Source organism: Notamacropus eugenii, chromosome 1 (genome assembly GCF_028372415.1).
Source record: "Notamacropus eugenii isolate mMacEug1 chromosome 1, mMacEug1.pri_v2, whole genome shotgun sequence".
Lineage (NCBI taxonomy): Eukaryota > Metazoa > Chordata > Mammalia > Diprotodontia > Macropodidae > Notamacropus > Notamacropus eugenii.
The window spans coordinates 568122879-568194967 of record NC_092872.1 but is presented as its reverse complement, the minus strand read 5'-3'; the positions used below and the strand labels follow the sequence as shown (position 1 = coordinate 568194967).

General features: G+C 34.8%; 1 pseudogene; it reads left to right on the top strand.

Annotated features, from left to right (window-relative positions):
* The first annotated feature begins 47672 nt into the window (after nucleotides 1-47672).
* Nucleotides 47673-48273, top strand: LOC140527675 (proteasome maturation protein pseudogene; annotated as a pseudogene).
* Nucleotides 48274-72089: the final 23816 nt, after the last annotated feature.

Below are 72089 nucleotides of genomic sequence, written 5' to 3'. Positions count from 1 at the left end.
ACGGTATTCAGATGCAAACTATGCTGCTGGAGAGTTTAAGTAGGATCAGGAAAGCCTGAAAGTTCTCTTGGGCGGAGGGGCGTGGAGCGGTGAGGACAACAAGGCTCTGCTTTTCCTCTCTCCTCTCTCCCCTCCCCCTCTCTCCCCACTTACACTTCTACTTCCAATCTCTTATTGTAAGATCTTTGCCTCCTTGGGAGATTCTTCGCTCCCTCCTAAGGAAGAATTCCCCTACACTTGTAACTAGACCCTGAAATAAAGCTCAACCCTTGTTCGACTCTGGAACGTCCTTTCTCTCATACGAGCATCCGGTTTGGCCAACCAAAGACCTCCGATAGAGGTAAGGGAAGACTCGGGTAGCCCTCAGGCCTCTAGGCCTGGCAAGATTCTACATATATATTCATATTAAACATATTTTTCACATTAGCCATGTTGTAAATATGAATTGGAACCAATGGGAGAAACCATGAGAAAGAAGAAACACAAAAAGAGAAAGAACAAATAGTATGTTTCAATCTGCATTTAGGCTCCATAGTCCTTTTTCAGGAGGTGGATAGCATTTTCCATCACAGTCATTTGGAGTTGTCTTAGATCTTTGCATTCCTAAACAGAGATAAGTTTATCAAAGTTAGTCATGGTGCAATATTACTGTTACTGTGTAAAATGTTCTCCTGGTTCTGCTCTTGACTCAGTATCAGTTCATGTAAGTCTTTCAGGTTTTTCTGAAGCCCACCTGCTCATCAATTCTTATGGAACAACAGTATTCCATTACATTCACATACCATAACTTGCCCAGCCATATCTAGCATTTTTCAAAGCTCAAAAGTCAACTCCAAAAGAAAGATTCTCTTATTTACTAGTGCCTTTTCTTTGACATTACTTTGTAGTTCTGTATTTATTTATTTTTAACGTACATGCTGTTTCCCCCCAATAGAGTGTAAGCTCTTTCAAACTTTGACTGTTTCATTTTTATGTTTGTATCCTAAGTAACTAATGCAATTCTTGGCAAATTAAGTTTGTTGAATTGAATTAAATTATATTATACTAGAAGGGTATATTGATATTTCTTTGCTAATTCTAGAGATTCATTCAGCCAGAATATTTAAACAAAAACGTAACACTTTTGGTGTGTTGTTAGTTTGGCCTTTGTAGTTCTTGTGGACACAGAGTAATCAAATATTGCATAAAGAAGGACAGGAACCAGGTTGAACCTATGATTCTATGAGAAAATCTAACTACAGTAGTCTAGAATTTCTTAGTGTTCTTTTTCTGTGACTGACAGATAGTAAATAATGGATTATTTCGAAAGTATTCTGAATCATTTGTGAAATTGGAGAGTGGATTTGTATAAATTACATTCTTCAAATTCCAAATCACCCTACTTGTACCACATTTATTTATTCATAATTAAAGCACCCCAGTGGAAGGACCTCAAATACCATCTGGTCCAACCTTCTCCTGAAATACTAAAATCTTTAAAATATCAAATTCTCATCCAATCTCCACCTAGGATACTCACTGTTCAATAGATGTTGATACTGTGGGAATGGGAGGCTCAAAGGTATGCTTGGGGTTACTATGTTAAGCAGGAATGAAACTTGCACTTTGTAGCCCTTACCATTGGCAAATAATTCAGGGAGCAATTGATCATAGCAGGACCTCTTTGGGAGCAGTTTGGAATGCACAGGACTGGAATAACATAGCAGTCATTTGATGGAGGCAAAGGCTAGCCTTTTTTAAGGTGTAGCATGCTCATAAGATTACTGGATGGCAAGAAACATTTTATTGTTGTTCAATCAGTTGTGTCTGACTCTTTGTGACCCCATGGACCATACATAGTCCATACTGTCCATGGGATTTTCTTCACAAAGATAATGGAGTAGTTTGTCATTTTTTGTCTCTAGCAGATTAAGGCAAACAGAGGCTGAATGACTTCTCCAGGGTCACACAGCTAGTAAGTGTCTAAGTTCAGGTCTTCCTTATTTCAGCCCCAGTGGTCTATTCACAAAGTCATTTAGCTATCTCTATGACCAAATGTCCATGTAATACAATCCTCTCATTTAAAGATATTAGAACTTAGAATTTGAGTGACTAAGTGATTTGAAAAATAAACAAATTTAAATGTCCTAAAAATGCTACGTGATGAATCCATAATTAATAGGAATGCACAAAAAAATCTATAAACTCAATTTAATAAATTTTGTGGTTTTTATTGTTTTAATACCAAGTACATTCAACAGGTTCATGTCATCTACTACATTTTTATTTTGAAGAATTTGCCCAACTGTGTTGTTTTTTCTCTAAAGAAATGTTTTAAAAGTTTTCCTTACGTTAAAAGTTCAGGGTTTCCTTGAAATTTTTAATGAGAATGGTGGTGGCAGTGATGTACTTAAATAATAATGCTTGGTCTTACAGTGCAAGTTATCCTTCCATGAAAGGTCTGAGTTTTTTCTTGTTGCTATTATTGTTGTTCATCATACTTTTATTTTTCTTTAATTGCTCTTGGCAGTGAAAATTATTGAGTGATTCTGTTTTGCATTACCCGGCATATATTTCCTTTCTTGAGGCTTGCAATATTTTCACTTTGACATACTGGAAAAAAAAGAGACTTCCCTACTTTCATTTGCAAATCTTACTTAAGAGTCAGGCATTAAAGAAATGAAGAGAAAATGTCTGGACTTAATTGCTCAACAGAGAAACCCCTAAAAGTAGAAAGTAGGGAGGAGGAAAGCATCGTATTAAACAAATTAATATCAATAAGACAACATGTTGAGTTTTGTGGGATTTAGCTCAAAAATCTTTAGAAGGAAATATATTTTGAACCATTAATAAAAAAATCCAAAGTTTAACTGAGTATGAAAATCTCCAAAAGAGAAAATCCATTAACAAATACTGTCGAAATCAGCCCCCCAAAAAAGAATAAAATTGACAGAACAGAGTTTTAAACTAGAAATTTTAAGAACATAGTTTTTGAAAGGGAGCACTAAAATAGAGATCATTAGGATTTTATAAAAGAGAGATTGAAGTAAAATTACCCTAAAAATGAGAAATTGGAATTCAAAATTAATGAGAAGGGGGAAATCTTCATGAACCATTATATCCAATTATATGCCAATAAAACTGAAGGTGTAATTGAAATGAATGAATATTGACAAAGATGAAGAATATCTGAATTAAGCAAACAGAAAATAGCTAATCTCAATCAAATTTCAGAAAAGGATATCAAATAATGAATTAAGAATTCCCAATGGTTTTTTTTTAAAGAAGTCCTCATTGATTTAAAATTAATTTCATCATTTAAATAACATTAATCTTACTATATGTTGCTTAAATTATTTCTTGGAAGCATAGAAAAAGAAGGCATTTTTATAAATTCATTCCATGTGAGAAGTATGAGACTAATACCTGAGCAACAGCGACATAACACAGAAAAAGGAAATTAGAGACCAAAGACACTAATGCGTATTTATAAAAAAATAATTATTGAATAACATGTTACCCAAGAAACCATAGAAATCTCTTCAGAATATTTTCCACTTGATCAAATGAAAGATTTACAAGTAAACAATAATTCAAAATCAAAGTCAAGAAAAAAGAAGATACTTATACTACTATATAGGTTATATAAAATTCCTTGCTTTCTCAGTGGAGGAGAGTGCAACATTAATTAGAGAGTTAAAGATCTTCCCCACCCATTGATGGGCCTGCCCGTTAAGGGAAGCTTGATTAGGGGAGGCCCATACCTTTTGTCAATTTCTAATGAGGCATTGATTCTCAAGGGTTGTGATGCCTTCTGTCTCTGAAAAGTGTATAAATACTCTCAGATGAGGTGTTACTTTGGAGCTTAGTTTTTGTAAGGTTTGTGTGCCAGATGGGACTCTGGGAAGCCACTAAGCAGCCTCCATGCTTTGAAAACCCAAATATTGATACTTCTCTCTCAGGTAATTATGCCTATGTTCCTTCCAACAAATAGTTGGAAGCCCTGTTTGTTGATCTTTATTTCTCTATTTATATTTTCTCTGAAATTCAGAGTGCTGACTTTTCCCCCTGAACTAAGTGAATGATATATGTGCTTGATTAAAGTAGATTGTTGACCCCTTAAAAGTTGCTTTCCTTTTAGAAAACCAGATCTAAGAACCTGTACAACAGACTCTCCTTTGTATGTTGTGGTCCTTATTGTTACAAAGGGGAAAGGAGAGAAGGAAGGAGAGAATTTGGAACTCAAATTTTTTTAAAAGAATGTTAAAATTGTTTTTATATTTAAGTGAGAAAATAAGATATTAAATAAAACATATTTTAACATAAATTAAAGCATTATACTGAAGTTTTTTTCTACTCCATTGACATAATCATTTGGTTTTTATTAGTAGCATAAGCATCTTTTTTTTTTCTTGAAAGTGAAAGGATAACCATAAAATAGCTGCTTTTCCCAACTTTTGAATAATTTTATAGGTACTAAATGTTCTGAGAAATTCCTATTTTTAGTAATTTAGAGAGCATGATTTATATTAACCCACCAATAAAGGAGTCTTATGTAGTCACCCCAGCTCCGCTCTTAACTTGTTAATAAAATGGTTACTAATATCATATATAGCAGCTATGTGGTGTGATGAGTAGAACACTGGGTCTATAATCAGAAAGACTCCTATTCTTGAGTTCAAATCTGGCTTCAGACACTTACTAGCTGTGTTTCCCTGGGCAATTCACTTAACCTTGTTTGCCTCAGTTCTGCATCTGTAAAATGAGCTGGAAAATGAAATTGCAAACCATTCCAGTTTCTTTGACAAGATAATGCCAAATAGGGTCACAAAGAGTCAGACATGAGTGAAAACAACTGAAAAACAATACCTTATATGTTTCTTTTATCTTAGTAAAGAGGTTGGCATGATAATTCACATTTTTCCTCAAGTCTGCATTAGGTTTATGAGGTAGGAATTCTATTCCCTAAATCCAAACCCTCCAGCAGTCCTTATTAGCGGAAATGACATGTGATTGTGTTGCCCCTTGCCAATGTGTTGAACTTGGGAAAATGAACAGCAGGCACAACCCTACTTTTTCCTGAAATTTTTTATGTGTTAGAGAAGCTCTGATACTAGCCTCTCCTGCCCTCTCTTATATTTCTGGATGTAGAATATAGGGGATCCCTTCCCACAAATCCTCCTGAACAAACACACTTAAGTATGAAACCTATAGGGTGATGCATTTTTTGTTTCTTCTTTTTACAAGGCGAGACTTACCTTATCTTGATCCTTTGATTCTCTGCTATATTTGTTTTGAAGTTATCCTAGAAATTAGTATCATTGAAAACAAGCTTGCCTTCAACCTTTCATTTCATCATCTTTGCTAGAAGCACCTCCAAATTTTCTATACTTAGCCCCCAATTTTAAATATAATTAAAATGAGGATTAGGGTGTTTAAGCAACTTGTCTAAGGTCACAGAAACAGCCTGGTATTAAAATTCAAATCTCCTGACTCAAATACTAGTTTTCTTTCCATTTGTAACATGAGCTGATTACATATATCCATATTACTGATCTGGCAAACAACCATTATATGGTGACATATACACAGTAAACAAATTACCTAAAAACTTGTTTACCTTCTTGCTTATCTAGCTATCTATCTCTCTGTCTATCTATCTATCTATCTATCTATCTATCTGTCTGTCTGTCTGTCTGTCTGTCTATCATCTATCTATCTATCTAGCTCTACCAGAAAATATTTTAAATGACCCAGCAAAGCTATTTGGAAGTAACAAAAAACATTTTTAGCCACCTTCACAATAATACTATATACACATACATATATACTTGTGTATGTGTGTATATATGTATACATACATATATACATGCATGCCTACATACATGTATCTCTCGCTGATGTATTACCCAACTGTCAATTGTTGTCTTAATTTTCCTTAACAGAATGTAGACACAACTGGATTTAGTTTGCATTCTCTTTATGTAGTGCTTAGGGATTATTGACAATCAAATCATTAAGAAATTTTTCAAGTAGCTTTATTGAAAATCTTAAATTAGAAAAGTAAGAAGAGTTAGCTAGCCTGAGGTAAAAGTCACTGCTATAGATTAGAGAAATTAGAAAACCTGCATCACCACTGTGAAATCAACTAGGAATTATGTGGATTATGCTCTAAGAAAAGGTTTCTGTTTTCAAATGGGCTTGATAAACATAGTTGTTCTGTGAATTTTTAGAACCTGAAGAATTCCTATTCTTGGGGTCTCATGATTTAAAGTGAATCACTGCAGATTTGAGTATTTCTGAAATGGCATTTTTAATATCCTGCTGCAATGCCATGTGATGCTAGCTATTGCTTTATAGAATATTAACACTACCTAAACCTCCTCATATTATGTCCAGAGAGCTTGTCTCACAGCTAATTAGCAGCAGAGCTAATATGAGAACTCAGGTTTTCTGACTTTTGAGTACAGATTGTTTTCCACTAACACCAGATTGTCTTCTTTTTAAAAACTGTGCAAAGTAGTTTGTGGATTGCTCCTGTTTAATTTCTGCTTAAGCAATTTTGCACTTTATTTACAAATAGACTATTTTATAAGTTATGTCAGTATTCCCATAATAACATAAAAATCTGCTGGAAGCTTCTGTTCTATTTCCATCACTTAGCACAAGTTACCTGTTCTCTATGTTGGCACTTTCCATACCATGATCTGTGAATTCTAAACTGAGTTGTTTTCAGTGAGGCAGACTGGTACAATGCAAAGAAGAATGCACTTTGAATAAGAAGACATGAATACTAACCTGGGGTCTGTCTCTAACAAGCTGTATAACCTTGAAAATTATTTAAGATGATAATCCTCTTGGGAAACCAGCCAAATGAGAGGTATCTTAGGGATAGCTCCCTCCCTATTCCCACCCCACCCTATGCCAAACACCTCATGGAGAGTACAGACCTTCATAAAAGTCAGTGATGACAAAGAAGTAAAGTGAAAGAATTTGCCACAAGGTAAAACTTGCAGGAAAAAAAAAATCTCACTGAAGACTCATTGTTACTTGCACTAACAGCTGCCTCCCACTCATGGTCTCCCACTGCCAGTCCATACTGATCAGAGGAGACCATGAGAAAAACTTTTGCTCACCTTTAGTGAGCAAACAACAGCTATTTTCTACGTAGTCTTTCCTGGATAACAATTAATCAAATAATGAGAATTTATGCATTGCTGACTTTGTGCCAGGTAGTGTGCCTTGTGATGGAGATACAAAGATAAAATGAGCAAATCCATGTCCTCAGGATGCTTCCATTCTATTGTGATAGTGGAAGGAAATATACCACCTCTAACACAGCAGAACTCTCAGGGATCATTAGGTCAGAATATTTTATATTTAAGGTTACTTATACTGATGGGCCCTGTGATGTCATTGGGATAAGCAACACCTATTGGTATGAATAAAGTCTCTACCAGTGTAGGCAGGCATATTCTCCAGAATTTATAGTCTTAAAAACTTATAGTCTTAAAAATTTGATTATACCATTGGGATATAGATAAAGATATGTGTATACATATAGATGCACACATACATATATACATGTATATATGTATACATACAACATTTTGTATAAATGTAGATATCACAAAACTCCATCTAGATATAATTATGTAGATATAGTTTTGTAGGACAGACGACCTGCCAAAAGGACAGTTCTATCTTCTCCATAAGATTTTTTTATAATTATTTTTCTTTGTCACAAAGGATGGTATCTAATCTATAGAGAATGATGGTTGGAAATTAATGATAGAAAAATAAAATTCATCAGGGCAACATTTTTTTCAAAGAGAAAGTAATTTACCCTCTCTGACCTGTCCACAAAATAAAATGTTTGGACCAGGTCTCTATAATTCTTTTACCCAAAATATTATATGGTACTAATTAAGGTTAGAAATTTATCACTGAGAGGATTTTAGAAGTCATCTTGTATATACCCTTCCACTGATAAGTAAACTGAGCTCTTTAGAAGTTAAGTGATTTACTTACAGTAACACTGGTGCCACACAGTTTTAGAGTCGGGAGTTAATGCATCTGTCTCAGATCTCAGTACAGTTCTGGGCATATTGCAAGCATTTAATAAATGTGTTGTCGTGTTGCCTTGAAATAAAATCTGATCTCAAATTTGCCTGATATTGACTCTTACATGAAAGCATGTTACTTGCTAAAGTTAAAGCATTTATTTATTAAAGATATTCTCATTTGAAATATAGAAAATATGGAGTTGTGGTCAGTTATCAGAAAAAGAAAATATCAGTGGGAAAGGGGAAAATAAAGGCAGAAGCAAGAATAATGAGAAGAGAAGTCGACCATTCAGTTTGACAATGATCATTCTGTATAATATGTACATAGAATGTATGTATATTACATATACACATATATACATTATCCATGTTGACATATATTGTGATATGCACATATATGTTTATACATATGCATGCATACTGCACTCACGTATACATATGTATGCGTATATATATTCAGATACAATGGAATATATGGGTATGAATATATATACATACGTTAATATATTAGGAATGTATATGTCTGTGTGTACCACACATAGACATGGAAATATACATGTGTGTATGAATATTTACATATGTATATGCATGTGCTTCTATGCACTCTGACACCATGGAAATACATTCTTTGGAAATTTATGTGGAAATGTCTACATAGACATTTCCATATATATGAACATATTTATACATTCATCTTTTACCAACTTGTTGAAAAAAATCTTAACTAAATTTTCCCTTAAATGCGTTTTCCTTCAAAACTCTACTTTTAAACAAAATTACATTAACTAGTATTCTCTCTAATTAATATATATCTTGCACAAGTCAAAAGAGAGGACAAAAGGACAACAAATGCCAGATTTTTTATAGACACATTTATTGCAACAAAAAGTACTGTAAGGAAAAAAATATTATCCAACGTAGACATCCATCAGTTAGGGAATTCCAGACATAATTATGGTATATGACTATAATGAAAAAATATTTTGTAATAAGGAATATTGAGTAAAAGGTATTTAGACAAACAAGAAAGATTTGTATGAACTGATGCAGAGTGAAGTATGCAATAATAGGAAAATTATCTCTGTGTGTGCATGTCATAATATAAATTAGAAGAATATGAAAAAATGTCATAATTTGAGGAATTATGATGACTTCCCTTGGTCTTGGATGGCAGAAGATGAAATTCATCTCTCTCCTTTGAACAGAGAGGGGGAGATCATGGATACAAAATGTTATATGCATCGACAAATGAAGTCACTACATTGGTGGACTTTTGAATTGTATTTTTTCTTTATTTTAAAGAAAGAATTAATGTGGATTTGGGGGAGAAAGTAAGAGGGTGGAAGTTTGTCCACAAGGACAAAGAATTTGAAAACATTGGAGTTTTCATTACTGATGCTGCATGAAAGTGTTGTCAGCAAAATATATCAATAATTTATTGCCTGTTTTTTTTACGTAGAAGGATCTCCAGAAGATGTTCAAATAGTCAATAGAATTCAAATATGATGGGACCATAGAGTTCATCTATTCCAATTCTCTTTTAGAAATGCAAAAAAGAAACCCAAAGAGGGAAGAACAATATGATTTATTGGAATGATCAGGTTTCTTAAAAGCAACAAGGAAAGCTACCATCTTGAACCTGATCTTGACCAATAAGGAGGAACTAATTAATGACTTAAATCTTGTAGAAACTGAGAAATAGATATCATTACATCTCCAAGTTTGTCATAGATAAAGGGAGGAGAAAGCAGTACATAGGCTGCCATTTAATCTAATGTTTATTAGAGCAGATTTTGAAGAATTTAGAGGTATACTAAGTAGGAGCCCATGACACAACTTTCTAAAAATAAATTGATTAAAAAGACTTTCAGAAAAAATATACCAATAGTATAATAAAAATTAATTAACAAACTAATAAATTAATTTCAAATTAATAAAAAAGAATTTAAAAGAATTTATTAAGTATTTACTATATGCTAGTCATTGTGCTAAGTACTGGACCATGGATATAAGCAAAGAAAAGCAATCCCTGCACTCAAGAAATTTCCCAGTTCTAATTTGAAAAGATTTTCAAACTGGACAAGATATGGTAAAGACTCACTAATCAGAATCCAAAGTCATAGGGACGTAAGACACTGAGAAGGAAGAAAATGGAGTATTGACTATAGTGCCTATTACAAGAAAAACAGTAGCTCCTTCATAAGTTCAAATCACCAGACCTATATATGCCAGGGTATTGGAAAACCTTGGAGATTTCAAGGTTAGAATAATTCATAGATATTTAAGGAATTATATCAAACATGATATATGCTATAAATTTAGAGATGTGAGAAAGTTTTCTTAATATGCAAAAGAAGGAAAATGGTAGATGATGCTTTATACCATAGACTAATTAATTTTTTGGCAATTTTTGTTAAAAGATTGGAAAATATATTTCATTTGGTGGTTTGTGGCAAACAGTGAACACTGTGATCCAGCATAAACTTATCAAAGATAAATCATGACAAGCCAACCAAAATTCCTTTTTGATACATTACTAAACTATTAGATCAAGGAAATATCAAGGACATAATTTAAGTCATTTAGTCATGTCTGACTCTTCATGATCCCATTTTTATGGGCTTTTCTTGGCAAAGGTACTGCAATGGTTAGCCATTTTGTTCTCTAGGGTTCCCATTTTACAGTTGAGGAAACTGACACAAACAGAGCTTAAATGGTTTGCCGAGGGTCACACAGCTAGTAAGTGTTTAAAGCTGGTTTTGAACTCCAGTTTTCCTGGCTCCAAACCTAGCATTCTATCTACAGTACCACATAGTTGCCCCTGTGGATATAATGTAGTTAGATTTTTGTAAGATATTTGACTAAGCCTCTTACAATATCTAACACAATGTTGGGGATTCTTCACTGTTTCACATTAATGTATCAGAGAAATTCTGTAACCTTTTTTACACATACACACATACCGCCCTGCTCTGCAACCTATCATAATCAGTGATTGTTGATAATCAAACCAGAAAGTCATTCTTCCAGCACAATCTATTGACATATTCCTCTCCTACTTTTCCTTCTCCCTACTGTATAAACTGAGGTTAAGGTTAGATAGAAGGCATTTTTATGTAAGAATTATCTAAGCAATTCAATTATCACAAAATCAGTATAATCGGTCCATCTACAAATGACTGGTTAATTTGAGTGGCTCTAACATTTACTTCAATTCCTTTGTGGACTATGATAAAGTAGAGTAGAAGAAAGCACTCTCTCTGTAATCAGGAGACATATTCATGTCCTCTTTCTGACACTAAATATGTCATCTTTTGCAAATCATTTACACTCTTTGAGTTTCAATTTTTTTCATCTATAAACTGATTGTGTTGGATCACATGGTATCTGATATGCCTTCTAATTCTAACTCTATATATGATCCATGAATCTCCCAAACCTATGATGCTTAGCTTTTGAACTATGTAGTTTGCTGAAACTGAACAATAATCCAATTCCTACATATTAATATCTTAGAGTGCCATTTTTCCCTGACTCAGCTACTTGGAAGCAACTAGGAAAGTCCTATTATAAATCTTGCTCAGACTCTAATATAGTCAGTAAGGTGAAGAAATATAGAAATATTCCCATTTAGAATATAATTGTCCATGCTTACAATGTAGTAATTGATTGAACCCAAAGACTTATGGTTTATGATCAGTTTGGATTTCAATTGTTATCAATAATGGAGAGTCACAGAGTTCATTTTGGTTTGGTTATATACGCGTTTTTATGTTGTTTTTGTTGTTTCCTTTTTTTGGCTCCCAATTATAGTATTGAGCTTAGACAGCATCTCCAAAATGATAAAATAAAATAAAAGGAACATTGGGTAGATGTTACCAAGGTGAAATTTTGTATGGATAAATGTAAAATCCTACATTTAGATTCAAATGAATAAATTGTTAAAGGAAGACAGTAAGCATGGCTAAAGTACTAATATGTTCTAGGCATTGTGCTAAGCACTTTACAAATATCTCATTTGATTCATCCTCACAACAGCCCTGTGAGGTAAGTGTTATTATATCCACTTTATAGTTGAGGAAATTGAGGCATGCTGAGGCCAAAGATAGTAGAGAAGCAAAGGAAGAAGAGGTAAATATTTATACCTGAAACAAAGGGAATAATTTGAAAAAATCTCAAGGATTTTAGTGCACTGTAAACTTTAGATGAGTAATCAGTATAGTGTATACATATATATATATATATATATATATATATACATATATATATATATATATATATATATATACATATATAGTGGCAATTATGAAAGAGCCATTTATAGAACTAGAAAAAAATAAAAACACAATTCTTCTGGAATAACAAAAGGCAGAGAACATAATGGAAATCACTGAGATTTTATACCTCAGCAGTACAAGCATAATGAGAACTTACGTTGCATCAGTAGAGAATATAATTCCCATTGAAAGAAAAATAATGTTTGCTGTTCATTGTACCCAGCCTGGAGCATATCTGGAGCAATAATACCATTTCTAGGTACCATATTTTGTAAAGTACTTTGATAAACTAGTGTACATTCAGAGAGAAAGCAGGATTATGATTGTTCTCCAAGTGATGCCATATATGATTTGGTTGAAGAAATTGAATTTTTTGACTTACAGAATAAAAGATATAGGAGGAATCTGATAACCATCTTCAAATATGTGAAGTATCATAATACTGAATAAGAATTGTATTTATTCTGTTTGTTCCAGTAGTGCAGAATTATGAGGGAGGGTAGAATGTGTAACTAAACAGATTTCTTTTCATCATGTAGAAAAAAAATTCCTAATTAGGTCTATTCAAAATAATGATTTCAGTTACTTGCAAGGATATTAACTATATTCACTATTTTGACCTAAACATGGTATATAATGTGAGATGTTGGTCTATGCTAAGTTTCTGCCAAATTGTTTTCTAGTTTCTCAGCAATTTTTTGTCAAATGGTGACTTACTGTTCCAAAAGCCTGGGTCTTTGGGTTAACCAAACACCAGATTATATAGGCCTTTACTAGTATGTATCGTATACCTAATCTATTCCATTGATCTAGTATTCCTACTAGATTGTTTTTGCAACTACCACTTTATAATGTAGTTTAAAATCTAGTACTAGTAGACCACCTTCCTTCACATTTTTTCCCTGAGTGATTTCCATTATATTCTTGACTTTTTATTATTCCAGATGAATTGTGTTTTTATTTTTTTCTAGTTCTATAAATGGTTCTTTCACAATTGCCATTATACACACACACACAGAGACACACACACACATACACATATGTATAAGTTAATTAACTTAGCTGTAATTGTCATTTTGATTATATTTGCTTGATTTATTCATGATCAATTAATATTTCTCTTATTTTTTAGATAAGTCTACATTTATGTAGAAAGCATTATGTACTTGTATTCATATTGTCCTTGATTTTGTCTTGGCAGGTACATTCTCAATATTTTGTATCTGTACTTATTTTAAATGAAATTTCTCTTCCTGCTTTGTTTTTCCAGTAATATACAGAAATCATGAAAATTTCTGTAGGTTTATTTTGCATTCCGCAAGTTTGCTAAAGTTGTTAATTATTTCAACTAATTCCTTAAATCTCTAGGGTTCTCTAAGTGTATTATCATATCATCTGCAAAGAGGAATAGTTTTATATCTTTATTGTCTATTTTTATTCATTCACTTCCTTTTTCTTGTTTTATTGCTTTAGATATTGCTTCTAGTACAATAGTGGAAGTAGGGGTGATAAGAGATATCCTTGCTACACCCTTGATCTTACTGGGAAGGCTTCTAGTTTGCTCCCATTACAAATAATGCTTGTTCTTATCATTTTAAGAAAGGTTTCATTGATTCCTATGCTTCCTACATTTTTAACCATAATGGATTTTTAAACCCAAATTAGAGATGTACAAGAAAATGATGTCAAAAATGCAATTAATAAAATGAAAAAAGAATTCACTAAAGAGAGCAGCTCCTTAGAAAATAAAATTTTCCAAATGGATAAGGAGGCGCAAAACCTACGTGGAGAAAATACTCCTTAAAAGGAACAACTGGACAAACGGAAAAGGAGGTACAAAAGCTAACTGAATAAAACAATTCATTAAAAATTAGAATTAGGCAAGTAAAAGCTAATGACTATGAGGCATCAAGAATAAGTCAAAATCTAAAGAGTGGAAAAGTAGAAGAAAAAGTAAAATATCTCATTGGAAAAACAACTGAACTGGAAAATAGATGCAGGAGAGAAAAATCTAAGAATTATTGGTTTACCAGAAAGCCATGATGAAAAAAAAAGGCAGGACAACATCTTCCAAGAAATCATCAAGGAAAACTGCCCTAATGTCCTAGATCCAGCAGGCAAAATAGTCATCAAAAGCATCTATTGATCACCTCCTGGAAGAGATCCTAATTGAAAATATTAAGGATGATTATTACTAAATTCTAGAATTGCCAGGTCAAGGAGAAAATAATGCAAGCAGCCAGAAAGAAACAATTTAAATTTCAAGGAAATACAGTCAGGATCACACAGGACCTTGTAGATTCTACATTAAAAGATCAGAGGGATTGTAATATGATAATACATAAGCCAAAGGAGCTTGGACTACAAAGATCGATAACCCAGCACAATTGAGCATAATCTTTCAGGCAAGGAGATGGACATTCAATGAAATAATGGATTTCCAGATCTTCCTTATGAAATGGCCAGAGTTAAATAGAAAAGTTGATCTTCAAATAAAAGATTCAAGGGAGGTATAAAAAGGTAGATAGGGGAGGGGAAAAGGGGAAAAAAATAACCTTGTTATTTAACATGGGCAAACCGTTTAGATCCTTACATAAAATGATGGCACTTGCTAATCTTGAGAATTGTATATTTATTACAACATTTAAAAGGGATATACATAGAGGGTGTGAGTGTAAATTAACTGATATAATGATTAAAAAAACCTAATTAAGGGGTGTGAAGGGCTGTACAAGGCAATATTTACAGCACTGACTGTGACTATGTGACTATGACTATGAACATGCCAGCATAGTTCTGAATCGCAAAGGATAACAGACTATCCATATAGAAGGCAGAAAAAAAAATATTTATTCATATATCAGAAAGCCAAATCCCAACAGCAGAAAGCTAAATCCATCATAGTAACCAAGAAGTCAAAACATATTTGCTCTGTATGGGACAAAGCCTTTCCCAAGCCTCTCTGTCTACTTGGGCCTTCCCACAAACAAACACTCAATAACCTAGTTGTACATGCTTACGTGTATCCTCTCCTGCCTCTGCCCTAACTGCTCTCACCAACTTCCTTCCAGTTCTGCTCCACCCTTCCTGTTCTACCCATTCAGCAAGCTCCTCCCACAAGGTGTAACTTAGGCTTTTATGTGATTTAAGCAGGTCATTTGGGCCTATTAATGAATTGGAAAGGTCTTCCCCTTTAAATTACCATTCCAAGGGAGAAGAGGAAAGGATGAGGCAGAAAAGAGTAAATTATATCACATAGGCACAAAAACATATTATAGTAGAGGAAAAGAAGGGAGGGAGATGAGCATTGTTTCAGCTTTACTCTCATTTAATTTTGTTCAAGGAGAGAATAACATAGTCAATTAAGTGTAGCAGGAGGGAAAAGGGGAAAGAAAAGGAAGGTGATGGTTAGAAGGGAGGGAAGAAGGAGTAAGGGAAAATTGATTAAAAAAGGGAGGGGGGCTGATGGAAGGTAGTGAGATTGAGGGAGGTGATAGCCAAAAGTAAAACTCTTTTGAGGAAGGGAAGGGAGAATGGAGAAATAAAAACACAAAAAGGTGGCCTAGCCATACCAGATCTAAAATTGTATTATAAAGCAGCAATCATCAAAGCCACTTAATAGTGGCTAAGAAATAGAGGGGCAGATCAGGGAAATAGTTTAGGTACATATGACACAATAGTCAAGGACTATAGCTGTTTACTGTTTGATAAACTCAAGGACTTCAGCTTCTGGGATAAGAACTCACTGTCTGACAAAAATTCCTGTGAGAACTGGAAGATAGTGTGGCAGAAACTGAGCATAGACCAATGCCTGACACTATACACAAGAATTAAGTTCAAATGGGTATACAATCTAGGTATAAAGGCTCATATAATAAACAAACTAGAGTAGCAAGGGATACTTTATTTGTCAGATTTATGGAGAATGGAGAAATTTATGACCAAATAAGAGATAGAGAACATTATGAAATGCATAATGAATAAATTTGATTACATCAAATTGATTTTTTTCACAAACAATGCCAATGTAACCAAGATTAGGAAGGAAGTAGAAATCTGGGAAATAATTTTTACAAATAGTATCTGTGATAAAGGCCTCATTTCTAAAATATATAGAGAAGTGAGTCAAATTAATAAGAATATAAATCATTCCCCATTAGTAAATGGTCGAAGGGAATGAACAGACAGTTTTCAGAGGAAGAAATTAAACTATCTACAGTCATATGATAAAATGCTGTAAATCACCATTGGTTAGAGGGATGTATATCAAAACAACTCAGGTACCACATCACGCCTATCAGATTGGCTTAAATGACAAATGTTGGAGAAGATGTGGGAGAGTTAGAACACTAATTCACTGCTGGTGGAGCTGTCAGCTGATCCAACTATTCTGGAAAACAATTTAGAACTATAGCCAAAGGGCTACAAAAATGTACATACTGTTTCTAGGGCTGTATCTCAAAGAGATAATAAAAATGAATAAAGGATCCACATGTACAAAACTATTTACAGTAGCTCTTTTTATGGTGGCCAAAAACTGGAAATCGATGGAATGCCCATCAATTGAGGAATGGCTGAACAAGTTCTGATATATGAATGTAATGGAATATTATTGTGCTATAAGAAATGACAAACAGGCAGACTTCAGAAAAACCTGAAAAGACTTATATGAACTGATGCTGAGTGAAGTAAGCAGAGCCAGGAAAACATTATACACAGTGATAGAGTGTATGAGGACTGTTTTTGTTAGAGTTAGCCCTTCACAGCAATGCAAGGACCTAAAACGTTTCCAAATGACACATGATGCAAAATGCCATCCACATACAGTGAAAGAACTATGGAGTTGGAATGAAGGAGACTATTCTTTCTTTTGTTATGTTTTGGTTTTTTTCATGGGTTCTTCCATTCAATTTAATTCTTCTATGCAACATGACTAATGTGAAAATATATTTAATAGGAAAGCATGGGTAAAATGAATATAAGATTGCATGCAATCTGGGGTGGGAAGGAGGAGGAGAGAATTTGGAATTTATGGAAATGATTTTTGAAAAAAAGAAAAAATTAATAAATTTGAAAAAATGAGACAATTTTGATTGAAATTAAAAGGTTTTGTACAAATAAACAATGTAGCCAAAATTGGAAAGAAAGTTAGAAACTGGGGAAAAATTTTTTACCATAAGTTTCACAAAAAAAAAATGCTGTTTCTCAAATATATATAAGGAACTGAGCCAAATGTATAAAAAAAAAATCACTTCCCAATTGGTAAATGTCAAAGGATATGAACATTAAGTTTTCAGAGGAAGAAATTAAAACTATCTATAGTCATATCAAAAAATGTTCCAAATCACTATTGATTAGAGAAAATCAAATTAAAACAATTCTGAGGTACCACCTCACAACCATCAGATTGGTTAACCTGACAAAAAAGGAAAATTATAAAGGTTGGAGATGTGGAAAAATTGGAAGACTAATACGTTGCTGGTAGAGTTGTGAACTGATCCAACCATTTTGTAGAGCAATTTGGAACTATGCCCAAAGGGCTATAAAACTGTGCATACCCTTTGATCCAGAAATACCACTTCTAGGTCTGTATTCCAAAAGGATCATAAAAAAGGGAAAAGGATCTATGTGTACAAAAATATTTATAGCAGCTCCTTTTTTGGAGTCAAAAAATTGGAAATTGAGGAAATGCCTCATAATCTATAAGTTTCCCTAACATGACAGAAAATTAAAATGATAAATAATAGAGGGGAGTTGGAAAAATAAGAACATGAGTGCATGATTGGTAGAGGTGGGAATTGGTTCAACCACTCTGGAGAATAGTTTGGAGCTATGTTCAAAGGGATATAAAACTGTACATACCATTTGGCACAGCAATGCCAGTATTAGGTTTTTATGTGTATGTTGGTCCTTCGTTGCCAAAGAAAATCATGCCATCAGACGAATGATGACATGACTTGCACTTGACTTTGTTTTGAGTGAGGGAGATCTGTGCAGGTCACCAGTCTCACTTCTCCTCTAGAGCTATCTGAATCCAGTGACCAGATATTCATCAGGATAACTGGAGATGACTCAGGATGAGGCAACTGGGATTAAGTGACTTGCCCAAGGCCACACAGCTAGTGAGTGTCAAGTGTCTGAGGTGAGATTTGAACTCAGGTCCTCCTGACTCCTGCACTGGTGCTCTATCCACTGCACCACTATGCTTTTATACCAAAGAGATCAAAAAAGAAATAAAGGAACTAATTTAAGCAAAAATATTTATTGCAGCTATTTTTTGTGGTGGCAAAGAATTAGAAATTAAGAGGAGGTCCATCAAAGGGGCAATGACTGAATGAATTGTGGTATGATTGTGGTAGAATACCATTATGAAATATGAAATGATGAGCAAGATGGCTTCAGAAAAACCTGGAAGACTTATATTAACTTATGTAAAGTGAAGTGAGTAGAACCAGAAGAACATTATAGACAATAACAGCAAGACTGTGAGGATGATCAACTGTGAAGGACTTAACTAGTTTGACTAAGATAATAATCAGTTAAGAAGGAACCATAATGAAAAACGCTATCCAGCCCCAGAAAGAGAATTAATGAACTCTAAATTTAGATTGAAATATACTCCTTCACTTTCTTTATGTTTCTTGCTTTTTCTTGATTTTTTGGCAAAGTAGCTAATATATGGAAATATGTTTGGCATGAATTTTAAAAATCAGATACTTCTAAAAATAAGTAATGCCTAATTCTTTCTTCAAAAAATTCCATTTCATGACACTTTCTCAAGTTATATGTCCACTTTCAATACTAGTGACTGATGAGAAGTGAGAATGGGATGTTTTAAGATTTGGCAATGGGACATAAGGGGCAGAACTATAGAGTAGATCAGTATTAATGTTCCTACTTTTCAAACATAGTCCAGACAAAACTGGAAGTGCATATTGGTGTACCAAGACCAAATAATGTAATTTGGTGGGAGTAGAGGAAGAAAAAGAAGAAAAAAATAGCAAACAAAGAAACCAAAAAGGGAAAGCTGGTGGTGTACTGTTAAAAATTTTTCAGTGTCACACACACAGATACACACAAATAAAAACACTGAGAAGATGATTACATGATAGTGATAGATATTGATCTTTACAGTTATGGAAATAAAAGAGAATAACATAATTATTTCCTTTCCACAAAATTCTTTTGTTAAGTGGTATATTTTTATTTTCCTTTCAGGACTGATAATCTGAAATGTCCTAATATTATTCTGATATTAAGTCTGTTTCTATATATTATCTTATCAAAAATAGATTCCTATACCTAGTTACTTTTAATAAAAAACAATTAAGTAAACAGTAAGGACAGAAATTAGGATTTTAATTTCATTAAACAAGAAAAACAAAACTATGCAATTTTTGGAAACTCCTCAATCTTCCTCTTCCTCCCAAAAAAATAACAAATAATAATATTTTAAAAATCTCATTCAGTGGCAAGTTGCATGTCATATTTTCCTCTTGAAACTAATGAGAAGTCCAAAAAGGAGTCTGTCCAACATTTACCTGACTCACAAAATTATTGTCCATATGCAAGAGAAATATTGCAAATCACTTAGAACTCCTCAGAGATGTGGTGAAATATGAAGGAGAAGGGGATAAAAACAATAAATAATTTTGCACAATAATTTTAATGAGATGCTAATTTGAAATAAAATAGGACAAAGAAAAAAAGTAAGCATGAAATTCTGCTTGATGATTTTAAGAGAAAGTTGAAAATGTGGAGTAATTTTAAGAGAAAAAGATACAGAGGAAATAGGAAATATTTGCGAACAAATTGCTGTCTACTCGAAGGTTATCCTTGTCACTTGGTAATAAATACTAAAGTTGTAGAAAGTTCAGCGTGCACAGAAGATAGTTTGAAGGTAATTGCAGGTAGGGGCCGGGTATATAAAAAAGCTTATGTTACCTCATGCTTTTAGAATTATAGTTCATATGGATGGGTTTTAATAAGATACTAGTCAAAATGAAAAAAATGTTAAATGAAAGTTCATAAATGATGCCTGCTAGATGAATTTAGAAAAGGCAGTTTGGTGGAGTTGAGGGCTTTTGATCGTGAATTAGGCTGAATGATTCAAATTCAAGTTGCCACCTATTACATACACATTTTGAAGCATCATTTAGTTGTTGTTGGTTTGGTTTCTTTTCTTTCTGGACCTAAGTTGACTCATCCTTAAAATGAGAGATTTAGACTTGATGACTTATGTGTCCCATGCCAGTTTCGTATCTATGACGCAAAGAACAGAATAACCTTATTTGTGTCAGCATATATGAAAACACCTTGGGGTTTTTATACATTTTCTTATCTAATACCTTAAGGGAGGTATGCAGGCTCAACTGCACAACTATTTCAGGTTTGCCCTAAATCTTTTTGCCCCTTTCCCTTCATTAGGATCCACCTCTCTATCCTTGTTCTCTAAATTATTTCAGAAAAGATGGCCCAATCTTCTTGCAGCATCGGCCCTTGCTTTCAAAGTGTTGTTGGTCCTTTTCTCCTTCCTTTTCTTCCCTTCAGATATCCCCAACCTGGGCAGGATTCCAAAAGCCTTTGCCTTGAGGTCTGGGAGGACTGCAGATCTCTTCCTCAACTCCTGCTTCCAGAGAAAGAGGAAAAAAACAGCCAAGATATCAACAAAAGGACACTGTCCCTCTTTGCAGCTTAGGGACAGCTCTCAAGCAATCTATTTTCCAAAGTACCTTTAAAGAGTCTTGCTGCCTATCTTGCATTTCTAATTCAACATCCTGTAATTTTCTGGCAAACAGGTTACCTAATCAGGTATTAGTCCATTCCGAGGTAAAGCTTATCATTCAAAAACAAATTACAGTTCTCCTTTTCAGCTCCGTTCTTTCCTATAAGCCAGCCCCAGATGTGATAGTTTTTCTTGTCAGTCAACACTCAGAGAATGACTAAATCATCTGAAATATGGATTTCTACTATGACTTCAGGAAAAATAGACCCTACTCATCTTTAAAATTATCATTCCACAAACCCACCAAAATGTTTAACCCTCAAAATTACTCCATTTTTATACAAACATCAGTAAATTAGTTTCTCTAAACCTCTTCAATAAGCTAAAGACCAGCTGAAAATGAGGATCAAAGTGAAAATGCTTTTAGAGTTATGGTAGTAGATTCTGACACCATACCTTTTAAAAACAATGCTTGCTTATTATTATGAGATCAAGCAATGGGGAGGGGATGTTGGTTAGCCCAGAACAAAAAAAGTATAATTAAGGCTTAATTTTTGAAGATTCCTTCAAGTTTAATTAAACCTTCCATAACCTGATGAGCAAGATTCCAATTAAGAACTTCTAACAAAAGCATAACTATGGTACAGTTGATTTCATAGGCAAGCATTGCATTTATAATCTAGAGGTGCCACCAAATATTTTTTTCAATTTTAATTAATATTTTTTCCAATTACATGTACAAACAATTTTAACTCCCCCTTTTTTTTCAAATCTTGAGTTCCAAATTCTCTCCCTTCTTCCCCTTCCACCCTAATTGAGAAGGCAACCAACTTGACATAGTTTGTATATGCTGTCATGCAAAACATTTCCATGTAAGACATTCTATGAAAGAAAACACAGAAAAAAAACAAGAAAAATAAAGAAAATGTATCTTTGATCTGCGTTCAGGCTCTATCACTTCTTTCTCTGGAGATGGACAGTAGCTCTCATCATAAGTCCTACAGAATTGTCTTGGATTATTGTATTGCTGAGAAAAGTTAAGGTATTTATAGTAGATCATCATACAATATTGCTGTTACTGTATATAATGTTCTGATTTTGTTCATTTCATTTTGCATCAGTTCATGTAAGTCTTTCCATGTATTTCTGAGAGCATTCTGCTCATTATTCTGCAAAATACCTTCTCCACTTTGTTGGTAAAGAGCCTCCTCTTTGTAGAGTGCTGCAATATTGAGCTTCATGGTTGTCAGACTTATAGAAAACTAATGGAGTTTGGACTTGGTGTTGGTTACCTTGAAATTATAATCAAGTAGCTGATTCAATTCTGATTCCCTCTTTTTCCTGGTCTACTGCATGCATCCATGTTTGCTTTTAATGTCCTTGCCTTTTAGTAATTATTTTGCTTGATTACTCCCAGTTCTTTTTGCATTTTTGTACAGTTATATGTTCACTCTCAGAGTGATTTATCTATTTATTTTCTTTTCTATTAAAGGGGTCATCCCCCTGACTACCTTTTAAAGAGGCCTATTCACTGAATGGACATTACCTCACTTTAAGTGAGTACCTGAAAAGGCCTTAGTCTAAAAGCCCACAGTCTCCCATTGCATCCTGAGCCATCTCCAGTCATCCTGATGAATGTCTGTTCACTGGATCCAAATGGCCCAGAAGGAGAAAGTGAGACTAGTGACCTTGCACAGCCCTCCCTCAAAACAAAGTCAAGTGCAAGTCATGCTATCATTTCTCTGATGTCATGGTCCTCTTTGAAAACAAAGGACGAACACAATAACCTGTCGTATGAGCTCTGATGTACTGGTTCTGCCTTCTTCAGACCAGAAAATACATTAAGAACATTAAATACATAAAATACATTAAATGCCTTGAGGCTTTGGGATGGTCAAATTAAACTCTTTTGGCCTGGTTAACTTTGGGTACTTTATGTGCATGACTGATTTAGTCTCTATTACATTACTCAGGTAATTGATCAGTGTTTGTATTTCTGATATCCACTTCAATAATGGTTCAATCCATGTTTCCTTTATATAAGAGACACCATAGATTAAATTCCATTCATCTCTTATCCATGTGATCAAGTTCATGAAGTTGAAGAAAAACTGGAGAAATTTAAACATTTTGGCACTATCCAGATACTTGATAATTTTACTGAGGGATTAGAGACCAATTTTATTCAAGCAAAAAGTGACAGATAACAAATAACCATAAAGAGATTATAATCAGAACATAGAAGTTTCTTCCCAGAATATGCATAAAATGTAGTGACCACACTTCCAATAACTTCTTATATTCAAGACATCCAGAGAGAACTTCCAAAATGAAACTTTCATCTTATTAATACTGAGAGTCGTTAAGATGGAAGGCATCTCTTCTAGAACATGATCAGGACTTGTCAGTTTCAGCACTAAATTTGTTCAATGGTTGAATTACATATTTGATACATTTATTAAAAGAGGTCATCTTTGCAGTGAAAAATTCTTAGATCTTGTCTCCTCTGTGAAACCTGGCTTCTGGTCTTGCCCCCTCTCCACTTGTTAGTGCCCTCCCTTAGCAGGAATTTCATTTGAGTGCCACAGTGGCTACGTAATTTCATTGATGTAGATGCTCTCTCCACTCATGAAGATTCATGCTATGACTTCATGTTTTTGTATCCATGACCTCTATAAATTCTCTTCAGGGGCACTTCCAAACAGGTTGAGGACTTTTCTCTTATCTCTTTATGTTACTGTGGATAGTAATGGAGAAACTGGGCCAGGCATCAGTTATTCCTCCTTCTGTGCACATGATTTGACTGCCTTCTTCCTTTCTTATATCTTTTTCTGGTAACATCCTTGAAGAGGCTTCTTCTCCTGTGAAATTTCATTGCAGTGTATTCAATTCCCTACTTGGTAATTGACCATGTCCAAGTTTTCAACTCACCCCCAAAGGGTAGTCTTGAACTTAGCCTACCTACTGCTACTCTTTTAAAATCTTGAAATTCTACACAGATGTGTGGGGTTATTTATGATGATGATTATCGTTATCATTAAAGTAATACCTACTTAATAAGGTCCTATTATATTCAAGTCCATGCCTTCAAAGAGCCTGCAGCTTAGCAGGAGGAATACCTCTTATAAATAGTCAAAGTAGACTGTGATGAGACAAAGGTGAGATTTAGACAAAATGTAGGGAGACAGTTCATTTTCAGGCTTAAAGTCCGCAGAAGCAATTTAGTCACTCACTATTCCCAACAATTTCTTGAATCTTGCATTTTAGGTGTGTTAAACTCTTTAGATTCTGTTATATGCATAACTGAGGCAAAATTGGTTAAAGGCTTCCTAAAGCTGCTTAGGATCAAGACATCCTACGAGTTTGGATCTGGAAGGGTCATCAGACACCCCACCTGTTACAAATGAAGAAACTGAAACATATTTAAATAAATTTAAATTCACAAAACTCAGATATCCTAAGGGGGTTAGACTTTTGGGGAAGAGTTAAGGGTACCTGAGAAGAAGCAGTGAAAACCTCAGAAATAAAAGTGGTAGTCTCAATGAGGCAGAGGCCTGAATTATCCACCAAAGGAGGACAACCCAGTTCCTGAATAATTGAAAGTCACTGTCAAAAAGGTGCTAGGTAAGCACTACAATACCTGGTTCCCAGGCATCCCTTTTCCTTCCACCATTCTAAATTTTCCTTCCACAACAATGAACTCTTCTCTTCCTTACAATGAGATCAGGTAGCCTGTTGCTCAACAAATAAATGTTAAAAGATGAAGAATATAAAGAAATTTTATGTAATATATACACACACACAAGAGAAGACAGGACAATGAGCATTTGTCAAGTGCCTGCTCTGTGTAAACCACCATGATAGGAACTAAAAATATAAAGATAAAATGAAAAACTGTCCCTATCCTCAAGTAGTTTAAATCATTTTTCTCCTTTGTGCTCTTAATGATTAATATAAAAAAGCCAACTGCTTTAATAGATATTCTTCATGGAACAGATCCATTATTTTAGCATCAAAAAAAAATTCAAAGTTTCATCTTTTCTAGATGGGGTTTGGTGTGTGAAAGCACAACAGGAGAAGAGAATAGAAAGAAACAAAATACACAGTTCTTTCTCTCTTAATGATAGAATCTCACAAGCTGATTTGTAAGGGATTTTAGAGATCTTCTGGTCCAAGATACTACCTAGTTCTTGAATCCCCTCTATAACAAGTCATCTTTCAATTTTTCCTTGAATAGTTTCAGCAATAGTAAAATATTTCACAATGGAACAACTTTTTGTATATTGCTTAGTGTTAGGTTATTCTTCCTTATATTGAATTAAAATGTCCCTCTAAATTCTATGCACATTTCCTAGATCTCCCTCTAGGGTAAGAATCAATAAAAATTTCCCTCCACATGGCAATTCTTCATATAACTAAAATGAGTTATCATGTCCCCCTAAACCAAATCTTCCTTTCACTGAACTAAATATCTCCAATTCCTTCAACTGGCATGCAAAGGAAACAAATTGGGGCAGGTAGGTGATGCAGCATATAGAGCACCAGCGCAGGAGTCAGGAGGACCTGAGTTCAAATCTCACCTCAGACACTTGACACTCACTAGCTGTGTGACCTTGAGCAAGTCACTTAACCCCAATTGCCTCATCCTGGGTCATCTACAATCATCCTGATTGATATGTGGTCACTGGATTCAGATGTCTCTGGAGGAGAAGAAGTGAGGCTGGTGACCTGCACAGCCCTCCCTCATGCAAAACAAAGTCAAGTGTAAGTCATGTCATTATTGCTCTGATGGCATGGTCTTCTTCCTCAATGAAGGATGAACACACACACAAAGGAAACAAATAAGTCCCCTTCCAACCATGGTTGGGGTCCTCCAGGTGCCTAATAAAGGTTGTCAATAGCCCTTTTAAAACATGGTGTCCATAAAATCTCAAAGAATAATGAGAACATCTACCATCTTCTCTCCCTCTGACATAGTACACAACATAACAAGAGGAATTTATTAATGCAGTATGGCCTAAAGAGAAAATGCTTGAAGAGACCTATGGTACGAGAGTGATGAACACACTTGATTTCAGAACACACAATTATTTTCCCTTCATTTTTAATCTGTTACTTGATTAGGGTACATGACATTTCCCCATAGATCTTTTTTCTCTCCTCCGCAGAAGAGCTAAAAGATACTTGAATATTATAATTTAGTCCCATAACAATAACTGATTCAGTTGTAGGTGGGGCATTATGATATTATAGATCAGTTTCTTCATCATTTCTACTTAGTTTCCACTTTCATCCTTGAGTCTATGTATACTTTGAGAAAGACTGCAACAGTATCTGTATTGCTATTTTGTTTTAGTTGCCTTTTGTTGGTATATATGTTTACCTTTCTTGTATTTCTCTTTGTTGAGGTATTTGAAAAGAATTTTTTTTTTCAGGTCTGGTTTTCCTTGTGGGAACACTTAATATGCTTTCTTTTATTGAACATTCAGAATTTTTCATTGATGGTTAGGCTAATGCTTTCAGGTTAGCTTACCTTGGAGTATATCCTAAGCTCCTTTGCTTTTCATAACACATTATTACATTCCCTCCTGTGGCTTCATGTGTGCAAAACACTTTCCTATTATATTAAAAGTTTGTATTAAAGTTTATCTTAAAAGTTTTTCTAATTAACTCTTACAGAATTTATTGTTTGTGTGTGGAATTATTCAAATTAATCACTGTGTGACTTGAAGTTTGGCGCATTGTTTTGTTGTTTTTTTCCTGCTGATTAGCAGGGTGAGTGAGTGAGTGAGTGAGTGAGTGAGTGTGTGTGTGTGTGTGTGTGTGTGTGTGTGTGTGTGTGTGTGTATGTATTGTCAGGTTGTTTTCTGTCTTCAGAAGTTCTGGTAAGTTTTCTTGTATTATTCCTTGAATAGTAATGTGTTCTGGTTTTGTTTTTTTTACTTACGTTCTTTTGTAAAATCTATACACTTTTAATTTTTTCTCTGCATTCTATCTTCAAGATCAATATACTTTCCTTATATGAAGATCATGCCTTTTTTTAACATAATTGTTTTCAACATCTCATCTTCCAGAATGTCCTTAACTTTTGTGTACTTGCACAAAAAAATCATACATATTCGCTTTTGTTTCTTTGTCGATTCATGTTTTCTTTTTTCTAGCATACCAATTATTTCTGCTATGTAGGCCAACAATTCAACTTTGACAACTCATATATTTTTTTTCTTTTAAGTCATCTAAGAATATCCTACTGTAGTTCCATGCAGTCTTGGAAAGCCATAAGGTCCCTTGCCTCAGCAGGTGTTGATCCATTTTCCATTGTCTTAAAACTTGTATTCATATACACACATACATATATGTATATGTATATATATGTGTATACATATACATATATGCATGTACATATATGTATATATACAAATATATATATATTAAAAGTCCTTTAGGTGATTTGGAGGCTATATTCTCTTCTGTTATTAACATCTATTTAAGTTCAAGGTCTTTAAATATTTTTTTAATTCCTCCTGAGATCTTTGATAATTTTAGTCTCCTTCCCTTCCCATACTCCTTTATTGATCACTTTCTGACTCCTTCCTCTTTGACTGTGGTTGTCTCTGTATATCAAAGCCATCTCAGTCCCCTCTCATGATGGGATGCATATAGCCAGCATACATATTTCATCACCCAGAGTCCCTGCCTGAAGTAGTTTCTGAGGGAACAACTGAGAAATGGAGATGACTGAGTATATTAGGGATTGGGTACTAACCTCTGCTGTTAATTCATTGGTTTATATATTACTAAGGTGCTGGGTTTCTAAGGCTATGGATTTAGCTGAAATTACTTTTACCTCTTTACAGATGTAATTCTAGTTTGGGAGAGATGTGAGATATCACGAGGATGAAAAGATCTTATCTTCCACCTTAAAGTTTCAATTACTTACATTTTCTTATTGCTTAGTGATTTGGATGATGCTTCCCTTACAATCATTCTTTTAAAACATTAATGAATCATAGAATTATGCTAAACAAAGAAGAAAAATCATTTAAAGAAGTTATATAATTTAAAGCAGGATCACACAGATATTAAATATAGAATTCAATCTTAGTATTCTTTTTTCTTTTTTTGTTTTTTTGTTTTTTTATTTTAAATGTTTATTTATTTATTTTTCATTTTCAACATTCATTTCCACAAAATTTTGAGTTCCAAATTTTCTTCCCATCTCTCTCCTGCCCCACCCTGTAACACCATGCATCTGATTACCCCTTCACTCAATATGCCCTCCCTTCTATTACAGCCCTTCCTTCCCTTATCCCCATCTTTGCTCTTTTCTTGTAGGGCAAAATAGATTTCTATGCCCCATTACCTGTATTTCTTATTTACCAGTTGTTTGCAAAAACGTTTCTCAACATTTGTTCCTTATACTTTGAATTCCAACTTCTCTCCCTTCCTCTGTCCCCCACCCATCCCCACTGAGAAGGCAAGCAATTCAGTATAGGCTATATATGTGTAGTTTTCCAAAAGACTTCCATAATAGTCATGTTGTGGAAGATTAACTATACTTCCCTCCATCCTATTGTGCTCCTCATTTATTCTATTCTGTCGTTTAACCTTGTTCCTCTCCATAAGTGTTTACTTCTAATTATTCCCTTCTTCCATTTGCCCTCCCTTCTATCATCCCCTCACCCTATTTGTCTCCCTCTCCCCTACTTTCCTGCAATATGATATAGATTTTCATACTAAATTGAGTTAGCACATTATTCCCTCCTTAAGGCAAATGCAAAGAGAGTAAACTTCACCTTTTCCCTCTTACCTCCTCCCTTTTCTTTTCCATTGAATACATTTATACTTGCCTTTTTTTGAGTGATAATTTGCCCCATTCCATTTCTCCTCCCAATATTTTACTCTCTGACCCCTTAATTTTAATTTTTAGACACCATCTCTTTTTTACTCAATGCACCCTGTGCTCTCTGTGTGTATGTGTGTACACCCTATGTGTGTGTGTGTGTATAAACCCTCCAACTACCCAAATACTGAAAAAAGTCTCAAGAATTACAAATATTATCTTTCCATGTAGTAATATAAACAGTCCAGTTTTGAAAGTACTTTATGATTTCTCTATCCTATTTACCTTTTCATACTTTTATTGATTCTTATGTTTGAAAGTCAAATTTTCTTTACATTTCTGGTCTTTTCATCAAGCATGCTTGCAAGTTCTCTATGTCATTGAATGATCATTCTTTTCCTGAAGTATTATTTTCAGGTTTGCTGGGCAGGTAATTCTTGGTTTTAATCTTAAGTCCTTTGACTTCTGGAATATCATATTCCAAGTCCTTCAATTCTTTAATGTAGAAGCTGCTAGATCTTGTGTTATCCTGATTGTATTTTCACAATACTTGAATTGTATCTTTCTGGTTGCTTGCAATATTTTGTTCTTGATCTGGGAACTCTGGAATTTGACTACAATATTCCTAGGAATTTCTCTTTTTGGATCTCTTTCAGGAGGCAATCATTGAATTCTTTCAATATTTATTTTACCCCCTCATTCTAGAACATCAGGGAAATTTTCCTTGACAATTTCATGAAAGATGATGTCTAGGCTCTTTTGTTTGATCATGGCTATCAGGTAGTCCCATAATTTTTAAATTGTCTCTCCTGGATCTATTTTCCTGGTCAGTTGTTCTTCCAATGAGGTATTTCACATTATCTTCTATTTTTTTTCATTCTTTTGGTTTTGTTTTGTAATTTTGTGGTTTCTCATTAAGTAATTAACTTCCATCTGCTCCAGTTTAATTTTTAAATAGCTATTTTTTTCAGTGAGCTTTTGAACCTCCTTTTCCATTTGGCTAATGCTGCTCTTTAAAGCATTCCTCTCCTCATTGGCTTTTTGGGAGCCTTCTATCATTTGAGTTAGTCTGTTTTTTAAGGTGTCAATTTCTTCAGCATGTTTTGGGTCTCCTTTAGCAAGCTGTTGACTTGCTTTTTGTAATTTTCTTGCATCATTCTCATTTTTCTTCCCAATTTTTCCTGTACCTCTCTTACTTGATTTTCAAAATTCTTTTTGAGCTCTTCCATGGCCTGAGACCATTGCATATTTATTTTGGAGGTTTTGCACGCAGAAGCCTTGACTTTCAGGTCTTCTTCTGAAGACTTGAATAGTTCCTCTTCATCTGAAAGGATGGAAGGAAATACCTGTTCAGCTAGAAAGTAACCTTTTATTGTCTTGTTCTTTTTCCCTTTGAGGGGCATTTTCCCAGTCAAGTACTTGACTTCTGAGTTCATTTTCAGGGCCATGTTCAGGGCTGAGATTCAGATCAATTCCCCCAAGGGCTTTAGGCAGAGGTCTCCCAGGGATGCCACTCAGGGCTGAGATTCAGATCAGCTCCAAAAATGGAAGCTGCCACTGCAGTGGCTGAAGGGGGTCCAGACCATGCTCCCCTCTCCTGGTTGAAGGAGCCTTCCCATTGACCGTTGTAGCTGTCTGTGGCATTTGCGGGTTGAGCAATCTGGGAACTATTATTGCTGGTGGCTACCTGAAATCTGTTCAGGATCCTGTCCCTGCCACAACAGGGTGTACTCCCTTCTTTTTTAAAATTGATTTATTCATTTTCAGTTTTCAACAATCACTTCCATAAGTTTTAAATTTTCTCTCTCTTTCTTCCCCCTCCCACCCTGAGATGGCATGCAATCTTATATGGGTTCTACACATACCTTCTTATTAAACACACTTTCACATTAGTCATGTTGCATAGAAGAATTCAAATGAATGGGAGAAATCATGAAAAAAAACAAACCAAAACAAAACATAAGAGAAAACAATCTGCATCATTTTTCATTCCCATTCCCATCCAGTTCTTTCTCAGGATATGGATGGCATTTTGCCTCAAGAGTCTTCTGGGGTTTGGGGGGCAAAGCAGAGATGGTGGAGTGAGAGCAACTACTCACCTAAGCTCCTAGACAAACTCCTTCAGATACCTCTAAAAAGAAAGTCTCACCAAATTTTGGAGGTGCAAATTCCAATAGGAGACAGACTGTGGCAGATTCACAGACCAGGACAGACTAGAAGGTCAATGGAAGGATCTGTTCCACGTGAGTGAGCCCATAGTACACCATGCAGCTCATTCTGATGCAGCATGGCCAAGCAGGAAACCCCCAGGTGACCTAAGCCAGTGGCAGCATGGTCAAGTGTCAGAGTGGCAGCCCAGGGTGGGAGACCAGAGGAGCCAAGCCAATGACAGTTGCTGAGCCCCAGGTATCAGGCACAGGAAATCCTGAGACTTTCAGCACTCAAATTAAAAGTCACCTACTTGAAATTCTTGGACTCCAAATGTCAGAGTGATAGATAAATTCTCTCTCTCCATCCCCTTGTTGACATAGAGAGAACCATAAAATACTTCCCAGGAAAAATCCTGGATCAGTGGGATTAGCAGAAGGGGCACACAGTCTCGTAGCACCTGAGGCTAGGAAAATAGCTAAGGGGGAATTTTTCTTACTGTGGCAGAGGGGAACCTGAAGGAGAGTAGCCCCAGCGGGGCAGAAAATGACACTAGGACCCAGGTGTGCCTAAGTGCTCCAGGGGAAATGGGAAGACAATAGGGCAGCCAGGATCACCAACCCCTGAGCTTGCCTTTGCCTCAATTCAACTGAAGAGATCTCCTGGGACCAGACCACCCCTCCCCCACAATTAACAAGCTAGCCCCAGGGCTGATTGGGGAAACACAAAACAAAAAGAACAAAAGTCACCTCTCCTTAGCTTTCACATAGCAGTCAGTTCAATAACTGGTTCTCCAGCTTCTAACTGAAAGAACCAGAGGCCACAACACACAAAGCATCACCAACATGAGCAAGAAGAAGCAAAGCAAGGGGGAAGAACCACAGAACTTTCTATGGGGAAAAGGACCAAAACATAAATGCCAAAGAGGCCTGGAGTGAGACTGTACTCCCATCTGAAACTTCAGAAGGAATTATGAACTGCTCCCATGCACAAACAGCTCTCCTGGAACAGCTAAAGAATAAAATGGAAGAAAAACTGGCCAATTATTTTAAAAGCATGACAAAAGAATACTATGAAGAGAACACCTCTTTAAAAAGGAAAATTGAACAAATGGAAAAGGAAGGACAAAACCTAACTGGGAAAACTGGACAAATGGAAGAGGAAGCAGAAAACCTAACTAGGAAAATTGGACAAATGGAAAAGGAAGTACAAAAACTAACTGGAGAAAATAATTCCTTAAAAGGAATAATTGGACAGATGGAAAAGGAGACCCAACAGTTAACTGAAGAAAACAATTTGATAAAAATTAGAATTGGGCAAGTAGAAACTAATGACTCTATGAGACATCAAGAATCAGTCAAACAACATCTAAAGAATGAAAAGACAGAAGAAAATGTAAAATATCTAATTGGAAAGACAACTGACCTGGAAAATAGATCCAGGAGAGAAAATTTAAGGATTATTGGCTTACCAAAAAGCCAAGATGAAAAAAAGAGTCTGGACAATATCTTCCAAGAAATCATCAAGGAAAACTTGATCTAGCCCAGAAGTACTAGATCCAGAGGGCAAAACAGTCATCGAAAGAATCAACCATTCACCTCCTAAAAGGTATCCCAAACTAAAAACAAAAAGAAATATTATTGCCAAATTCCAGAACTATTAAGTGAAGGAGAAAATACTACAGGCAGCCAGAAGGAAACCAATGAAATATCAAGGAGCTACAGAGGATCACACAAGACCTTGAAGCTTCTACATTGAAAGATCAAAGGAATTGGAATATGATATTCCATAAGGCAAAGGCACTAGGAATACAACCAAGGATCAATTACCCAGCAAAGTTCAGCATAACATTTCAAGCAAGGAGATGGACATTCAATGAAATTAGGGATTTCCAGACCTTCCTGACAAAAAGGCCAGAACTCAATAGAAAAGTCGATCTTCAAACGCAGGTCTCAAGGGAGGCATAAAAAGGCAAACAGGGGAAAAGAAAAACTTGTCACTCAATTTGGGCAAACTGTTTACCTCCCTACAAGGGAAGATGATACTTGTTAATCTTCAGAATTTTACATCTATTATGAAATATAAAAGAGATATACATAGATAGAGGGAACAAGTAAAAAGTAAATGATGTGATGATAAAAATGTAATTTAAGGGTGCAAAGGGATAGTAACAGGAGGTGTGAAAAGGAGGAAGAAGAAAATGACAAATTACATCACAGGAAGAAGAAGAAAATTATATTATATTAGAGGGAAAGAGGGGAGGGAGATGAACATTGTTTGAGAGGTACTCTCACCTGATTTGATTCAAGGTAGGAACAATAAACTTAATTAAGTATATAAATCTAACTAGCTCTACAGGCAGTAGGAGGGGAAGGGGGAAGAAAGGGAAGGGGAAACTAAAAGGGAGGAAAGAAGTAGTAAGGGTAAAGGAGAGTAAAAGGGAGGGGGGCTGAAAAAAGGAAGGGAAGACTGCAGGAAGGAACACTGGTCGAAAGTGAAAACTCTATTGAGGAAGGGAAGGGAGACAGGAGAACTAAAAGCAAAAATGGTGGGAAAGAGGATGGAGTGAAAGATGTAGATTGTAATCAAAACTGTGAATGTGAATGGAATTAACTCTCCCATAAAAGGGAGAAGGATTGCAGAACGGATTAAAATTCATAATCCAACAATATGTTGTTTACAATAAACAGATTTGAAATGGGGGAATACACACAGGGTAAAGGTAAAAGGTTTGAGCAGAGAATATTGTACTTCAGCTGATGTGAGAAAACCAGGGGTAGCAATCCTAATCTCAGAAAAAGTAAAAGCAGAAATAGATGTAATCAAAAGAGACAAGAAAGGAAACTACATCCTGCTAAAAGGCACCATAGACAATGAAGCAATATCATTACTAAACATGTATGCTCCAAGTGGGATAGCATCCAGATCCTTAGGAGAGAGGTTGGGGGAGTTGTAGGAAAGAAATAGACATCAAAACTATACTAGTGGGGGACCTCAAACTCCCTCTCTCTGAACTTGATAAATCTAACCTCAAAATAAACAAGAAAGAAGTTAAGGAGGTAAATAAAACTCTGGATAAGGTAGATATGATAGATCTCTGGGGAAAATTGAATGGGGATAGAAAGGAATATCAGCAGGGCATGGCACATATACAAAAATTGACCATGTTGTAGGGCATAAAAACCTCATAATTCAGTGCAGAAAGGCAGAGATAGTCAATGTATCCTTCTCAGATCATAATGCAATAAAAGTAATATGTAATAAAAGGGCATGAAAAAATTAACCAAAGGTTAAACAACAAATCATAAAAATAATCAACAACTTCATTCAGGAGAATGATAATAATGAGACAACCTACCAAATCTTATGGGATATTGCAAAAGCAGTTCTTAGGGGAAATTTTATATCCTTGAATGCCTACATGAATAAAAGAGAGAAAGAGAAGGTCAGTGAATGGGCATGCAGCTGAAAAAGTTAGAAAAAGAACAAATTGAAAATCCCCAGGTAAATGCCAGATCAGAAATACTGAAAACCAAAGCAAAGACTAATAAAATTGAAATTTAGAAAACTATTGAACTAATAAGTAAAACTAATAGTTGGTTTTATGAAAAAAATAATAAAAATGGATAAACCTTTGGTCAGTTTGATTTTTAAAAAAAAAGAAGAAAACCAAATTATCAATATTAAAAATGAAAGGGGAAAACTCACCTCCAATGAGGAGGAAATTAAAACAATTATTAGAAATTAGTTTGCCCAACCTTATGGCCAAAAATCTGACAATCAAAATGAGATGGAATGTTTTAGGTCCTTGTATTGCTGTGAAGGGTTAAGTCTATCAGAAACTGTCCTCACACACTCTTGGTGTTACTGTGCATGATGTTCTCCTGGTTCTGCTCATTTCACTCAGCATTAGTTCTTATAAGGTTTTCCAGGTTTTTCTGAAGTCTGCCTGTCCATAACATAACAAATATGTCTCATAACAAAATAGTATTTCATTAAATTTGTACACCACAAATTGTTCAGCCACTCCCCAACTGAGGGGCATCCCCTCAACCTCCAGGTCTTGGCCACCACAAAAAGAGCTGCTATAAATATTTTTGTATGTGAGTCCTTTTCCCATTTTTATGATCACTTTGGGATGCAGCCCTAGAAGCAGTATTGCTGGGTCAAAGGGTATGCACATTTTTATAGCCCTTTGGCCATAGTTCCAAATTGCTCTCTGTTGGGATTGGAAGCTCAATTCCATGTGGACAGTCTCGGGCGGGTAAAGGTGGGAGCTTCTAAATCTTAGAGCTCTCACGAGACCCCCCCAGGAAACGGCAGGGAATCGAGGTGAACCGAGCTATCTCGAGTAATTCCGCCTCTTCCCGTGAGAAACGTGATGGGAGAGAGATCTCCCCACCCTCGAGATTGTCCCGGATCTGGGCACACCTAGTTACCTAACAGCACGGTATTCAGATGCAAACTATGCGGCTGAAGGTTAAGTAGGATTGAGGAAGCCTGAAAGCTCTCTTAGCACGTGAGGAGCCAAGAGGACAGTAGGCTCTGCTTTTCTTCTTTCCTCTCTCCCCTCGCCCTCTCTCCCTGCTTGTACTTCTACTTCCAATCCCTTAAGATCCTAGCCTCCTTAGGAAATCTCCCCCTCTTCCTCCTAAGGAAGACCCCCCTGCACTTGTAACCAAGACCCTGAAATAAAGCTCAACCCTTGTTCGACTCTGGAACGTTCTTTCTCTCATATGAGCATCCGGTTTTGGCCAACCGAAGACCTCGGAGGTGAGGTAAGAAGACTCGGGTAGCCCACACAGGCCTCTAGGCCTGGCAGCTCTCCAGAATGACTGGATCATCTCACAGCTCCACCAAAACTGAATTAATGTTCCAACTCACCCACATCTCCTCCAAAATTTGTCATCTTCCTGTTTTGTCATATTAGCAATCTGGTAGATATGATGTGGTATCTCAGACTTGTTTTCTTTTTCATCTCTCTAATCAATAGTGATTTAGAGAATTTTTTCATATTACTATAGACAGCATTAATATCTTCCTCTGAAAACTGCTTGTTCATATCCTTGGACCTTTTATCAACTGGGCAATGACTTGTATTCTTATAAATTTGACTCAATTCTCTAAATATTTTAGAAATAAGGCCTTTATCACAGACACTGGTTGTAAAAATTCTTTCCCAGTTTTCTGCTTCCCTCCTAATCTTGGTTGCATTAGCTTTGTTTGTATAAAAATTTCTCAATTTAATGTAATCAAAATTATCCATTCAGCATTTTATAATGTTCTCTACCTCTTGTTTGGTCATAAATTCCTCCATAAATCTGACAAATACATTGTTCTTTGATCACCTAATTTTTTTTTTTTATGCTAAGAGATTTTATACCTAGATTGTATAACCATTTGGACTTAATTCTTGTGTACAGTGTCAGGCATTGGTCTATGCCCACTTTCTGCCACACTATTATCCAGTTTTCCAAGCAGTTTTTACCAGTGAGTTCTTATTCCAGAAACTGGGGTCCTTGGGTTTATCAGAAAGTAGACTGCTATAATCATTGACTTATTGTGTCTTGAGTATCTAACATATTCCACTGATCTACCCCTCTATTTCTTAGCCAGTACCAAGTGGTTTTAATGATTGCGGCTTTATAATACAATTTGAGATCTGGTAGGGCTTTGCCATATTCCCTAGCGTTTCTTTTCATTAGTCCCCAATCTCTTACTTTTGTTGTTGATATGACCAATTATGCTGATAGTTTACCTAATAATGAACCAGCCCTGCATTCCTGTTATAAATCCTACCTGATCATAATGTATTATTCTCATTATAGATCGCTGTAATATAACATGTAATTTTTTTCATCTATAGTCATTATGGAAACTGGTGTATAATTTTCTTTCTCTGTTTTTGCCCTTCCCAGTTTAGTTATCAGAACCTTTTTTATCTGAAAAGGATTTGGTAGGACTCTTTTCACCAACTATCCCAAACAGTCTACATTGTATTGGAATTAACGGTTCTTTAAATGTTTGCAAGAATTCACTTGCTCTGGAGATTTGGAATTGTCTTGGATCATTGCATTGCTGAGAAGAGCTAATTCTATCATAATTTATCATCATACAATGTTGTTATTACTTTGCACAGTGTTCTCCTGTATCTGCTCAATTCACTCAGGATCAGTTCATGTAAGTTTTTCCAGGTTTTTCTGCTATCCACCTGATCATCATTTCTTACAGAAAAAGAGTATTCCAATACTTTCATATACCACAACATGTTCAATAATTTCCCAATTGATGGGTATCCCCTCAATTTCTAATTCTTTGCCACCACAAAAAAGTTGCTATGAATATCTTGTACATGTGGGTCCTCTTCCCTTTTTTTATGATCTCTTTGCTATACAGACCTAGTAGTGGCTTTAGTGAATCAAAGGGTATGTGCAGCTTCATAGCCATTTGGACATAGTTCCAAATTGCTCTCCAGAATTATTAGATCAGTTAACAACTCCACCATGAATGCATTAGCAATCACCTCATTTTATAAATGAGGAAACTGAGACCAGAAGAAATTAATTAATTTACATGAAGCTACATAGTGTTAGAGGAGAGAATCAAGTCAGATCTTTCTGATTCCAAGTTCACCCATCTGTTGTCCATATCACAATATTTCTCATTAGCCTCTTATCAGTACAGTTCTGGGTCAGCAGTGAGACTGCTCATCTGATAGTTCTATGATGAGATTGATTGATTACATTTTAGCAACCACACGAGTAATCAACTGTGGATTGCATTGCAAAGTCAATCTCAACTATTTAGACTGCAAGAGTTTTAGACAGTTAAGTGGTTCAGTGGATAGAACACTGGGCCTTAGGAGAAGATAAACAGTTCAAACTTGGCCTCAGATTCTTACTAGCTATTTGATCCTGGGCAAGTCACTTAACCTCTGCCTGTCTCAGCTTTCTCAGATATAAAAAGGGGATGACGGTAGGTCCTGCTTCACAGAGTTGTATGAAGATCAAATGAAGTAATTTTTGTTAAATGTTTAATACAGTGCATGGCACACAGTAGGCACTTAATAAATCCTTGTCTCCTTCCCTTTATCTCTGTAATCTTTTATCCATATTTATTAAAAGACCATTGTTCCTCTTCTCATGTATACCTAAAGCCTTTAATCCTCCCTAGTGAAAGACCCTGAATGTCATTCTGATTAAATTTTCTCTCTTTTTGTTTTTACTCTCTTTGATCATGTGTCCAGGGTGTTTAAAATCTTGATGTGACTAAGAACATACAGTTTGATAAAATCAAATATTGTAAAGAAATCAAATCATGACATAATAAAAGTCAACATGGCCTTGTTGGTAGGGCATGAGAGCTCTAAACAGGAAAACTTGAGTTCAGATACCAACTGTGATATTTACTAACTTTGTGACTATATGTAAGTAACAAAATCTTTCTATTCCTTGGTTCCTTTTTGCAAAACGAGAATATGAACTAGGTGACCACTAATGATCCTATGGTTTTGTTTACAATGAATGTCAAAATATTGGAGATCTGTCTAGCATCTGCAATGGAAATTCATTAACATTAGATTGTTAATGCTAATTGATGGCCTATTTGATGTTAGAGGCTTCAGGGGTTCCCAATCACTGCTAAAATAAAAAAAAAAACAAAACTCCTTTTTTTTGTCTTTCAAACTCTTTATCACTTGTCTCCAACCTATCTTCCTAAACTTTTTTTCATATTAATAACCCCTCAATGTATTCCTTATTTTAACCAAAATGACTTTTGTAAATATTTACTTATTTCTTACCTATTCCACTTTTCCCTGTATAATGTAAGCTCCATAAGGACAACAACCCTTTCATTTTTGTCTTTGTATGCCCAATGTCTGGCACAGTGCTTGTCACATAATATGTCCTTAATCAATGTTTGCCGAATTCAGCCACATTTTGAGTGTCTTTGTGGGAATTATTCTGTACAGAAGACTAGTGACTTTATGATTAGACTGATGTCCATGACATGGGTTCTGTAAGACTCCAGAAACAATATGAGGCAGAAAATATGTAGGGAAAGTAAAATATGCCCAATTTTTCTTTCTCTAAATATTGTTTGACTAAATAGTCAACTAGTCTGGTACAAACAATGGGTACTTCATTGGAATTTGTTTTGTGGCTTTCTGAAGCTCTTAACAACGTTATGTTGGTCATCATAGAAGTTTGCATTATGTCTTATCACCTTTAGTTGGTGCTGAAGACAAGAACTATTTCCTTCAAAATGAGACATCTCCATGAATGCTTATCATAGCACTGTGTATACACTAGAACCTCAGTAAACTTTTTTGAGTGAATAAAGTTCTTAATATGTCATCTTTGGTCATCATAGACCGATAGACAAATTATTGAACCAGTAATCACTGACACAACAAATCTTAAGTGCATTAAGCACCAATTCAATAATAACTGATGCCCCATAACACTCCAGGGTTGCAAAATACCTCATTCCAATTCAATAGGTATAATGAAATATGATTAGTTAATATTAAATACATTACATAATATAAAATATAATTAATTAGATTTACTGATTAGTAAAATAGCCACTAACAACAGGGATGATCAGAAAAGTCCTCTTCTAGGATGTGGCATGAACTGAAACTTGAAGGGACTTAGTACCCAGGGTGGAACTGAGGGGAAGAGAACATTCAAAGCAGAGAAGAGAGGCATAGAAGCAGGAAGTGGACTATTATGTATGGAAAATAGGCTTACTTTGCAGGAGTGTAGTGACTAAAGTGAAGTAATGATGTGCAATTAGTTTAAAAATATGTACAGTGAAGGTTTCCGAATGCCAAACATGAGTTTGTACTTTATCCTTGAGGCAATAGATTGCCACTGTAGCTTTCTAAACCAGGTAGAGACATGATTAGAACTATCTGCTTTGGAACTTGGCAACTGTTTAGAAGATAGATTGGAGATCAAAGAGACTAGAAGCACTGAGATAAATCATATTAGTCCACCAAAATGAGAGAGGATGAACAAAGATACTGAGTGTATGAGGGAATGGAAGTGGAAAGATGCAGGAAATGATGTGAAATTTGAATTGTCAAGATTTGGTAATTGAATGAATATGGGGAATAGAGAGTGAGGGAGAGTGAAGAGTCAAGAATGTCAGTGAGGATGGGCATTTGGGACTTTGGACAGAAATAAGGGAGTAAAGTATCAATAATATCCTTTCATCATAGGAGCCACTTAAAGTAAACAGTAAATTCTTCACTTTAAACGTGAAGTGTACATAGGTAATCAGTGGCAGAATCAGGATTCAAACCGAAGTCAACCGATACCAGTTCCAATCTTCTTTCCATTATAAGATAGCAGACACCACCACCACCAATTCTCTGACTCTCTCTCCTCTCTCTCTCTCTCTCTCTCTCTCTCTCTCTCTCTCTCTCTCTCTCTCTCTCTCTCTCTCTCTCTCTCTCTCTCTCCCTTTCTTCCTCCCTACCTCCTTCCTCCCCAACATCTCTGTGTCACACAAACACACTCAGGGTGAGCAACCTCAGTAGATAAAGTGTTCCTTGCTGCTTTTTAAATGTCAGGGCAGCAATAACCATCATTTGCTCCTTGCTTTCTCCCTTGACAGATTGAAGCACAAAGAAGTTGAAGAAAAGAGGGATTCCATTCGAAACCCTGAGCTTTCCAAGTGGAGTAATACTGCCAACTGCAAGTGTTATTTCAAACCTAATCCTAAAAAATGAATTTTATGTAACCATTCTATCAATATTATCAAATTAATAAACTATTTATCAAAAGAATAATATAATTTTTATGAATAGCATATATATTGACCAGAGAGTACACTACCTTTTTGGAGAGTCACCTTTTCCAAATGAAAACACTGAAAGGAATAAAAGGCTTGATATTTGCCTACTACATTAAGGGAAGTCACTGGGGGAGGAAGCAAGATGGCCGAGTAGAAAGACACACATACTCTAGCTCTTCCCTCCCAGCCCATAAACTACTCTCAACAGATTCTGGAGCAGTAGAGGCCACAGAGTGATGGAGTGGAGATTTCCAGCCCAGGATGACCTGAAAGGCTGAAAGGAAAGGTTTGTTGCACCAGACATGGAGGAGAGCACAGCCCAGCCTGGGCCAGGCAGTGCTGGGAGGAGGAGGGCCTCAGAGGTGGAATCCCCAGCAGCAGCCATAGTGGTTCACAGATCCCACAGCCCACAGGCACCAAGGGCACCTTCAAGGTCAGCTAGAGGGCTTTTTCACCTCCGTGACAAGGGAGCAGGGCCCTTACCTAGCCCCAATCCCAGGTGGCTACCTTGGCAGCAGCAGCAGCAGCAGGGTGGGTGCTACAGTGGCTGGCTGTGGCCTGGGCAGGTAGCAGCCAGTATCCATTGTTCCACTGTTGGAGTGCTCAGTGTAAAGCTCATGGAGGAATTGAGCAGCTGATTCAAATCACAACTGAGACCCGCCAGGGAGCAAACTCCTCTCCTTTGATTGTGCCACCATGGTGAAAATGAGATCTTGCAGGTCCCCAGAATATACCCTACTCTTGATAAAGGACCCAAAAGTCAAGTAACTGGTTGGGAAAATGTCCAAAAAAAGGGAAAAAATAAGTCTATAGAAGGTTAATTTCTCGGTGAACATGTATTCTTTCCCATCCTTTCAGGTGAGGAAGATCAATGTTTACCATCAGGGGAAGACATAAAAGTCAAGATTTCTGCTTCTAAAACCTCCAAAATAAATATGCAATGACCCCAGGCCATGGAAGAGCTCAAAAAGGATTTTGGAAATCAAGTAAGAGAGGTGGAGGAAAAATTGGGAAGAGAAAAGAGAGCAATGCAAGCAAATCATGAAAAGCAAGTCAACAGCTTGCTAAAGAAGATCCAAAAAAATGCTGAAGAAAAAAGCACCTTTAAAAATGGACTAACTCAATTGGCAAAAGAGGTCCAAAAAGCCAACGAGGAGAAAAATGGTATAAAAAGCAGAATTAGACAAATGGAAAAGGAGATTCAAAAGCTCACTGAAGAAAATAGTTCTTTAAAAATTAGAATGGAACAGATGGAAGCTAATGACTTTATGAGAAACCAAGAAGTTACAAAAAAATCAAAAGAATAAAAAAATAGAAGATAAGGTGAAATATTTTATTGGAAAAACAACTGACTTGGAAAATAGATCCAGGTGAGAAAATTTAAAAATTATAGGACTGTTTGAAAGCCATGATCAGAAAAAAAGTCTAGACATCATATTATCAAGGAAAACTGCCCTGATATTCTAGAACCAGAAGGTAAAATAAATAATTGAAAGAATCCACCAATCACCTCCTGAAAGAGATCCAAAACACAGAAACTCCTAGGAATATTGTAGCCAAATTCCAGAGTTCCCAGGTCAAGGAGAAAATATTGCAAGCAGTTAGAAAGCAACAATTTGAGTATTTTGGAAATACAGTCAGGATAGCACAAGATCTAGCAGCTTCAACATTAAGGGATTGGATGGCTTGGAAGATGATATTCCAGAAGACAAAGGAACTAGCATTAAAACCAAGAGTCACCTACTCAGCAAAACTGAGTATAATACTTCAGGGGAAAAAATGGTCATTCAATGAAATAGGGGACTTTCAAGCATTCTTGATGAAAAGACCATACTTGAATAGAAAATTTGACTTTCAAACATAAGAATCAAGAGAAATATGAAAAGGAAAACAGGAAAGAGAAATCATAAAGGACTTTCTAAAGTTGAACAGTTAACATTCCTACATGAAAAGGTAACATTTGTAAGTCTTAAAACTTTTCTCAGGATCTGGGTAGTTGGAGGGATTATGCACATATACACACACACATATGTAGAGAGAGAGAGAGAGAGAGAGAGAGAGAGAGAGAGAGAGAGAGAGAGAGAGAGAGAGAGAGAGAGAGAACACAACGTTAGTTGAATAGGAAGGGATCATATCTAAAAAAATTAAGGAGTGAGAGAGGAATATATTGGGAGGAGAAGGGGAGAAATGGAATGGGGCAAATCATCTCTTATAGAAGAGGCAAGAAAAATCTTTTGCAATGGAGGGGAAAAGGGGGAAGGTGAGAGGAAAAAAGTGAAGCTTACTTTCATCATATTTGGCTCAAGGAAGGAATAACATGCACACTCAACTTGACATGAAAATCTATCTTACACTACAAGAAGGGGAGAATGGGATAAGCAGTGTGGGGGGAATGATGTAAGGGAAGACAAATGGGAAGAAGGAGGAATTAAAAGTAAACACTCTTGGGGAGGGACAAGGTCAAAAGAGAGAATAGAAGAAATAGGGGTAGAATAGGATCAAGAGAAATGTAGTTAGTCCTACGCAACATGACTATTATGGAATCATTTGCAAAACTACACATGTATAGCCTATATTGAATTGCTTGCCTTTTCAGAGGGAATTGGTGGGGAGGGAGGAAGGAAAAGAAGTTGGAACTCAAAGTTTTAGGAACAAATGTTGAGAACTGGTTTTGTGTACAACTGGGAAATAAGAAATACAGGTAATGGGGTGTAAAAATTTCTCTTGCCCTACAGCACAAAAGATAAGGATAAGGGAAGTGAGGGGTGTTAGTAGGGAGGGCACATTGCTGGAAGGGGAAATCAGAATGCAAGGCTTTTGGGAGTAGGGGAAGGGGAGATATGGGGAGAAAATTTGGAACTCAAAATTTTGTGGAAATGATTGTTGAAAACTTAAATAAATAAATTTTAAAAAAAGGAAAGTCACTTTTCTTCCCTGGACTTCAGTATCTTTATCTGCAAAGCTGAACTAAATGGATGATTTCTCAGGTCCTTTTCAACTCTATATTTATGATCCTATAATCCTAAGATAAGTTTCTTCTGAGTTTAAGGAAACTTTTCTTTTCTTGTTTTATTTTGTTTGTAATATGGGGGAGGAGTTCATATTAAAAGATAGCCTTAGGTTTTGATGTGTAAGAGAGATCAGTAATATTGTATTGAGAATAACTTCTCAGTGAAGAAAAGTAAAAACATCTCCTTTTAGTTGACTCAAAATAATACAGAGAACAGTCCAGGCAAAACAGACATCATTAGAAACCTCTCTATGTTTGTCTCCAGATTTGGAAAATAATCTCTTTGAAGGAAAGGACTATTACTTTCTTGTTTCCTCCATTTATATACAATAGGGACCATCTCTTCTTCAATTTGCATCTCATGGTTTAACATAGCTCCTGGACATAAGAAGTATTAAACACTTTTTTAATTCATTTATTGTTTTTGGTGATTATGTGACAAAAAACATCTAGACAATTTCTATCAGAATAATGATTTCTGTGTAAAGATAATAAAAAGTGAAATCAAAAGTTATCACAAAATAAAAAAAAAAACAACTTCCAGTTTAGGAAAATAAAGCAACAAATTATCTATGACTCTCAAAATAGTGAAATAACACGTACCAGTACATCACAAAATCTGAATTGTTACAAAATCTGGATCTATGATTTTATTGATGCTGGCACTACTTTCCTCAGTACATTTCCTTATCCCAAGTAGTTCTCTTCTATCTCTTTCTGTCCATCTTCCATATGACATGTACCCAACATGATGGAAAGTTCCTCTAGTTATCTTCTCTAAATTCTAGAGATATCAATATATCACTTAATCAGTTCACCTATTATTGCTAACTGTTGCTTGATGCATAATTCACTTCCTTTCACCATCATATGTGTCCATGAAAATGCTTCCTTATGACTTCCCTTATGGGTAAATCAGAGCATCTAGGAGGCAGAGTGCATAAAATGCTGGGCCTGGAGTCAAGAAGACTCATTTTCCTGAATTCAAATCTGGCCTTATATACTTGCTAGCTGTGTGACCCTGGACAAGTCACTTTTTCCTTCAGCTTTCTCATCTATAAAAAAGAATTGGAGAAAGAAATGGCAAAACCCTCCAGTATTTTTGCCTAGAAAACTCCAAATTGGATCAAGAAGAGTCAGACACAACTTAAAATGACTGAATAACAACAGCAAAAGGGTTAGGCATTGTTGATAATTAATTAGTTTTCTTCTTTTCCTACACAAGATACAACCTTCTCTTTGAGTTACCTGAAATTCTTATCTTTCTGACATTTTTGTGTTCCCAATAGAGCATTAGAAGAATTTTGGAGCAGCATTAGAAGGATTTTGGCTTTCATTGATACATCACATACTGTGTGCCTCTACAAAAATTCTAAGTAAATGAAAGATGTCCTAGGCACTTGACCCAGGTACTAAGAGGAAATGTTATAATGTGAAACTTTTAAAAATTGGAAATTTTGTTTTCTGTTTTGTTTTTCAAAGCAGAATAGTAGAGGAAAAAATAGTTGAAGAAATGAAAGTGAAAGAAGAAAATTATTTTGTAAATTAACAGATTGGTGAAAAGAAGCGCAGAAAATCCTGAAGAGCACCTTAGAAACAAAGTTTGCCAAATGGTAAAAAGAGAAACAAAATTTGAGTGATGAAAATAATACCTTAAAATCAGACTTAGCCAAATGGAAAAAGAAGTACAAAACTCATTGAAGAAAATCACTTCTCAAAAAATTAGGAATGGGCAAGTAGAAAAGCTAAAGACTCCATGAGACATCAAGAAACAATGAAATCAAAAGAATGAAAAAATAGAAGAAAATATGAAATATCTCATTTTAAAGAACAAATTAAGGAAAATAGATTGAGAAGAGATATATTTAAGAATTACTGGGCTAACATAAAACAATGATCAAAGAGCCTAGACATCGTATATCAAGAAATTATACAGGAAAACATCTCTGATATGGTAGAATCAGACCATAAAATAAACAGTGAAAGAATTCATCAATCACCACCTGAAAGAGATCCCAAAATGAAAATTCCCACGAATATTATGACTAAATTGCAGAGCTACCAGATAAAAGAGAAAATGTTTCAAAATGTCAAAAAAAAAAAAAACAAAAAAAAAATCACTGAAATACTGTGGAGCTACAGTTAGTACCATACCACACAAGATTTAACAGCTACCCCATCAAAGGAGCAGCAAGTTTAGAATATTATATTCTGGAAGGCAAAAGAGCTGGGATTACAACCAAGAATCACCTAGCCAGAAAAAAAAAATGAGTGTACTCTTTCAAGGGAAATAAATAGATATGTGATGAAATAGAGGATTTTCAAGCATTTCTGATGAAAAGAGCAAAGCTGATGAGAAAATTAGATTTTCAAATATTCAAGAGAAGCAAAAAAAGGAACTATGAAAAAGCAATCATAAGATACTCAATGAAGCTAAACCTTTTATCTTTTAATAAGAGAAGATGAGACATGTATCTCCTAAGAATTTTATCATTATTAGGGCAGTTAGAAATATTCTAGAGAGAAAGATTGCAGGAGTGGGTTTATTATGTTGGGATGATGTAAAAAATGCTTAAAAAGAAAGAAAGTGTTTTGGATGAGTGAGAAGAGATATGAAGAAGAGGGAGAAATTATCTCACCTAAATGAGTTTAACAAAGAAAAGATTTTACAGTGGAGGTGAAAAACGGAGAGGAATAGGCATCTAAAATAGGTTCAAAGAAGAAAAATATAAATATATATTTGGTAATAGAAACCTATCTTACCCAATAGGGAAGTAGGAAGGAAAGAAGATAAAAGAAAGGGTGGTATAAAGAAGAAGGCAGATAAGAGAAAGCAGCATTCAAAAGAAAACAAACTTTAAATGTACAACAGGATAAAAAGGGAGAGAAGCCTAAATCAAAGGAAATAAAATTGAGATAAATGCATATTTAGTTGTCATAACTGTGATTGTGCATGGGAGAAATTCATCAATAAAATGGAAACTGGATACAGGATGCATCCAGAATCCAGCTATGTGTTGTTTACAAGAAACACACTCAAAACAGATTAACACACCAAGTTACAGTAAAAAGCTGGAGCAGAATCCATTATGCTTCCCCTGAAATAAAAATGGCAAGGGTACCAGTCATCATCTCAGACAAAGCAAAATCAAAAATCCATCTAAATAAAAAGGATAAACAAGGAAATTACATCTTGAAAAATGGAACCATAGACAACAAGTAAAATTATTACTAAATATACATGCATTAAAAGATATAGCATTCAAATTCTTAAGGGAAAATTTTAATGAATTACAAAGGGAAATAGCAAAACTCTACTGGTGATTGGCCTCAACTTTCCCCTCTCAGAATTAGATAATGCTGCCCATAAAATAAATGAAAGCCAAGTCACAGAGATTAGTTAAATGTTTGAAAAGTTAGATATGATAGATTTCTGTAGAAAATTGAATTTGAATAAAAAGGAGTACAGCTTCAGGTGTAATGGCATCTTCACAAAAATTGCCATGTATTGGGGGGGGGAACCTCACAGTTAATTGCAGAAAAGTAGAGATGTTAAATGCATACTTCCAGACTATAATGCAATAAAAATGTCATTTAATAAAAAGACTATGGAAGCATAGATTAAAAGTTAATTGAACACAAAATAATCTAATCCTAAAGAATGAGTGTATCAAAGAACAAACCACAGAAATAATCAATAATATTAAAGAGAATGACAACAATCATGTAACATCCCAAAATTTGTGGCATGCAGCCAAAGCAATACATAGGGGAAAATTTCTATCTCTCAGCTCTTACATTAATAAAATAGAGGACAGCGGCGAGGACGAGAAGGCGGATGATCGCTGTGGCGGTGGGCAGGTGGATCAAAGATGAATACCAGAGGACTTGGATCTCAGCTAAAGGACAGTATTCCAGTTTCTGAACTTTCAGCTAGTGCTCCTTTTGGAAATCATGATATTCTTCGGAGAGGTTTTTCTTGTGTCAAAAATGAACTTTTGCCAAGTCATCCTCTTGAATTACCGGAAAAAAATTTCCAGCTCAATCAAGACAAAATGAATTTTTCCACACTGAGAAATATCCAAGGCCTATATGCTCCCCTGAAGTTACAGATGGAATTCAAGGCAGTGAAACAGGTTCAGCGTCTTCCATTTCTTCAGAGCTCAAACCTCTCCCTGGATATTTTGAGGGGTAATGATGAGAGTATTGGATTTGAAGATATTCTTAATGATCCATCACAAAGTGAAATAATGGGAGAACCACACATGATGGTGGAATACAAACTTGGTTTACTGTAAGAGAAATATGTTGCTGATGAAAATAGAGGAATAGCTTCCAGTTTATAGTTGTCTTTTTATTATGATTTGATGTGTATGATATTAAAAAAACATTTGCATAATAAAAAATAAAAAATAAAATAGAGAGAGAACAGATCAAAGAATTGGATATGCAATTAAAAAAATAGAAACAGGACAAATCATAAATCTCCACTTAAAAGCCAGATTGGAAATCATGAAAATTAAAGGAGAAAATTACTAAAATTGACTGCACTAATAAATAAAGCTAGAAACTGTTTTTATGAAAAAAAAATTAAAATAGATAAACTGTTATTTTCATTTTTTTAATTAAGAAAGTAGAAAAACAAGCTACTATCAATGAAAATGAGAAGAGTTCATGAAGTACCAATGAAGACGCGATTAGTAGGAGTTATTTTGCCCAATCACATGCCAATGAAACTGACAATCTAAGTGAAATGCATGAATATTCATTAAAAGATAAACTGTTCAGATTAAGAGAAGTAAAAGTAGAATGCTTGAAAAATCCTTTCTTAGAAAAAAGAATTGAACAAACAATTAATAAGCTCCCTAAGAAAAAATTCCTACATCCATATAAATTTGCAAGTAAATTCTATGAAATATTTTGGTAACAATTAATCCCAATGCTATATAAATTATCCCCACCAAGAAAAGGTAAACATAGCATTCTATCAAATTTATAACACAAATATGCTTTTGATACCTTAACAAGTGACAGAAAAACAGAGAAGAAAGCTATAGAACAATTCCCTTAATGAATATCTATGCAAAAATTCTAAATAAGTACATAAATGAAATTTTTAAATGAAAAAGATTAAAGCAATATATCACAAAAATGTACTGCAAAGATGAAATTTTTACCAGGAAAGTGAGCCTGGTTCAATATTAGGAAAAATATCAGTTTAATTTACTATATCATATAACAATATCAATATCATTATATGATTATAACAATAGGTACAGGAAATGCCTTTTGATAAAATATAATACTCATGCCTATTAAAAAGACTATGAAGCATAAGAATTAAGGGAGCCCTCCTTAAAGTGATAAGTATCTCTCTAATAGCAAGAGAAAACATAATCTCTATGGGAATAAACTTGAAGTCTTCCCATTAAGTCAGGACTGAAACAAGGATGATCATTATCACCACTATTATTCAATACTGTACTAGAAGTAAAAACAAGCTGGAGGAAAAAATGACAAACTACTCCAGTATCTTTACCAAGAAAACTCTAAATGGGTTTAGGAAGGATCAGTCATTACTGAAATGATTGAATAATTATTAGAAATGGTAGCTTTAGCCGTAAGACAAGAAAAAGAAAGTAAAGGAATAAAAATAGGCAATGAGGAAATAAAATTATTATTCTTTGCAGATTACATAGTGGTGTACATAGAGAACACTAGAGAACCAAATAAAAAACTAGTTGAAACATTTAATCTTAGAATAGTTTCAGGATATGAAATAAAACCACAAATCATAGTATTTCTATATACTACCAATAAAATTTAGGAGTAAAAGATAGAAAGATAAATTCCACTTTAAAAAAATTGCAGACAATAGTAGTACTTTGTAGTCTACTTAATATGGGAATATATGAACAGAACTACAAAACCCTTTTCATACATATAAAGACAGATATCAACAATTAGAGAAATATTAATTGCTTATTGAATGACTGAGACAATATAATCATTAGGATAATTATAGCCAAACTAATTTAATTTTTCAGTGTCATATTAATCAAACTTACAAAGGATTATTCTATATAGCCAACAAAAATACTAGCAAAATTCATCTGGAAGAACAAAAGGTCAAGACTATTGAAGGAATCAATGAAAAAAATGTGAAGAGATTTTTGTCTAGCAGTTCCATATTTCAAACTGTATTACAAAATAGTAATTACCAAAGAATTGGATACTGGCCCAAAAATAGAGTGGTGGAACAGTGGAAGAGATCAGGTACACAATACAGAGTAATAGATTATGATAGTAATCTAATGTTAAACAAACCCTAAGATCCAGTCTTTTGGGGTAAGAACTGAACATTTGAGAACCATTGTTAAAATAAACTGTAAATCCATTTGGTAGAAACTAGGTATAAACCACACTGTATAAATATCAAAACAGATAAATGGTTTAGGCATAAAGGTGATGTCATAAGTAAATTAAGGAAGCATGGAAAAATGTACCTGTCTTATCTATGGTTAAGGGTAGAATGTATTATGAAATAAGACATAGAGAAGATTATGGGCAGTAAAATAAATAATTTTGATTACATGACATTAACAGAATTTTACATCCACAAAACTAATGCAGCCAAAATTAGAAAGAAAACAGGAAACTTGTAAAAAAATTACACAAGTATTTCTGATAAACGTCTTATTTCTCAACTATATAAGGAACTGAGTTAAATTTATGAAAGTAAGAGCCATTTCCCAATTCATAAATGGTCAAAGGATGTGAACAGATACTTTTCAGAAGAAGATGTTGAAGCTGTCAATAGTCACATAAAAATGTTCTAAGTCACTACTGGTTAGAGAAAAGCAAATAAAAACATCTCTGAGATACTGCCTTGTACCTCTGATTGCCTTACATGACAGAAAAGAAAAATGACAAATGTTGGAGGGAATGTGGAAAAAACTCGGACATTAATTGTTGGTGGAGTTCTGAACTGATCCAAAAACCATTCTGGAGAACAATTTGAAACTATGCCTAAAGGGCAATAAAACTGTTCATATCCTTTTACCTAGCAATAACACTTTTAGGTCTCTATTCCAAAGAGATAAAAGAAAACAGAAAATAACTCACTTGTCCAAAAAAAAATTAACAGATCTTTTTATGGTAGGAAAAATTGGAAACGCAGGGCATGCCTATCAATTGAGAAATTACTAAACAATTTGTGGCATATAATTGTGATAGAATACTACTGTGCCACATGAAATAACTACCAAATTGTTTCAGAATAACCTATGAAGAATTATATGAATTCAAGTGAAATCTAGTATGCAGAACCATAGAATATTGTACACAGCAATAGCAGTATTGTAAGAATTATCAACTGTAAAATACTTAGTTACTCTAATGAAGACAATGATCCAAGTTAGCTGCAGAAGACCTATGATGAAAAATGCTGTCTACTTCCAGAGAGAGAACTAATAAGCATCAAATGCAGATTGAAGCAAAATTGTTTATATTTTGCTTAGTTTTGCAATATGGCAAATGTACAAATATGTTTTGTGTGTCTTGACATGGATAGACAATATTACATGGCTTGCCTTGTCAAGGAGGGCAACAAGTGAGAAGGAGGGAGATTATTTGAAATGCAAAATTTTTAAAAAGATATTAAATTTTACATGTAATTAGGAAATACTTAAGAAAATAAAAATAATCAAAAAGAAAAGATATGTCTGAGGCAAGACATGAACCCATTTATTCCTGGTTTCTCAGTTCTTTATCTATGTTATGCTACCTTTCAACATAAAGGCAGACTGCTTAGGCAGACATAATAATTCAAACTATAGGAGGTGATAATCCTACTATGTACTTTGTATACTAGACCACCTTTAGCTCCATACACTTTGGGAAAGTAGAGCATGCCCAGAAGAAAGTCATTCAAACTGTGAGAACTGTGATTACACTGGAAACCAAATAGTGTCTGCAACTGAAGATGCTTAGCCTTAACCTTAAAAAATTGATCTTACATATAACAGGCTTAAAAGACTTTAAGGACTATTAATAGAAGAGGATGTAAATTTGTGTGTTGCTTTAGAAGGCAAGATCAGCAGTCTTAGAAGTCCATAGAAGTCACACAAGCTTTTTTTTAATACAAGTTAAATTTTTTTTAAGCTGTTAGAAATTTTTTCAGTAATAACATTTTTAGGATTATTTCAGATGGTATTGACCTCCTCTTCATTAGAAGTAGAGTCTGAATGACTAGTCTTTAGAGTGTGAAAGAAATTCTTGTTCTTCAAGTTAAACTAGGAAACTCAAAAGACATTGCCCACAGAGTTCTATGAGACTATGACACCAAATAAGAAGCTACCCAGTGGTTCAGTGGATAAAGAATGTTGTACTTTTAATCAAAGACTGTAATGTTAATGAAATTTATGCTAATGCAAGTTAAAAGATCTTCCCTGCCCATTAATGAGCCCCAGGTAGAGCCCATTAAGGGAAGCTAGATTAGGGGAGGCTTGTTTTGTAGGAAGGCCCACATCGTTTGTTAATTTCTAATGAAGCCCTGAGTCACTAGGGTCCTGTTCTCTGGCTCTGAAAACTGTATACATACAGTTGAAGTTTTGCTTTGGGGGATCACTCTTTGGAAGAAGGTTCATGTGCCAGATGAGACTCTGGGTAACCATTAAGGAGCCTCCCTGGGCTTTGAAAATGTAGATGCTGGTGCTTCTCTCTCCAGTAACTATGTAAGTATATAATGATCAGACAGTTGGATGCATTGTATGTATTGCTCATGGTCAGACAGAAGCCCTGTCTGTTGGTCTTTATTTATCTACTTGTATTTTCTCTGTTGGTATATGTGATTAAAGAAGATTGTTGACCCCTCAAAAGTTGCTTTCTTTTCAGAAAGCAAATCTAAGAATCTGTTCTAGCAGGCCATCCTGGATGTGTCAGAGGGCTTGCTGCTACAAAGATCTGAGTTCAAATCTAGCCTCAGATATTTACTAGCCACATGGCCCTAGGCAAGTCACTTAACTACTTTTCTCATTTGTAAAATGGATTTAATAATAGCACCTACCTCACAGTGTTGTTATAAGAGTCAAAAAAGGTAGTATATGTACAGTATTCTGCAAGTTGTGAAGTACCACATAAATGCAAGCTATTAATAACTGAGAAAACATGAAAATTTAAACAAATTAGATTCACATATTATATAGCAAATTCCTTAAGGCTAGAGTTCATGTGATCTGCTTCTTTCATATCTGCCATAGTTCACAGAACAATGGTGGGCATATGGTATGTTTTTAGTAAATAATTATTAAATTATTTTTATTTTCCTCATGGAGGGAGGACACTTGGATATTTCTATTAATGACATGATAAACTTAAGGCATTTTTTAAAAAGAACTCTTCTGGTGCATGTACTACTTTCTGTATTTCAGAAAATAAAAAAAATAACATTTGACAATCAAGAGTTCGTTTATCAACATCATTCAGCACTATTGTTAAAATTCTGTTTCATTTCCAAGGAAGATAGATGAGGTTTATTTGGAGACAGATAACTTCCCCGTTCTCTTCTTTAATGTAAGCTGATAAAAACCTATCCCTTGTGAGTACACTTACTCTTTCTGTTCCATGCATTTTCCCTTTGCAATAAAAAAAAAAGATAATGTAACATTATCTTCTATAACCTTATATCAGCCACCTTAGCAAAAAAAAAAAAAAAGGACACAGCTCTAAGTTGGAGGAATCTGAAAAAGTGAATTGTCTTAATCATTATTAATCATTCCTACTTAGAATAACTGCTATCATTTGAGATCTGTGCTGTGACTCTGAAGCAATACTTGGCAGGCTTGTTTTCCTTAGGTGAAATAAGCTGTTATCTCATGCCTGTCTGCTTTGGAGCACTCAGCGCACCCCAAGCAGCTTGCACTTACTGATAAATTTCCTCATGTCAAAAATAATTACCAAATTTGGGAGCATGTTCATAAAGAACAGCCAGGTTTGTGACGGGATCTAGTGTTCTCTGTTGTCAGGTGTCCGAGAGCCCATGATCCTCAAAAGAAACAGAAGAAAGCTTCTTGGGTTGGCTCATGCAATGGTCACAGGCAGAGGCAGTGAAATTGTAGAAGCTTGAAGTTTCCTTTTATTATCGTGGTTGTGGTCAAATTGCCACTGTCAGAGTTTGATTACTGAAAAGAAGAGAAAAAAGAAGAGGAAGAGGAAGAGATAGAGGAAAGAGGAGAGGAAAAAAGGGATAGGAGGGACAAAAGAGAGGAAGGAAAAGAGCAGAGGGAAGGGGAGAAAAGAAAATTTTAAAAAAGGACAGGAGAAAAAAAGAAGTGAAGGAAAAGAAATGAAAAAGAAAAGAAAGCGGCAGCTGCCAATTCCCTTCATGTGATTTCTGAAAGTAATACATTACGTTGTAAGTACTTGCACTAAGCAATACAGCCTCGCTTTGCTTTACCAAGTAAATATTGGCTTGCTTCAGGTACAGTCATTTATCACAGTTTTCGGCAGCTATCACAAACCAGGACTTTTCCCCCTAAGGGACATTATTCAGCTGATGGCAGCTCCTTCTTCATACAGTAGGTTCCAGTAAGTTGCTATCCATCGATAGATTTTTATAGTATTTGGTTTTATTCTGTGTGACCTTGTCGTATACCTACCTCCTCCAAGAAAACTGTGCTTCTCTGAGTCTTTAAATCAATTCTTTTCTATTCAAGAGTAGAGAACATATTAGAGAAAAACTCCTCATCTCTCCATGATAAGCTTCCTGGCCACAGTATGGATAACTTGTTTATCCAACACTGGTCCCTACCTACCTCAAATTTTTCTATAGCCAAATGGACCCATCCTTTAAATTCTCCATATGCAATTTCATGTCATATCTTTGCTCATACCATTTCTCTCTCCCAAAATATCCTCCCTTCTCCTCTCATTTACCTATGATAAATTATGCCCAGTTTTTAATGATAATGCCATGTTTCACCTCTTCTTTGAAACCTGCTCTAAGCCCCCCTAGGTCACAGTAATCAATTACCTCTCTCAATTTCTTTAGAGCTAGAATCACAAAAACAATAACAATAATAACTAACATCTATATAGAGCTTTAAGGTTGCAAAGAATTTTACTCATATTATCTCATGTTATTCTTAAAACAGCATGGAGAAATAGGCACTATTATGAACCCCATTTTATACATGAGCATACTGTGGAAGACAGAAGTGAAGTAACTTGCCCTGGGTCACACAAATAATAAGTTTCTGAGACTGGATTTGAACTCAGGTATTTCTAATCTGAAGGTCAGCACTCTATCAGTTGTAGCACCTAATTGCCTTTTAGAGATCTTAAGGACAATTTGGTTCCAACGCCCCATTATGCATATGAGAAGAGTGACTTGATGCTCAGAGAGGAGAAATGACGTGTCCAATATCTCAGAGTTGGTTAGTGACAGAGAAAGTACTCTTTTTACTATCTTTTCCTCCTTTGGCAGTACCTTGGGCCACTTTTAAATGATAAGTATTTCCTTAACTTCTGCTTTCCCAAATAGATCACAAGTTTCTTGATGGCAGGGAGTGACATTATTATTCCTTTATCTGACCTAACATCATGACCTACATGTAATCAAAAATTAAAATGCACATATAATACTCATTCTTATGTTCTTAACAAGTCACTAAATCATTATACAAACCCCACTGCAGAGTTGGTATGCACACCCGATGAGGCATATATACCAACAGTGGTCAATATTCCATTGATAATAGAAATTTCTTCAGTGGTGAATGCTGGATCTAAAATATGAAAAGGGATAAGGAAGAGACTAAGTTGTTTCCTTGGGGTTAGATAGGGCACTGAGAACAAAAGGTGGACTTAGGATCATGCTATATATATAATGGTATTTTGTTTGAGATATTTGGTATTCTGATTACTTAAGGGCATACGGAATATTGAGATGAAGAGCAAAAGGAGAGAAGGATATGGGAAGAACAAGTTGAAGACCTCCACAGGAACATCTTAAATTCAGCCTCCAATTTTTAGAAATTATGCCTTCTCCCCCCCGTTCCCCAGTGTGCTCTGTCTGTCTGTCTGTCTCTGTCTGTCTGTCTGTCTGTCTGTCTGTCTGTCTCTCTCTCTCTCTCTCTCTCTCTCTCTCTCTCTCTCTCTCTTTCCCTATGTCTCCCTTCTACTTTAGGTTTATGAAGGAAAAAGTTTCATTGATGGCCCATATACTCTAATAGGGATACATAATATGAAGATATACATGAGAGGAGGGGAAGGAATGGGGGAATTAGAGCTGGGATCAAATCTTTGTTGTAATATTATCCCCTTTTGAGCTCTTTGGCATGCTGTGTTTTTCAAGTCAATATTTTTGATGCAGCAGCAATTTCTTCATGTTTCTGTAGTAATAAAGTTCAGTCATATTGAAGGACTGACTTTTATTGATGCCGACCCAAAAGGATATTAGAGAGGAAACGAACTTATCTGCTAAGTAATCTTGCTGGTATCAAAATGGCCAAAGGGTACAGACTGGTCTAGTACAGGGAGATATTCTAGAAACAGAAATTTTCCCCATAGCTAGTTTAGCCTGATAGAGTTGGCATGGCATTTGTTCAAAAGTGTTCTATCAATATGATGCAAAGTCCCACAGCACAAAGAAACCGAAGAGAGCAATTCTGAAAATCTGGCAAGAGTAGCCTATTATCATTCTGGCCAAATTACTATTCCACACAGAACTGGAGACAGAGATCAAACTAAAACCCTTGAACCAAAGGAAAGAAGAAGAGGAGAGGAGAAAAACATATATATAGTGAGATTAGATCTAAAGGTGCTATTCTAAGAAAGTTGTAAAATATGAGGTGGTGAAAAGTCTGGCTTTCTCTCCTCCTCTCCCCTCCCCACAAAAAATGCAGAATAAAGGTTGCCCAAACAATGCTACAATTTGTGAGTTTCACACATAGTTTTTAAAAGGAAATCAAAGATTCCTACAAAAATTAAGGAAAATGAACAAATACTCTTGGATTATTGAAAAGGAGCAACTTAAATGTTACACTCAAAAATATCCATCCTAATATTAAAGTACAAATTTTAAATTATACCTCTATCTATTGTAATAATTAGGGTAGATAATGACAGCAATTTGAAGTTGGGCTGAATATTTTAAGAGAAAAAATTGGAAGAGGAGACCCATTAATAACAACAATACAAACAAAGAATTAAGCAATTGCAATATTAAATAAATTATTGGAATCTAGAACAGAGTGTTTTAAGACGCTCGTAATAAGGAGAGATGCTTTACATTAACACACATATATAACCTATACCAAATTGCTTACCATTTTGGGAAAAGGTGAGAGAAGGGAACGAAGGATAAAAATTTTGAAATTCAAAATTTTGTAAAATTAAATGTTAAAATTGTCTTTACATATAATTGGCAAAAAAAAATACCATTAAAAAAGGTAGACTCTCAAATTTACAAGAACACTTTGAATATTCTTTTAGCATAACTTCCACCTGAAGCATTAATGCATGCAAAAAATTCCAGGCCCACCATAAACCTCTACTGTTGGTGTTCCTCAAGTTTATGAGACTTGAACCATGATTTCCTCTACGTCGGGAATTCCCAATGAACTGATTCTACTAAGGCAGGTTGGCACCTTCTATACAACTTCTAGTCTTAGTAAGTTGTGTAGAGAACTAGAGCACAATGGTTCTTCCAAATCTTCTCTCTTATCTTCAAGTCTACTGTATCATACCCTTCCCCCACCTTCTCAGCTTCCTTGTCTCGTATTTCACTGACAAAAAGACCGTTTTCCAAAAATTTCTTTTTGTCATCTTCCTCATCTCACACATCCTTCTCACATCATCCTCTACTATATACCTCTTAAAACCAGTTCTGTTGATGAGATGGCTCTTTTATATGCTAAGGCCAACAATTATATGTATACCCTTGATCCCCTTCCCTCTTTTCTCCTCCAGCAGGTTGATGATCCCCACATTTTCTAGTTTTCCATCTCTCACTGCTACATATAAACATGGCAGTTACCCTGTCCTTCAGATAAAAAGGTCAACCAGCTCTTCCCATGGCACCTAGCTTTAATTCCATAACTCTCCTGCTCTGCCAAGCCAAACTCCTTGACAAAGCCATCTCCATTAACTGACTGAACTTTCCTCTCAGCCCACAGAAATCTGGCTTCCAACCTTGTCATTCAACTACAGCCATTCTCTCTAACGTTAATGATTATCTCTTAATTGCCAAATCTGAAGACCTTTTACTCATTCTTCATCCAATTATTCAACACTATAACTTTCTGTACCATTTTGACCCTGCTGATTAGTTTCTTCTTCTAAGTAATAATTTTTCTCTTGGTTTTCATGACTCTGCTCTATTGCTGTTCACCTTTTCTCCCTGGGACTACTTTGCACTCTCCTTTGTAAAACCTTTCTCCATGTCAGTCTCACTAACTCTGCATAATTCTCAGTTCTTTGTCCTGCATCCTCTTTTCATTTATCTTTACAATTTCATTTAATGATCTCACCATCCTCCATAGGTTCAGTTAGCTGTCTCCATGAAGATGATTCAGAGATATATTTATCTAGCCCTATTTTCAGCTATAATTGTCAGCACAAACTGCCTATCAGACATTTAAAATTGAATGTCCCATAGGAATCTCAAATTCATACTATTCAAAACTAAATTAGTATCTTTCTCCCAAAACCCATTCTTCTCTCTTACTTCCATTTTTGATCATTAAGCATACCATTATCCTTCAAGTCATACAAGTGTACAGCATCGGTGTCATCTGTGACTATACTCTTTCCCTTATCCCATACATCTAATTCATTACCAAATATAGTTTCTCTCTCCCTCTCCCTCTCCCTCTCCCTCCCTCCCTCCTTCCCTCTTTCTCTCTCTCTCTCTCTCTCTCTCTCTCTCTCTCTCTCTCTCTCTCTCTCTCTCTCTCTCTCCCTCCCTCCCTCCCTCCCTCCCTCCCTCTCTTTCTCAATTCTTTCATATATCTTTTGCTACCCACTCACAAGACCACCACCCTAATTAAAACTTTCATCAATGCTGACCTGGGTCATTGCAAAAACCTTCTAATTGGTATACCAGTCTCATATATCTCCTCATTTCAATCCATTCTCCATTCACCCGTTTCATTCAAGTCTCAGCACAAATATTAACTTCTTCAAGAGTCCTTTCTCATTTTTTATCACACTACAGCTTTCATACCTATATACACAAACACACACATATACACGTATACATACATGTTCACACATATAGGTATACATTCATATACATATACATATATATCTTGTATGTACACAGTTATTCACAGGTCTCCTACTCTTTGCACATACTTAAATGCTTAATAAGTGTTTCCTGACATGATGATTCAGCTACCAAAATGATTTTCCCAATATACAGGTCTGATCACATCCCTACCTTATTCAATAAATTCGAATGGATACCTATAACATAAACTCTAGTTCGGCATTTAAAGTACTTTGAAACCCTTCCTTTCTTCCCAGTCTTTTAACACATTTCTTCTCTTTACACACTCTGCATGTCCAACCATACTGCCCTACTTGTTATGCCTCATATAATGTTCCTTTTAACATCTTGGTGTCTTTGCTCTGACTGCCCCTCATGCAAAGGATGCTATCTTCTGACCTCTGATCCTTAGAACCCTTGTTTGACCTTAACATTTAGATCCACTACCACTTCTTATAGGAAGAATTTCCCTGCCCCTTCCAACACCTGCTAGTTTAGTTTCACGCTTAAATAGAGATTTATTTTTGATATGATAAATAGTGAATAAATTCCCTCCTCATTAGGATGTAAGCACCTTGAAAACGGTGTTTGGTTTAGTTTTTTTTTTCTTTGTACTCTCAGTGTTTACTTAGCACAATACCTAGAATTTAGTAAGTCCTTAATGAATGTTTGTTGATTTTAGAGAAAGAGGACTTGATTTTTAATTAGGTTTTAATACAGTGAGGTGATTCTACAGATTCAAATAGGGTTAATTTCAGGCAGTTACTGCTTGCCTGTCCTTCAATTCTTTCCTCCATCTTGACCCTTTTGGCTATTGTTAGCTTTCTGTGACAAGTTCCCACACTAAATATCTCTTTTTTCTAATTTTTGCCACATAGTATGTACTTCATAAATGATTTTTTGACTTTTCTCAAAGGGAGATATTACAGAATTACCAGGATTCAAAAGGTTTTTAGGCTGTGAAAGATTTAATGGTTTGTCAATGTCTCACACTGAATACAGGATTTCCTATTAAAACATCCAGAAATTCAGCAAAGGCACAATGTTACTTTAGAAAACAGAAGTAGGCTGTGCCTTTGAACATTCAATCTCTAAATCTCTTGTGAACAGTAAAGAAATTCTCAGATTTGAGGAGCCCAAACTACTACCTGGCAGCTGTTTCTGAAGAGTAAGAGATCAAGAAATCCTTTATTATATTTTTCAGTGTGGTAGGAGTGGTGACAAAAGACTAACTGGTTTCTAGACAAATAACAGGGCAAATCTACCTGAGCAAAGTCACCTAGCCCCTTTGGCTACTCAAAACATCATTCATATAGACAGAGAAGAGTAATTCCTGCACTCAGCTGAAAAAGGATTGGACATATGGAATCCTCAAAGTTTCTGAATTGAGTGTAGGAGAGTAAGTACATCCACTGAGGAAATCATATATTCTTAAGGTATAGATGTGAACTATTCTTAATGAATAGTCTTCATGAGTTGCTATGGCATAGATAGATAAACGTATATGTAGATACTCACACACATATATATGTGTATACATATATGTATATATATACAAATATACAGAAACCTATGAGAGGCAAAGTGTTGCAGCAGATGGAGAATAGCCTGAGAACCATGAATATATGCTTTCAAGGTCTGTCTTTGACACATTAACTGTGTGAGCCCTGGAAAGATATTTAATCTTTCAATGCTTAAGGTAACTCGATAAGACCATGAATTAGAGAGTGGATATTGACCTATATTGATAGAAGTTTTTCACCTGCATCTTCCTACAATAATATATCCACAGATCTAGTTTCTGTCCTTGTATAGAGACAGCTAAGTGGTGCAAAGGATAAAGTATTGACCACAGATACAAGAAAGTTGAGTCTAGATCTTGCTTCATCCTCTTAAAGGCTCTGTGACCTTGGACAAGTCAACTAACCTGTCCTCTCCATGTTCCCATTTACAGAATGAGAGTAATAATAGTAACTACTCCTTAAGGTTGCTGTAAAGATCAAAATGAATAATCTATGTGAAGTGTTCTGCAAATCTGAAAGTGTTAATTGTGTTATTTACTTATATATCATTTAGAAGACAACCCTCCAACCAAATGGTAATGCACTTCTGCATGTTTAACTTCTTTGGAAGCATATTGTAAAATAAGTTTTTTTTAGCCCTCCAATTTAGTTCAACTGAAATATCAAGGAAGAATATTTTCTATAATTCAAAACCTGCTCCAGACTTTTCCCATGTGGAAAGGGAGTAGAACCATAACTAAGGTCTCAGGAAATGGATTAAGGATAGAAGTTGAACTTGGTTCTTGCCTCTCCATCCTCCTAAAAGGATTGTCACCATGACTCATCTAAAGTCAGGGTGCTCATTGGCATCAAGGTTAAAATATTGATTGCATGGAAAAAATCTGTTGAATCCAGAATTTTTAATAGCATAAGCCCAAATTGTATTTTAACATATTATAAACTTTCATTCATTCAAGATTACTATAAATATCATCTCAAATCATTTTGGAGTAGAGGAACATATACAAAGTTTCCATTGGGACCTTTCTCTCTCCCTCTCCTTCCTTCCCTCCCTCCCTCTCCCTTTCTCTCTCTCTCTCTCTCTCTCCCTTTCTCTCTCTCTCTCTCTCTCTCTCTCTCTCTCTCTCTCTCTCTCTCTCTCTCTCTCTCTCTCTCTCTCTCTCTCCCTCTCTCTCTCTCCCTCTCCCTCTCTCTCTCTCCCTCTCTCCCTCTCTGTCCTACTCTCCCTCTCTCTCTCCCTCTCTCCCTGTCTCTGTCTGTGTGTGTGTGTGTGTGTGTGTGTGTGTCTTCTTCCCTTCTTTTCCTAGAAATTCATGGACATAGAATAATGGCAAATTAAATAAAATTCTTACTGGCAGACTTTTACCTAAAATTCAGAATATAGCATAAATGCATTTATTCTACATTGGTCTATCATGAGTCCATACTCTACAAGAATGTAGCTATTCAGATAAAAAGGGATTCAGCAATGGGATACAGTTTAGGTTCATTGGTACAAGTCAGCCAATTTCTGTCTCCCATTCAAATCAGTGACTGGATATATAGAATTAAAAAAAATGCTTAAAGAGATCTTTTAAATCATAGCCATTTTGAATCTAAAAGGTGTGGGTTTTGGTGGAGTGTGGAGTAGAGAAATTACAATAACCACACTATATATTGGAGAGGTAATGCAAGTAATGTGGTATTTGGAATCAAAAGATCTTGATTTCAGTCCTTGATGTTCTACTTAGTTATCAATGTGATCCTGGGCAAGTCCCTTAACCTTCTGAGGAGCTTCCTTTTCCATAATATTGGAAAATAATGGTTAGCCTCACAACCTCACAGGACTGCTGCAGAAGAAAACCTGAAATAATATAAGTATGCTTCATAACCCCAAAGTGCTACAAAAATGTGGGATATCGATTCATTTGACGTGCCAGATATTCACTCCCTTTAGTGTCTTAAAAAAATCCCTACTTGTGAGCTGCTAGAAATCAATATCAGGGTACTTAAGTAGTAGAGATGTTACATAAATTAAAATAAATCAAATAAAATCAGGTTTGGAGATGGAAAAGACTTTAGAAATCCTCCAGTCCAGGCTTTTGTTTCTTTCTACAAAAGAACAGGACCAACTGAGTGAGTTCTGAAAGTTCTTTTGCATTCAATGAAAGCAGCTAGAATTGAGTGCTGTAATGGAGCTGATACTCTTTATTTTCAGTTTAATTTAATTGAATAAAATCAATAAGTAAGTAGTGATGAGTAATGAAAGAGTTCATTTTTCCCCTTATTTATTAACTTGGAAAGAGGTGAACACCCTGAAGCTCTGTTTGGATGAACACCAACAATGCTTGTCAATATGAGCTTTGCTTTCCTAGAAAGAAAAGAGGGAAAAAAAATTTCAAAAAATATTGCCAGGCTATAATTCTACCATGTTAAATTGCTATTTTGGAAGCATTCTATTACTAATAGCAATGATGACGATGATGATGATGATGACGATGATGATGATGATGAAGAAGAAAATAATGCTGGCTTTATAATTTGTTAATGAACAGAGCAGACTTTTTTTTACTCCCACCATGTTTAGTTATTTTGTTTATCACTTGCTCAATATGATAAAGTAAGGAAAGAAAAGGAGAAACATTATTTCACAAATCCTGAATGCGTGGCTGCAGATTATAAAGAAGTAAGAGGGTACAATGGAAGGGGGCCCTGGGCTTAGATTGAGAAAACCTGGACTCGAGACTAAGTTATATGCTTTTCTGGCTTGGACATTGGAAAAATCAATAATCTACAATTTAGCCAAACTGACCTTTTTGCCTTTTCTCACTGGTAACACTCCATCTCCATCTCAAGTCTGAAATGCACTCCTTCCTCACCTTCATTTAATAGAGTCATTCATATTCCTTTCCTTCAAAATACAGCTTAATTACCACCTTCTGCATCACGGATTCTTAAATTTTTTCCACTCACAACCCCTTTTCATGTTTTGGCAGTGGTTTGAGAACATACATAGTGAAAAGTGTGCATGCTTTCTGCTCAGAACCAAGGCTGCAATGAAATTGGGTGATGCCACCAGGCAAGCACTGCCAGAAATACCTCAGATTTATTACGTTTGATTTTGAATTAATTTTTGGTCATTGCACAATCAGAAACCTTTTATTGTCACCAAATTTTTCACAATACTATATAGCATTTTTGACCCACGGTTTAAGAAGTGCTGTCTACATGATACTTTTACTTAAATTCTCATTTCAGCTCACTTCAAGAATGATGGACAACAACCGTGTGTGTGTGTGTGTGTGTGTGTGTGTGTGTGTGTGTGTGTGTGTGTGTGTGTGTGTATCTGCAGATCCATTTATACAAACATATGTATATATGCCTACTATACCTATGCATATATATACACACATATATATGTGTATATATATTATATATTATTATATATAATATATATTTATATAATCTTGACATAGATATATAGCTGTATGTATAGATATAGATATGTAAGTTAGGTGAAGTAAGGCCAAATAAATTTTTGAAAGCATTTATTAAATGCTTATCTTGTGCAAGGCATCAATACTTTTTTAAAAAATTGATTTGTTCCCAGTTTCCTTATTTGTAAATTAAGGGTGATGATATTTAAATAACCTGCCCCTTCAGATTGGTGAGAGGATTAAATAAGGTTATTTTTCATAATTAGCTATTTAGATGTCATGTCAGGCTACTATAGGTGATTCAAAACTTTAATACACCAAAAAATTTCTCTCATGTGAGTACTCCCATTTCCTCCTCATACCTTTTCTTTGTTATGCAAAATAAAAATCACTTGATGACCAACCATCTGGTGAAGAGTCTACTGGTGAAATAGGATCCCTCTCTGTAGTTGTCATTAGGGACATAGATTCGAATTCTGATTTTGCCTGTTTAATGTCAGACAAGTCACATTTGCAATCTGAGTTTTAGTTTGTATACAATGTATAAAATGAGGAAATTGGCCTTGAAGATCCCTATGTCTTTTCCACCTCTAAATTTATGACATTTTATTCTGTCTATACTTAGCAACAAATGCTATTATAGGATACTCATGGAACCTTTATCAATGAATTGCTTAATTTTTTTTTTCTTTTGGTAGAACCTACCAGGGCATAGGGTCCTTTCCACAACACTACAAAGCATTTGAGTAGCAATACTGCCCATTTGGTGATTATTTTGGAAACAGCAATTCTGCTGAGCATTAGCGGCTTTGAGATCTGCATTGGAGGATGAATTTCATTTCTGATGAAAGTAACAGGTATCTTGAATTGTTTGAAAATTTATTGAAGTGAGATCAAGCAGTCATATATTTTACTAAGAAAAGCCAGTTCATGTGGTATCAAGAACACTTATTGGAGTTCAAAGAGGTGCTTAAATCTATAAACTTATTCAAGGAAATCATCAATAACTGTTTAATTTTTTATTTTTAGTGGATAGAATGATCTTGGCAGAGTTGCATTTTCCTTAAGTTCTATCTTAGAATATGTTTAAATACTCACTGTCCTAAGTAATAGCCATCATTTTCTTTTATCTGCCATACATGGCATTTTGATATTTAATACCGGCTAAATGAAAACTACTATTACATATTAGAGTCTTCCATGCACACACAATTTTTTCTTCACCTATAAGGCATTATAGAGAAAAAATAGAAAGTTTTCTGAATAGCTGAATACTTTAATCCTCCCATCCAGAAAAGGAAAGGATAAAATAAAACTGATATTACGTCATCTAACAATATGATCTTCTATACTATTTGAAACATGCGATAATCTTTTAGGGCAATAGCATGATTAAGCATATATATATATATATATATATATATATATGTATATATATATATATATATATATATATATATATCTGTGTATATAATATGCTATGATATAATATAACATAATATAAATAATATAATATAAATGTAATGCTGCTTGGAGTGGTAAATTATCTGTTAATTACTGCTCTTTAAACAAGGAGTTGTCTCTGGGAAGTTTATTTAGAGGCTGATGAAGGAAAAAAAGACTGTGAAGGTGAACATTTTGGGGGATAAAAGAAGCTAGTTTCATTGCTTAGAAAGTCTCCCTTTCTACCAACCATTTCTAAATTAGGTGAATGCGTGTTCCCTGCCCCCCGAAGTTTCGAGTTTCTTTAATAAAAATCCATTTTGATATTAATTTCAACCTTCCAGAGCCATCTCCAAAATAAATAAGGAAAGTAATCAGACACCAATTCCTTGACCCCCATAGGTACTGGTTCACTTGATAAAAATATAATATCATGTCATAACACTTGACTTGAAGTCAGCAGAAAGAGGTACATGACCTCCCTCAGATACTTACTTGTTAAGCGATCTTGGCCAAGTCCCTTGTTCCTACTTCTCTCATGTATAAAACGAGAATAACAAAATTTGCACAAACAGCGTCATAGGATCATTGAAAAAAAGAGTTTCCATTTCTGTGCCATGATATGTGATTGTAAGGGTAACATAGTGGATACTATATTGAACTTGGAATTCATTTGAACACATCTGCTGACAATTCCTCTCTGTTTTCTTATCTATACAGTAGGGATAATAATACCTTGTGAGGTAAGGGGATTGGAAGACTGAATCAAGTACTTTACAAGCAAATAAGTCAAATATAGATGTTCTAGTTGTTATTTTAATAATTCATCCATAAAACTCAATGGAAATTAAATCTCTAAGCCTAGAAGAAGATATATACACTTTCCTTTTGACAAGTAGAGTAAAGCCAATATCATTTGCCTAGAAAAGTGAGCATTTGGTCTTGACTATGTCACTAATTAACTACCTATCTGACTGGGCAAATAGTTTCAAATTTTATAAACTTACTGGCGAATTAGCTCATTTTATCCCCATAGCAGCCCCATAAGGCAAACATTACAGGTATGACTTTGTCTTTCTAACATATTGGGAAACTAAATATCATAGAGATTAAAAGATTGCCCCATAGTCATATATCTAGCAAGTATCAGACACAGATTTGAACCTCGGTGACTCCTGACTATCGCTCTTTGCATTATATAGGATCATAGATTCTATACATTGTTGGAAATTGCTTAGTACTTCAGTCTCATTTTCTTCGTCTGTAAAATAAGGTTAGACCAAGTAACACCAAAATCCTCCCAGCTCAAAAGTTCTTGTATGCCAATCTGGCTCAAGGGGAGGTACCATAGACATAGAACAAGATTGCCACCTAGTGTCAGACTGTTTTCCTAAGTTGTAAACTGGGGAAGATTCAGGCTTTTTTTTGCTTTTCTCATTTTCTCAGCTCTACTTACTAAATCCTGTGAGTTTTTTTTTCTATTCTCAATTTTAAAAGCCCTTGTTCAAGAACATTATCACATACGTATTAATAACCTTAAACAGTCTTGTTTAAGACATCCTGAAATCATAAAGAGATATTCCCCCCCAAAAGAAAAAAAATTATGATTGAAACTTGCAGTGTCAGATTGGTGCTTTCCTTATGTGCATTTGCAAAGAAGAAAACATTTTAACTTTCAATATTGTCAAATTTTATTTCAATTGTATTTTTATATTATTTCCGTACTGTATTTTTAATTGGTGACTATTCCTACATAGTTTTAAGTGATAATAAAATGTTTATATTTTATGCCTTTCTTTCCTTTTTGCAACTGATTATGCTTTCTGTAACAGAAATCTGGTTCTAATTTATTTTTAAATCCATGTCAACATATCTGCAATTAGTTCCTTCTACTACATATCTCTCTATTTGGAATCCCAATAGCACATAGCAAATGGTGCATCTTTAACCAGAGGCAAGTCTAATTATAAATCTCCACAGAAAGGTTTATATGTATCAAGAGATTATTTGATCAACAGTATTGGATATAATTTGCAAAGCTAGAAAGGAAAAAAATGTTGACTTGATATTTTTCAGCTTTTTGATGCTAAGTATATATCTGAACTTTTGGGTTTTTACCAGTATTTAACACAGTGCCTACTACACAACAGGCAGTTACTACATGACTGTGAGGTTTGGTTTGCATTTATATCAGTAATCACTCCTTTTTCATAACATGAAATGCATTTTTCAGTCTTATAATCCTCTTTTGAAAATTAAAGGCCTCATTAAGGACACCTCTTTAAACAATAATAATAATGATAACTTACATTTATATAACACATTGTGTACATTGTCTCACTTCTTCATAACTGCCTTCTGAAATAAGTACTATCAATATCTTTTACAAATAGGAAAACTGGTCTCCAAGAGGTTAAGTGGCTTGTTCCTGGTCATAGAGCTAGTTGGGTCAGAGGCAACATTATTTCCAGGCTTCTTCTGATTCCAAGTTCAAGTTTAGTTCTTTGCTCCATACTACTTCTTAAGTGAGTAAATAGTGCCAAATTCTCCATTTTTTTGTTAGATAATTGAGAGATATAGTGGACAGCACATTTTACTTCAGGTAATGAAGACCTAAGTTGAAATTTTGCCTAAGGCATCTCTCATAAGCCTGTGTCCTTGCTTTTTCTGAGTTTTCTCATCTGTAGAAGTAGAAGTATAATAGTACCTCCTTACAGGGTTGCTGTGTGTTTATATGTGAAAAAATATAAAACATTTTGCAAACCTTATAGCTCTATATAAATTATAATTATTAAAATAATTAAAATTTAGTAGTCAAGTACTAGAGCTTACATATGTGTATTAACAAGGAATTCTTTCCATACTATAATTATTTTCTTGGATACCATATAGTCCAATATTACTTGCATAAGAATCCCTTCAACAACATAGCTCAAAATGGTTATCCAGTCTCAATTTGAAGAAGTCTAACTTGGAATGTGTGTGTGTGTGTGTGTGTGTGTGCGTGCGCGCGTGTAGGCGTGCATTGAAGGATTCATTCTACTATTGAAATTACTACCTCTTTGACAGTTTTCCCCTAAGAAAACTTAAATTTGCCTGGTTGAAAATTTCCACCCTCTAGAGCCAAAGACAACGTTATTAATGTCTCTTTTGCCTAAAAGTGCTTCCAACATTTGAAGATATCAATTGTGTCTGTCAGTTTCCTCCCCACTCTACTCCACCTCTCCACAAGAAGTCTTGTTTTCTTTCTTGACCAAATAATCCTTATTCCTTCAACTAATCCCTATCTGACATGACCTTGGCTCACTTCACATTCCTAAACTTTCCATCTTATCTATGTCTTTCCTACAATATGATGTTCAGATCTAAATACAATATTCCAGTTGTGGTCTGAATACAGTATAGTGGTCCTATTGCTTCCTTTCTGTTGGACACTATTCATCTAAGTCTAAGTTCATATTGGTCTGGCAGTCCACTATTAACACTACTACCATCACAACCCCACCACCCTGACCCTGTGTCCAAAATACTATAAAATGCTAAAATGTCGACCAAATCTAAGGCAAGAGTTTAAGGAATAAAAATGTATAGTTTATGTTAGCCTAAAATTATTTTGAGCAAATCTTTAAACTTATATGACTTTCTTTGTTATACTGAATTCTAGAACTAGGAAATAGCCTTGACTTTCCCTTTGGATAATGAACCCATATGCCTAATAACCACTTACACATAACTCATTATATGATGTCCTTATTTTTAACAGAGATTTTCATTTGCCTGACTTCAAATCTAGTCTCTGACATATAGTAACAGTATGACCCTGGGCAATCCATTTAAACTCTGTTTGACTCAGTTTCCTCATCTATAATTTGAGGATAATAGCACCAACCTCTTAGGATTGTTATGAAGATCAAATGAGATAATAATTATAAAAAAGTGAACACAGTGTCTCCTAGATAGTAAGCACTATATAAATTTTAGCTATTGTTAATAGAACAGGATTTTTTTAGTAAATCTTTATGTACTAATTACATGAATAAAACCATAACTTCCTTAGGAACAGAGACTGTTGTCACATTTATCTGTAAAATAGATATATGCCTGATGTTGGGCACACAGAAAGCACTTAATGCTGATTGATTAACTGATTTATTATATGTGTGGTTATGAGGCAGGCAGGTGGATATAATGAATACTAGATCTAGATTCATGAAGACTGAATTCAAATATGGCCTCAAACACTTACTAGTTGTGTCATGCTGGACAGCTCACTTTACCTCTGCCTCACAATCTCTCTTTGCCTCAGTTTTCTAACCTATGAATTAAAGATAATAACCTGTACTTCACAAGATTGTTATGAAGATCAGAAGAGGAATATTTGTAAAGTGCTTTGCCAATCTGAGAGTACTTGGAGTCCTTTAAATAATAATAAATAAATGAACCTAAGTAATTCTAGCCAGCTGCAAGAACAACAGGAGTGCTAGCAGCATTATTACTTCTACAATAATAAATGCATGAAACTGGTTGTTTATGGATTGGTGGATTCATAGAAAAAACTAGAAATATATTTAGAGATAAATTGCCATGACACTATTTCTAAGTATAACAACCTTTGCTCTTTTCCCTTTGGTGGCAATATAACTTGAGAGCTGGAGAGGAAGTGGTTGAGAGCAAATGATTTAATACAATGGAAGAAAAGAAAAGGCATATTCACCAGGGTGCAATTTTTATAGCATGTCTCACTTGAATGCAAGAAAAAAAATTAAGCTGTGATAAGGTTATAAAATAAGGATGAAATAAAAATGAATAGAAATAAAAGAGACAAAGGGAAAATACATTATAAGATACAAAATAGAATATAACATTATCAATATTTCTTGTAAATGTACTGAATGGTACAGGAACCAAGTATGTCAAAGAAAAATTAACTGAAATCCAAAAAAATGTCCCAGATAGTTATATACTAATGCTTAGAGACTTTTTAAGAGGTAAACAAGAAATTAATTATAGAACTGAGGAGAATGGTATAAAACTAAATTGGATCTAAAACTGTACATGATCTTTGACCCAGCAATACAAGTTCTAGATCTATATCCCAGAAAGAGCAAACAAAAAGCTAAATAATCTTTACATACAAAAATATTTTACAACAACTTTTTGTGGTGGCAATGAATTGGAAACTCAAGGGACATCTTCCAATTGGGGACTGACCAAACAAGTTGCAGCATACGATTATGATGAAATACTATTGTGACTCAAAAGAAATGATGAAAGGAATATTTTTCAGAAAAACCTGGGAAGACATATGAAGACAAAGTGAAGTGAGTAGAAACAAGAAAACATTTTACACAATAACAGCAATATTGTAACGATGAGCAACTATATAAGACTCAGCTACTCTAATTAGTACACAGATCTAAGACAATTCCAAAGGAGTCACTATGAAAAGTGCTATCCACACATTTAGAAAGAGAACTGATGAATTATGACTGCAGAATGAAGCATACTTTTTCACTTATTTTATTTTCTTTGCTTTTTTGCAATATGACTAATGTGGAGGATGTTTTGCATGACTCCAAAAATAAATAAAAGGATATAGCAAAATAACTAAAACTAAATTGGATAACTTTATAGAGAGTATTAAATTATAATATTAAAGGGTATGTTTAATTTTCAGACCCACAAAAATGAAAATTAATCCTCACAATAACAACTAATATTAATGATACTGCATGATTTACAAAGTAATTTTGTAATTTTGTTCTAAACACAGAACTGATAAATGCTGAAAAAATCATTTACATACTATAACATGGCAAAATAGTAATCAGTAAAAGAATATGACTGAAAATGAAGACTTAAATGTAGATTGTATAATTATATACTAAACAGTAATTGGATCAAATCATAGAAACAATTGAAATTATATTACAGAGAAAAACAATAGTAGAATAGTAAAATTTCTTAGATGAAACTAACATCAACTTTAAAAATGAATATACATTCCTGAATATTTATGGTAACAAAAGACTAATGAATTGAGCTTGCAATTAAAAAAATTAAACAAACACAAAAAAACCCAACAGTTTTGAAATTATAGAGGAAATAAAACAAAAAATTTAAAGTAGAGTTTAGATTAATCATAATAATGCCATGTATACCATGTTTAATGGTAACAAAATACTTTCCATGTTACTTTATTTGATACTCAAAACATCTTGTACTGTAGGAAATATTATTCTCATTTTACAAATGAGATAACTGAGCCTAAGAAAAGTAAAGTGACTTGTCCAAGATCACACAGCTAGCCAGTATCTGATGCAGAATTTGAACACAGCCCTTCTTGATTCCAAATCCAAGATCTCATCTAATACATTACCTAGGTACTAACTTGATTTTTTCAAATAATAAAATAAACAGAGAAAAAATAAAAATAGGAAGGGTAAATTTCAATAAGTATAGATTTTTAAACAACAAAATTGTATATAATTACATAAAAACAATGTGGCTAATCAAAAGTCAATGAATTAATATTTATGAAATGCATAACCTCTATAAACTATTTTCAAAAACAAAAAAGG